At 40.5% G+C, this 72,089-nt stretch overlaps 2 protein-coding genes and 1 long non-coding RNA gene across 8 annotated transcripts; all 3 read left to right on the forward strand.

Moving 5' to 3' along the window:
* Positions 1–9,729: 9,729 nt before the first annotated feature.
* LOC122006891 lies at positions 9,730–20,978 on the forward strand. The gene is made up of 4 exons (XR_006118790.1): positions 9,730–9,919; positions 16,798–16,885; positions 17,340–19,918; positions 19,981–20,978. It is a non-coding gene; the product is annotated as an uncharacterized LOC122006891 (long non-coding RNA).
* Positions 20,979–23,900: 2,922 nt separating this feature from the next.
* Positions 23,901–25,193, forward strand: LOC122004670. The gene has a single exon (XM_042559520.1). The coding sequence runs from the start codon at positions 23,901–23,903 to the stop codon at positions 25,191–25,193; it is 1,293 nt and encodes a 430-aa protein (XP_042415454.1).
* A 109-nt stretch (positions 25,194–25,302) lies between these two features.
* LOC122006890 (serine/threonine-protein kinase-like protein CR4) lies at positions 25,303–33,968 on the forward strand. 6 transcript variants are annotated; one of them, XM_042562576.1, is made up of 6 exons: positions 25,303–25,361; positions 25,451–25,538; positions 25,620–25,766; positions 29,591–29,697; positions 30,398–30,777; positions 30,862–33,968. In XM_042562576.1, the coding sequence occupies exon 6, from the start codon at positions 31,047–31,049 to the stop codon at positions 33,729–33,731; it is 2,685 nt and encodes an 894-aa protein (XP_042418510.1). In that variant the 5' UTR covers positions 25,303–25,361; positions 25,451–25,538; positions 25,620–25,766; positions 29,591–29,697; positions 30,398–30,777; positions 30,862–31,046; the 3' UTR covers positions 33,732–33,968. The 6 variants fall into 6 exon arrangements, with proteins under 6 accessions (XP_042418510.1, XP_042418509.1, XP_042418507.1 ...); XM_042562575.1 differs by having other exon boundaries at positions 30,398–30,483; positions 30,559–33,968; XM_042562573.1 differs by having other exon boundaries at positions 30,398–33,968.
* The last annotated feature ends 38,121 nt before the right edge of the window (positions 33,969–72,089 follow it).

Raw genomic sequence — 72,089 nt, forward strand, 5'->3', positions numbered from 1 at the left:
CGGTTCAGCACAACGCTGGTTTCGAAGGATGTCGGATGGATCGATTTAGAGCTTCAAGGACTTCCGGATGACTTTCCTTCACCGCTTCGCGAGCAGCAGACGCTATTAGAAAACAAGCGTCAGTCTATTTTCCATGAAGTAGGGCCAAAGGGAGACCCTCAGAGCCTACATCCAACGCTTCAATCAGGCGGCGATGGATATTCCCTCGGTCTCGTCCGAGACCATGATGAATGCGTTCACACAAGCGTTGGTGGACGGAGACTTCTTCTGGTCGCTCGTCAAAAAGTCGTCTGGCGACTACGACCACATGTTGAAGAAGGCCAATGAGTACATAAACGTGGAGGAAGCCCAGGTAGCCAGAAGGAAGGAAGCGTCATTCGAACCATTAGTGCCAATCGAATGGAGACCGCCGATCAACCATCAACCACCAAGAGGGTCGCGAGCCGAAGGAACACGACCACACCAAGAACCAAGGTCGCACGTCGTTCGACATGTGGCCTCCGAGCAACCAAAGCCAAAGGGAAAGGTATGGACTCCTATGTTTTGTGTCTTTCACCAGTCAGCAACCCACAACACCCGCGATTGTCGCGGATTCACCCCAGTCGCTCAACTGACCCGCAGAAGTAATCGTCTCCGGTCGCCTTCTCTCGACCGGCGACATGGGCGTCATAGCATCTGGCGGCGAGAGGAGACCAGACGATCATCCGAGCGACATCACCATCATCAGTCAAAGTGTGACGATCATCCCCGAGCCTCACACAAGCGAGGCAGACCATCCGCTCGGGAGGAGGAGAATAGAAGCAATGCCGCTCGGGGGGAAATCAACATTATAGCTGGCGAACCGACGAGCGGAGACTCCAACCGGGCCCGAAAATCATACGCTCGGCGGTTGGAGATCCATGTCGTCGGCTGCAGCAGGGAGAATGCAAGCGGGCCTGAGATCAGCTTCGGCCCTAGAGACCTCGAAGGAGTCGAAGTGCCGCACGACGATGCCCTTATTATCCGAGCAATAATTACAAACTATACCATTCACCATGTATTCGTTGACACATGCAGCTCGGTCAATATCATCTTCAAAAAGGCGTTTGATCAACTCCGAATCTATCGGGGCGAGCTGCTGCCAATGACAATCCCGCTGTATGGGTTCACCGGCAATGAGGTCCACCCGATCGGATAAATCAAGATGGTCATATCACTTGGGGAGGAGTCGCTCCGATGGACGAGGGCCACGAACTTCATCGTGGTAGATACCGCCTTCGCCTATAATGTCATTTTGGGTCAACTGACCCTCAATGAATTCAAAGCGGTCATCTCGATCTTCTGCCAGAAAATCAAGTTCTCAATAGAAGATCGGGTAGGAGAGGTAAAGGGCGATCAATTGGTCGCTCGGTGATGCTACGTCGAAATGGTCAAGGCGGAGGCCAAGTCTGCCCGGAAAACTCCCCGGCTAGAGGTTAACACCATAACTGAAAAACCTTCTGCTTTAATTTACGAAGAGAAGGAGGAGGTATAGATCCACCCAAGCTGAACGGAAGCAACTACCTTCATTGCTGCCGATCTGGAGGCTTATAAGCAAAGAATGAGGCAGAACTACAATCGACGGGTGATACCGAGGTCGTTCCAGGTTGGCGACCCCGTATGGAAGAACGTGAAGCCGGTCGACGACGTCACCAAGTTGGAAGCCCTGTGGGTCGAGCCCTTCAAGGTCGTGGAGAAGCTCCGCTCGGGCGCATATTACCTGGAGGATGAGGACGAGAGGCGGCTCGAGCGTCCATGGAGCGCGAACCATCTCCAGCCGTACTGAGCTGGATGAGAGGTGCGCTGATGTAATTAATGTATTTTCCGTATCCCTGCGCCCTTTAAAATGCAGGGTTGAAATCAAAAGCAAATGCTTACTAAAGTCTTTGCCGAACGGCAACACAAATCGTCGAGCGATGACTTTAAACCTAGGTCTCCATCGATGGTCGAGCGATGAAATTAAATGCCTGACTTCATCAAATCATCGAGCGACGACGTTAAACCCAAGTCTCCATCGACGGTCGAGCGACGACCTTAAACGCCTGACTTCATCAAATCATCGAGCGGTGATGTTAAACATAGGTCTCCATCGACGGTTGAGCGGCGACCTTAAACACCTGACTTCATTAAATCGTCGAGCGGCGACGTTAAACCCAGGTCTCCATCGACGGTTGAGCGGCGACCCTAAACTCCTGCCTTTGAAGATCGTCGAGCGGCAACGTTAAACCCAGGTCTCCATTGGCGGTCGAGCGGCGACCTTAAACTCCTACCTTTGAAAACCATAGAGCGACGACGTTAAACCCAGGTCTCCACCTGCGGTTGAGCGGTGACCTTAAACTCCTGCCTTCGAAGATCGTCGAGTGGCGACGTTAAACCCAAGTCTCCCCCACGGTCAAGCGTCGACCTTAAACTCCTGTCTTTGAAGACCGTCGAGCGACAACGTTAAACTCAGGTCTCCACCGATGGTCGAGCAGCAACCTTAAACCTGAGACTTCACCAAATCGTCGGGCAGCGGCGTTAAACCCCAGAGTCGAGCGACGACTATAAACCCCAGAGATATGACCCAAATGAGTTAATGATGGAGATGTATCACCCGTCCGGGACTAAAAGGTCAAAGGCTTGGTAAGAAGGCAAGTAAATATGTGAGGAAGACCTGCCAAACAACTTCATTGATAACAAACAAAAGGCTACTGAACGACAGTCAAACATGCAATACTTGAAAAGTTACAAATTTCCTCCTCACTCAAAGGAGTTACAGAAGCCCTCGTCACTTGATAGGCTCAAAGACGTCATCCGGTATAGCATCGAGGAGCTGGGCGCGGTCAACGACAGCCTCGGTTAGAGCTTCCGGGAGGTGGCCATTTGTCTTTAGCTGGCTGAACGTCGCGTCGATGGCTAGCTCGAACGATCGGACGATCCGGTCGCACGCCTTGCCGAGGAACTGGTCCGAGCAGAGGTATCTCTGCTTTATAACCTCGAAGCGATTCGGCTCGGTGTCCTGATAAGTCTTCAGGGCCGCGCGAGAGGCCTCCAGAGAATCTTCAAGGGCCTTCACTTGCCCTTGCAGATCAGCCTCCCGAGCTGAACGACTCTCCCGCTCGGTAACCAAAAGGTTCTCTGCCTTCTTGAGCTTCTCGGCCAAATTCCGAGCCTCCTGGTTCTTCAGCTCCAGGTCAGCTATATCTCGATCTCGATTTTTTCTAGTGGTGGCCAGCTCAATCCTCTAATCATAGGTTTTTACTTGGGTTTTGAGCTGACTCATCATGATCGCCCGATCAGAGGAGGTCTTCTGCTTGGCCTCCAGGAGCTTCTTGGTCTTGGCCAGATCGGCCTACAGTTCAATGATCGAGGGCCCCTGGGAGGAGGATGCTCCATCGAAAATCTTGAGCTCATCCTCCACAAGCGCCAGACGCTGGCACATCACCACGCTCTCCACCCAGTACTGCCACAGAACTGAAGAATGTTAAGGTTGAGCGGAGGTAAAATCATGAATAGATAATTGCATACATACCCCGGTGGACATTTGCAGATGACTATCGGCGAGCAGCCCGGGAGGCATGGTTGCAGCGCGTGCTCGGGCCTCCTCCCAAACCTTGGTGAGCGGCCCGCGGATGAGTATTTGATGTTCTGGAGTTTGCGGTTGATCGCCGGTCGCCAGATACTCCTTTATCGGGAGGTGGAGGATGGCCGTTACGAAGCGTCGACCTGTTGGAGCTGACTGAGAAGAAGCCGCAGGGCTAGAAGCTTGGGAGGTCAAGTTTGGAAGGATGCTAGATCGTAAGACCCTCTGCCGAGCCGAAAGAAGAGAGGCGAGTGGTTGGACTGCCATCGGTTCGGGCCGTAGATCGACCAACGATGGGGTCCGATCGGAAGAGATGACCTCTACAGTTTCGGGAGCCACCGAAGAGGAAGTGCCTCCCTGCTCGGAAGCCCGCATGGTCGAAGTGGCGGAGCGAGATGGAGTGTCCGTTCGGCGTCTCTTACGCCGAGTGAGGGGCACCTCATCGCCTGAAGACCCCGAGCCTTCAGTAGGGACGGGTTGTACTTCAAAGATCGGGTGCGAGTCAATCGCCCCTTCTACGTTGGGCGTCCGTTCGGCGGTCCCCTCGCCCACAGTTAGAGTTCCACCGCTCTCCCCAGGGGTACCCTCCAGGGAGATGACCGGTTTCAAGCCGAGCCTCTCCATCTCCTTTACCGTAGTCGCTTGGATCTCAGCCTACTTGACCTTCATAATACCGGCCGCCCGGGAGCGCATCATGATATCGGCTGCAAAAGAAGGAAAGAATTAGTTAAACTCGAGGGAAGAAGGTCAAGAAATTTCTTACCTAGGCTGCTCGGGAGCTTCGTTCGGATCGGACTTAGCCCGAACATGTACATAACGCCCTCCGGAAGTAGTTGGTGGATGTTAAACTTCAGGTCGCCAAGCATGTTAGCCGCGTGAAGGTATTCCAGTCGGGTCTTGTACTTCTTCAAGTCTGGCTGACTTGCCATTTGGTTCAGAAGCTCGGTCGCTCGGGGAGCCTCAAGAAAAAGAAGTACTCCTTCTAGTGTTTATTGGAAGTAGACATTTTGTCAAAAAAAAACCAGGCCGATCCAAGACTGAAAAAGATAGGTGCCCAGTTCAAACTGTTTGGGATAATAAAAGTAATGGAAGACTTGAGGGGTCAGTGGAATGTTGTGCACTCGGAACAACACTTCCACGCAACACAGCAGGCGAAAGGAGTTGGGGGCGAGCTGGGCAAGAGGGACACGGAAATAATTGCAGACTTCTGTTATGAATAGGTGGATCAGAAATCGGATCGGCCACAAATTGATCTTTGAACAAGCAAATCGTGTCGATTGGCGGGTCATTCAGCCGATCGGACGAAGAAACCAAGACAATTTCATGGTCAGAAGGAATGTCGAAGATATTTACGAGGCTAGCCGCGTCGCCCGCATCAAACCGGGTTTCCATGGTGGTGTACCACAGGCCGGGAATGGGGTCGGACGACTGAGAAGAGCTCGCCATGGCCGGAAAACAAGGCGTATGGTTTGACGGAGAAGATGACCGGAAAACACAAAGGAAGCGAAAGATGCAGAAGCAAAAAGGACTGCAGAAGATTAGGAAAGGAGAAGCTTACGGGAGGAGTGAATACGGTCGTCGACGAAGGAAATCGGTGATCGCCGGAGCACTGAGTGCTACAAAGACCGCTGACAGCAATCGGGGAAGAAGACAACGAAGTGGGCGCAGAGGAGGAAGCGACAACTTTACAAAGCTTAGCTCGTCTGACCGGAGCTGTCGGATCTAGGGCACAGGAACCAACGCACAGATCCAGTCGTCGAATTCAAATCGTTAGACGTCACATCAGCTCTGTCGCCTCGAGCGTGCGATGACGGGGGCACTGCCACGTGGCGTCTGCTCACAGGGGGGCATTTAATGAGCGCCATTATTAGGGATGGGCGCGTGCTCAGCCTTAATGGGGTGATTTACATGAATTTCAAGGAGATACAGGCGATGTCAACATTGACCGCGTAGTTCGCGCCAACCCAAGAAGGCGTAGAATAAGAGAATCTATCGAAGTACAAACCCTTAGCGTGCCGAGCGACCCAAAGGAGATGTCCTACACAACCCGACCGGGGCCCAATCAACACACTAGCCGATTGACAAATCGGTCACTTGTCTCGACGGTCGGACTTGCCCCGTAAGAGGTAATTCTCAGAGCGCCGATCGGCCCTCAAAGATCAGTCCTACGTTGACTGATCGGGATCAAGCCAGTATACTAGCCGATCGGCCAATTGGTTGTCAGACCACTTGTCTAGTTAGTCGGACCTGCAGCCTCCTTCGACTAGACTTAAGGGGAAGACATGTGATCTGATGGTAAGGTGGGGCCTGCCCTGGAGGGTGTCCTCGCCACGCTAGAGGTCAAAGCCAAAGCGGTCAACGCTGCGAGTGGTTGGCCGAACGACCGACTAACCATCACGATTGGACGAGCAGTATCCAATGCTACCTCATTATAGCTCGGCCAGGTACCGAACTTCCGATGCTCAAAAGGCTCAAGCATGGAGAAATGAAGGTCGATAAGTCGTCCCGCTACGCCGACCAGCGGACACAGCCCCGACCAAGTAGGCATGGCTCCCTCGCTCGATAGGTCAGAGTCGGGATAGCGGACCATTGACCGAGCGGACATCCCGCTCGACCCAACCATGATATCATCTAGACGTCAGGTCGAGCGGCTCTCCCGCTCGGCCTAGTAATGGATAAAAGGAGCAGCTGGCGATATCCTCCTGGGAACCCGTGCCACCGACAGACGGCATGGTTTACGACATGGTTAGACAGAAGATTGTACGGTGGAAGCTTCCTCTGTCTTGTCAGAGATATGCTCGCACTGTTACGGTATAGTATTAGAGACACTTTTCTGACATGTCTTTTCCAGATATGTTTTGAGGAGCGTGCGTGCCTCGGGAAGCATGCATGCACTCCCCGGGAGTCCTATATAAGGATCCAAAGGCTTCGACGGAGGTATGTTCACTTCTACTGTAGCTACAGTTACGCTGCTGCTCTCTTTTCTCCACCTTATTCGCTTGCTGCCAGTGACTGACTTGAGCGTCGGAGGAGCATCGCCGGGGAACCCCTCCTCGGCTCGACACTAACGACTTGTGGTTGCAGGCTTAGCTCGTCGGAGGTCCACGTCATATTCAGTCTACATCCAGTCAACATTAGCACCATCTCCCCAGTGTCCGTCGACTCAACTCTCGGACAGGATCACTTGACAACTTCAATTTCTTCACGAATTACATTTTTCATTTTCACTAAAAGCACCTGAAGTGTTTGTTTTTAAATATTATGACATGTATACTTAATATTGTTTAGAGCTTTCATAATTGCTTTTGAAAGTTCGTCATTGTACATGGTCAGCACATCCAAATATCCACAAAAATTACCATGATTAGATGAAGTGGATTCTCATCAAGTGCAAGCAACACCTCTACATGCATGTGAGCCTTTACTTGAAGATAATTAATTAGTTGCAACTTGTTCAATATGAAAATCATTCAATCTCCTCGATATATGTTATGGTTGGTCCATCAAATCTTCACATACCTTTTCAGCATTACGATAGGTGAAAATACATTATTTTTCCTTATATGGTCTAGAGAAGCACAAGTTTTTCATTTTGATTTTTCTTCCGATCATCAAATCCATCAACATTAATTGCAGTTTGATTTAGTATTAAGATGACTTCTTGAAAATAAAATATAGAAATCAATATGATTTCATTTTAGTTGGTGAAGACTCCAACCATTGAAGAATAAGCTAATATGTCTTCAAATTCAAATAAGCTAGCTGAATCTATTCTAATTGGTTAGGATGATATTTCTAAATTTGTTAACATAATCTTAGATCACGCTCTAAAGAATCAAGATTAACCTCTTCAATTTTTATATTTTTGAATATTTAATTTAGGAGAAATTTTAGATGGAAAATTATTATTATTTGATCTTGTCGATGGGTTATATAGCCGGATCTAGTTTATTTGCTTTTTTCATTGAAAACACTTATCAATAATAATAGATTTTTGTATTTGAAGTATATGAAGCCAATGACAATGAAAAACTCATCGATACTATTAAACCAAACTTTAGGCTAGTGATAAAAAGTGAATAATAACATTACCAAATTATTTTGTTATCATTTCATTAAATATTAACTCAATAATTATAAATTCAACTATTGAATTTCTAAAATCGTAGGATTAGATTTAAATGTCTAAAATTAATTATTTTTAGTTTAAATCGTCATAGTTTCGATTTTAGCTTCAAATAATGCTAAATTAAGATTCAAATGACTATTTTTTCTTATTCCATGAAACTAGTTTCAAAGCTTAGCGAATGCACTGAAAAAATTCAAAAATCTGAGTTAAACGAGTTGAAATATTTGAAAAGTGCCTAAACAAATCTAAAAATTTGTTCGATACCACAAATCGATGGATGCAAAATTCATACCTACGACCAAAAATATAAGAAATATCAATTATTGATATCAAAATCGAAATAAAATCGCATAAATCAACTAAATTTTTTTTTCACCCTCAAACCATCTGAATTCTCAATTTAGGGCTATAATCAAGCTCAAAACTTCTTAAAGAAAAATCATAATCTCAAGTTGAATGGTAGTCGATGATGGTGAACAAGTTCACACAGCTCTGACGTGAAACCAGAGCCGACGACTCATCTCAAAGTTGCATAATACTTCAAAAATTTGATACCAAACTGGCAATAGAAAGCTTAGGTTGTGACTTTTCCGAATATGTAATCAATTCCGAATTCTGATGATCGATGGTGACATAGTCGATGGTGAAAATAGCGGCAAGATTTTTTAGATGAATCAGAGAAGATTTGGCTGAGAGAAAAAAATGGTAAACTCAGTCAGCCTCATTGACTAATCCTGAGAGTGATCGGCTCGGTTCAACGAAATTTTCTCACTGACCATCAGGATAAATCGGGAAACACTCACGACAGCCAGTCCAGAAGCGTAGCATCCTTTTGGTTGCGCGTCCTATTTGGAGGAAAAATTATTACAAATAAATTATAGTTGGGATTGAATCGTGAGTATCTTAGTGATAATTTAGATGTCCTAAAAAATTTAGTTGGAATATATATATATATATATATATATATATATATATATATATATATATATATTTATTTATTTTGAGTTGAGAGGTAAGAAATACAGGTCAAGGAGTAAAAAAAATGGGATCCAGTCATCTCAAATAGATATTATTATTATTATTATTATTATTAGATAAAATATATATATTTATTTATAGACAACCCAAATTAGACTAAGAAAATAAAAAACAAACTTATTAAAATGACTATTTGAACCTAAACAGTCCAAATTTTGTTTTTAAAAAATAAAGATATGCATTAACTAAACAAGTTTTAAGGAGGATAAAGAAGAGCTTGTTTGATGAGTATTGATTTATGTAATAATTTACCAAAGTTCCTATATCGACCTAAAAACAAAAAACAATAAATCCAAAGTGACGGATAAGAAACTTGAAAACTATTATTCAGTTTGAGAGTTCCATTTTAAACTGTAAAGTGGGGTTCTCACAATATGACTATACAAATTTTAAAGAATATAAACTCTAAAAATCAAATAAAACATCCTCAATAAATCTTGAAATGTCTTGTGACCAAGTAAAATACCAAAATAACAAACCATAAAACCTTTTAAATTTTTATATTAATATTTGATGGATCGCTTATGCCCTATGTACTTAGGACCATCGATGATATAAAGAATGGATTACGTTAGAATCTATATATTTTCTTTATTTAATTATAAAAAAATATAGACAAACGGATTTTAAATTCAACCACATCAAATTTAGTTCATTTTCTTATCCACTCAAATGGACAATAAGAAGTTAAATGTGTGAACTTGACAAAATGGGTATTAATTAATCAAAACTATATTTTTCATATAAATTTACGCCAAGTTTTAATCAATCATATTAAATGACGTATTGTGAATAAAGACAATACGTCAGCAGAGAATATTTCAGAAACACTCCTAGATATTTTTTGATATTTCATAAAAAAGACGCCTCAGGGAGCATTTTTCATGATAAAATATTAACGGTCCTTTTCATAAAATCACATGAGAAGCCCTAAAAATTATAAATTCTGCCGCGCTGTTCCATTATTCCGGAGTTAGGGCACGGCGCATCTACCCTTGTTCCGGTCATCATCGACGCTCGTGGCTATTTCTCCTCCTCCTCCTCCTCCTCCTGCGCTTTTCCATTCTTCTCCATCCAGTAATCTTCTTATTTTCCTTCTCTAGCTTTTTTCTAGCTTCATCTCTCCTGTATCAGCTTTTCGTCGCACGACTTCCTGGAAGCCTCGAGAAGAAGTAAGCACACCTAATTCATCACTAGAATCAAGTAATTTAATTTAGTGATAACAATGATCAGTGTGTGAGTAAACATGTTAAATTGATAAGGTATGATGAATTCCCTAGGGAGCTATCTGGAAGCTAAACTAAAACAATTCTGTGTGAACAGAAGCAATAGTTCATTTTATAGTTTGTTTAACTGGTCTTGTATCATATCTAGGCTCGTTTCTTGAAATTTCAACAGTAGCTTGCTTTGTTATGCGTTGCATTTTGATTTTGAAGAAAATTCAATTTCCTATTCTCGTTTGTTTTGTTTAAATTTAGTATATTTTAGGTTTGTTCTTCTCATTAGGTTTATAGCTGCTACAGATTGTACATGGTTTTCCATTTAGAATAGTTTGATTATGTTATTCTTGCTATTTGTATGGAATGCGAGAAGCTATGAGTTGTAATTTGCTCGTGTTAAGCGATTGCTATGTCGGCCTCATCTGGCTTATATTGCATCATAATTTTATAGGAAAATTGTATATTTGTTTCTTAATTTTCTTTTACATTATTAAATGTATATTGTATATACAAATTCAAGAAAGTATGGTGTTCAATCAACTGAGGCTGCTTTAATTAATGGACTCAATCATTTCAATGTCTAGTTGACATGTGGTTTGACCAATTGCCTAGTTGACATGTGGTTTGACCATTGCCCATTGGTTTGACACATGAACCAATGACCCAAGCTCAACAGGGTTGATGTCCTATTTGGTTTTGATAACTATGCTAATTTCCTTATTAAAACAATATTTCTAATATATTGTGCTATTATAATCACATGCGTTCAATGTTATCAGACTATGTATCACTAATTATCTTAGTAAATTTTGAATTGTAAGTCATGTGGAATATGACTTGGCCATTCACTCTTGGTGCTGGGGCAGGGCCATCAGCAGTATTTTCTCGAGTAGTTTTGAATCGCTACTGCCATTCACGACTGGTGCTGGAGAGAGAGAGTCTTGTATATGTTTCTGTATCTTGTATCTCTTTTTTTTATCTCTTTGTTGTATCTTGTATCTTTTGTGTTGTTTTGGGCCGTCTGACTTCCATAATCCGCGATAGCGACGTGGAAAGATCGGTTTAATGTACGGGACTCTAGCCCTCACTCGACAACTAGATAATCAAGTGCAATCTCACCTAAGGACAGACTCGTTCTCTAACCATTCAATCCTATAGTGAAGTGAACCGAGGGCCGAGGGTCTCGTACCTCGTCCCTCTCCCTCTAAGCTGGTCGAGTGTATTTGATTATATCTGATCCCGTGGGTTGCCCAAGAAGAGTGTTTTTCCGCCGCTGTTCTAAACAATAAATGACCAAAGACAGATAAAGGACCAACGACGATCTATTTTGAGTTGGAGGCGCAGAGTAGGAGGTCATTGAAGTAGAGGCAGAATCGAATGATAACGAGAGAGAGAATGAGACAAAGCGGGAGAGCACTTAGACATTGCACTTTGAGTACGGGGAAGTCTGCAGGGAGGAATTCCTCCGGGCGTATTACTGCTTTTCACCGAGGGGGTGGATCGAAGCGATTGCTGCGAAAAATTGACCTGAAACGAAGCACATCGTCTATTGGCATTGTAGAAAGGATTGAATATGACCCTAATCGTTCTTCTCGGATCGCTCTAGTACGATGGATCGAGGGGGTGCAGCTACTGAGCCAGAGGAAATGCTACACGGGAATGTTAGGTTCAGTTGAATATTTGGAAGGTTTCTTTACTTTTGAAAATTAAAAAGAGCATGGATATACAAGGGAAGCTTCTTATTGGTGCCACCTACAATGCGGATCATTGAGCTCCACTCTGGAATGTAGAAGTCATCTTAGAATCCATCGCCTAGTTTCATGTTACACAAGCATCATGTGCCTAGCCCCTAATAGAGGTGGTAAAGGGTTGACTAGATTTTACATGGCCTAGACCCAATCAGTCTGCTTAGGTGACATGTGAGGCCAGGGCTAGCACTAACCAACATAGGCCATGTAGGGCACGATTTGTGATGTTAGGATTCAACATCCTGCCTGAGCTTGAGTGTCCAAGCCAAACCATTTTTATGTTAAAAATAAAAAAAATACAAATTTAAAAATTTTAAAAAATTAGGCTATTTTTTAAAATCAGAAAATACTGTATTTATTAAGAAAATTGGAAAAAAATTATAAAAGGTAGTTTTTTTTTTAAAATAAGGAAAATAGATAAACATATTAAAAACTCAAATTTTATTAATTAAATGGTTATAATGTTACAATTTACATCCTTGTTTTAACTTTATCACCATAAAAATAATGGAATATAATTTATGCATTTACATGTATATTTCATCTTAAGATTAACATTCTCAAGAACATAAATATTTATGTTTGTGGTCTAAAATCCATTTTTCGACCTTCCATTCGGGTTGATTATGCACCTTCCTTCGGAGGATTTAAATTAACATAGTTCTATCTTATACTTACCATACCCAAGCAGTGATGATGAGGCAAAGGTTGGGTCATGCTTGGTTTGGCCATACTGTATCACCTGTATTATTTTTGTCGGGTCTAAATTTGAACTTGTAGACACTCCTTTACATTTAATCAACCCTTCAAGAATAAACATAATATATCTTCCTTCAAGCATTGTCTTTTCTTGTCTAAGTGCTTGTAACCTGCACTTAAACAAGATTCAAACACTACTATAGACATGAAAATTGTCAGTGTATCACAAGCAATAACAATTAAAATATGGTACATAGATGCACAGTTTCCTTACCATTCTAATACGTTTAAGTCAACAAAGTTTTTAAAATTATTCAAAGAACCTAGGTAGAAATTGAGTTCATGTATCTCAGTGTGAAGTACAATGTCTAAGTTTGCACTTGGTTGTTTCTGACAACAACGACAACCACAACCAAGCCTTTTCTCACTAGGTGGGGTCGGCTGTATGAATCCTTTTACGTCATTGAGCTCTATCTCCTATTATATTATCATCTATATTTAAATAAATTTTATCTTGTTTTATTGTTACTAACCTAGTCTTTTTTGGTCTTCCTCTTCCTCGCTTGATAGGTATGTTTATCATAGTTTCACATTGCCTAACTGGAGCATTTATTGGTCGTCTAAGTACATGTCTGTACCATCTTAAACGTGTCTCTTGGAGTTTTTCCTCAATAGATGCAACTCCGACTTTCTCTTTAATGCTCTTATTTCTTATTTTGTCCATCCTCGTATGTCCACACATCCACCTTAACATCTTCATCTCTGCAACTCTCATCTTCTGCTCATGTGCTCGAGTCATAACCCAACATTCAGCTCCATATAACATAGCAGGTCTAACTGCGGTTTTATAGAACTTACCTTTAAGTTACTTTACGGTCTCATAAAACACTCGACGCTCCCCTCCATGTCACCCATCCTGCTTGTATTCTATGTAAGACATCTCTCTCAATCCCTCCGTTATTTTGCAAAAATGATCCTAAATATTTAAATCTCTCTGTTCCGGGCAACTCTTTCTCTCCTATCTTAACAATTGCTTCATTACTTCTAATATTGCTAAACTTAAATTCCATATATTCTGTCTTTAATCTACTAAGATTAAAACCTTTCCCTTCTAGTATTTCCCTCCAAGATTCTAGTTTAGCATTTACTCCTTCACGTGTCTCATCTACCAAAATAATATCATCTGCAAACAACATGCACCACGATATTGTGTCTTGAATGTGCGCAGTTAGTTCGTCCATAATTAGTGTAAAAAGATAGAGACTTAGAGCTGATTCTTGATGTAACCTTATCTTTATTGGAAATGCTTTAATTACTCCGCTTTACTCTAGTCGTCACATTCTCATACATATCCTTAATTAGTTCAATATATGTTACACTAACACCTCTCTTTTCTAAAATTCTCCATATAATTTCTCTTGGGACTCTATCATAAGCTTTTTCTAAGTTAATGAATACCATGTGCAGATCTTGTTTTTGCTTCCGATATTTTTTCAATTAATTGTCTAAGAAGATGTATAGCTTCTATTGTCGACCTTCCAGGCATGAACCCAAATTGATTTTCTGTCACTGTGGTCTCCTTAATCTTTTTCCTATTACTTTTTCCCAAAGTTTCATAGTATGACTCATTAGTTTAATACCTCTATAGTTTGCACAATTTTATACATCTCCCTTGTTCTTATATAAGGAAACTAGAGTACTTATCCTCCATTGATCAGACATTTTTTTCGTTTTCAATATCATGTTAAATAATTTTGTAAGCCATTCAATACCTTGTTTCCCTAAGCACTTCCATACCTCTATCGGAATATCATCTGATCTAACAACTTTTCCATTATGCATCTCATTTAAAGTTTGTTTTACTTCTGAAGTTTGAATTCTACGATAAAAATTAAAATTTCTATACTTATTTGACCTACTTAAATTACCTAAGTTAAGTTGGTCACCTAAACCTTTATTAAAAAATTGATGAAAATACCTCTTCCACCGCTCTTTTATTTCTCCATCGTTTACTAATACCCTATTACATTCATCTTTAATACATTTTATTTGGCTAAAATCTCTTGTTTTCCTTTCTCTCACTTTAGCTATTCTATAAATGTCTCTTTCCCCTTCTTTTGTATCCAATTTTTGATATAACCGTTCAAAAGTTTCATTTTTTGCTTCACTCACTACTTTCTTACCTTCTTTCTTGGCTATTGTATATTTTTTTAGGTTTTTCTCGTTCTTACAAATATATAATTCTTTATAAGTTATTCGTTTTTCCTTTACTTTCTCTTGTACTTTCTCATTCCACTACCAAGATTCTTTACTTAGTGGTGCATGTCCCTTTGACTCACCAAGTACACTTTTAGCTACTATTTCCAACTTTGATACCATCTTATCCCATGCTGTATTAGAGTCATCGTATATTTCACCTAATACTTGTACTTCTTCCTTCTCCTTAAATATATTTTGCTTCTCATCCTTTAACTTCCACTACTTAATTTTAGGAATTGTATATATTTTCTTTCTATTGATACTATGTTTGAGGCGTATATCCAACACTACTACCCTATGTTGGGTAGTTAAGTTTTTTCCAGGGATGACTTTGCAATCTTTACAAACCTTTCTATCCTTCTTCCTAACCATAAGAAAATCAATTTGCGATTTATTATTTCCACTTTTGAATGTGACTAAGTGTTCTTCTCTTTTCTTAAAAAACGTATTAGCTAATATAAGGTCATATGCTATCGCAAAATCTAATATAGTTTTCCCTTCCTCATTCGTCTTTCCAAACCCATAACTCCCATGTACTCTTTCATATTCCTTATTTTTCACTCCGACATGCTCATTTAGATCTCCTCCTATTAAAATCATTTCATTTGGTGGAATATTTTGTAATATTTCATCTAAGTCTTCCCAAAACTTTGATTTGGTAGCTTCATCTAATCCTACTTGTGGTACATATACGCTAATTATGTTCATAGTTTCTTTCGTCACTATTATCTTAAGGGCTATAATTCTATCCCCTTTTCTAATTACTCCTACAACTTCATCCTTGTGGTTGTTTCCGACATGTATGTATATATTTTAAATAAAATACTCATTGGGGATTATGCATAAAGCATCAGGTATGAAGTTAGATTATATACAACGGATCTAAAAGGTTACTTGCATTTTCAACCTATAACTAATCACTTATTGATCAAATACCCCTAAGCTAGCCCTTTTTTATTCAAAATAGGGTATTTTGGCCTTTTGGGGATTCCAACCATTCAAAATACCTCTGGCTTTAGAATTGGACCAGTCTAACATGAGAACCATGCCTAACCTGGTTTTGTGCTAGGTTAGGCACAACCTATTTTTGACCCGTGCTTTGCCTAACCCACGGACTAGGTTGGGCTCCACAAGGCACATCACAACCCTTATTGGGTCGTGCTGGGCGTGGGCTAGATTGAGCTAGGCCACAAGTGACGTGCTAGATGACCGCCTCTAGGTTCTGCATTGATTGCAAGGCCTTCTATTTGGTCATTTTTTGGGACAAAACTAGTATGAAGGCAGCCTTCACACAAAACAATCCGAAGGCCCCTTTTACAACCGTTAGTTTTGAGCAATTTAAGTAGAATTAATCTTGGTCATTGATCAACTAACAGTTGAAATTGATTTCCCTTAAATTTGCTCAGGGACATTGTTTGTGAAATGGGATTTATACTAGCTTTTCTTATTTTGGTAGCATGAGGCCTTTCCTTGATATCAACATTCAAGTTTGTGATAGTTTGCATGCTTACACTTTGCTTAAATTCACTGCCCTTTCCTTTGATCTCTTTCTTTACACATTCTCCACTCCTTTAGAAACTGCCACGAGATCATTTAATTTGAGAAAGATTGGCTGGTTTGTGTTATAACTTGGTCAGTTTCTGCTAATTCTAGCTCTTAAAATGTGAGATGGACTTGGCCTTTTGACCTAGCAAATTTTGGGTGGTAACTCAATTACTGGAGCAAATTTGGTTGGTTTTTTTGCTAATTCTCATGGGACTTGTCCGATCTGTATATGTATATCCATACTAGCACTCAAGAGTGTTTTGAAGGGTTTTCCTGTTGTAGCACAAAACAAAGTGTATTATTTATTGGATTCCTTTGGCCTAATCAGTGTTATAAAGATTTATTTGTTTGCCTTAGTTTTTTTTTCGGTCTCACAACAGATAAGGCTTTGCTGTTATGGTTCCTCATATGGAACAAAGAAGATTTGTTCACTAAGAAAAGAAGGTTTCCTTGCGCTGCAAGAGTTTTCCTCTTGTAGCACAAAAATAAGAAAATTATTCTGTTGGACTCTTTTTGTGTTACTAGTTTTATAAAGATATGTTTATTCAATTTCTTATTTGTCTGCTTTAATCTCTTTAGGTTCCACAATGGATATTTCCTTGGAAGATGGGATAAGGTTATGTTCTCTTATGTGGAAGAAAGAAGTTCTACTCACTAAGAAAAGGAGGTTTGTTGTCCACTTATTTTCTTCCATTCGTTATCTAATTGTGTCTATGTCTTGATGAGTAGCATAGCTACCTGGTTTTTAACATTTGCTGAGAATGTGAAGGAATTTGATCGGGAAGCTCTAAAACTTTTGGTTTCTTAATATGGGTTGAGCTATACAGTATCAGTTGAATAAAGACTAAAGAATTCTCTGTATTGTTACATATTGATTTCTGTTTGTTGTTAAATTTAGGCAAGACATTGTGTAGGTAGGGTTGGGAATATCTAGGAGAAGTTTTGGGTTTTTGATTCTACAATATGTTTGTGATTGCATGTTAGCTTAATCAAAGAAATTCAAAAGCAATCTTCACTTGCAGAAAATTCTTTAATCTTTTCTGGATGACATTCCATAGTATTTTTAAGGTTATAAAATTCTCCTTATAAGAAATGAGTCAATGACGGAACACTTTGTGCAGGTTACTTATGGGATCAGAAACAACAACTTCAACAGAGGGGAGTAGAAAGAAGTTGAAAAACCTGATTTCTACAGGCTTGTAAGTGCACAGTACGATGCCTCTTTCCTTCTTTCCTCTCCTCTATTTTCTCTTCCTACGTACCTTTCTATCCTTCCATGTTAACAGTTGAGTGGCTAACTATTTAACCAGGTTTTTGCATTTTTTATGAATTCAGACATCCACTTTTAGACTCTTCTAGAGGCATATTTGGGGGCAACACTAGGGATCTTAAGGTATCTCATGGATAGTGGCATAGTATAATTTTGGTCATATGTATGTTGTAGATATTCAGGTGTAGCTTATACATGATCACTTGCTGATAAATGATGATCCATATGACTATTGTGTGTTTTCTGTGGTGTTACCCAGTCAAGTGGAGAGGTAGAGTTACATAGATACATGGGAATTAATTTTGAATCAGTATTATACTCATCACCTCCGTTGATCAACTATTTGACGCTCTCACTAAAATCATGTAAGTTACTGGAATTTTGTCCATTTGTAATGATGTTACAGAACATAATATCATCTATCTTGAAGGTGTGAAATTATGCATATATCAGTAGGTGTATAAGCAGGGACCTAGATGAAAATAAATTGAGTAATGCCCTTGTCTTTCTATTTTAATTCACATTTTAAACGAAAATAAACCTATGAAGTTTTGGATTCTATCTTCAAAAATCCTTGAAGGTACAGCTGTAAGCAGGCAATGAGAAGTTATGGTTTTACTACTTTTAATGTCCTTAATTCATGTTTATTGTGCTATTTAGCTAGCTAAGGCTTCTCCAATTCAGATGCAATTTGATGAAAGATAATAAAGTTCATGTCATTGAGCTTTGCCGTGCATGAGAAATCGCATAGCTGATGGGTCCTGATAAGTGATAACTTTCCTTTTTACAAACTTTTGTCTTTTTTTGCAAATTGCACAAAATCATTATGTTTACACGAATGGATATACATTACAAAAACTAAAGGAATACCCTAGTCTAGAAACCTAGCGCCCATTAAATTGAAACCAAGTGAGCAGGGCAAAGAATCACTTATTTCACATGTGCCACTCAATGCTAACTGTGTATCTCCTATAGTGGGGCATACATATTGTTGGTGTGTCAGCCTCCGTGGTTTTGATGCTTGACAATATACATGTGTTTGGTCCAGTTTGACCAAAGCAAATCAAGGTGATTGGATGGTTGGCAAGGGAAAGTTTAGACAGGTCAAGGATGGTCGAATGTCTAGCAAGTGGCAAGTTTGAGTAGGTAGAAGTCTTGGAGGAGTGAACTCCGAGCAAGAGGTAAAACAGAGAGTAGACAAATGCAACCGGACAAAGCTGAACCACTTCGAACTGGATTTGACTTGGGTCGAACCGAACCCAAAGTGGTCGAGTCGTGGTCTCGGGCTCGAAATCATCGGGCCGGGTACCTGTTGATCCAACTCCGAGTTAGAAACCGTAATCGGTCCGACCCCCGGTTCTAGATCATAAAAATCATTGGTTTGGCCTGTCGATTCAATTTTTTTTATACGAATGAAAATTTATTTAAAACTTTGATATTGCCAAGACTTAAACCTTGGTCTCTTGAGAGAGAGTCTAGTATCCTAACCAAGCAATAACATATTGACATTTTTATATGTTAGTTAATTATTTAATAACTAATTAATAATTTCCTTTTACTATATCATTAGTCTTAATAATTGAAAAAAAGGAAGAAAGCAAAAAAATAATTTCTTTTTTAATGTTTGTTTATATTAGTGTGATTTAAAAGCGGGAATGAATGAGTAAAAGTAATTCCGATCGTTAGACGGTTCTTATCGATGGTTGTGATCGTTGGGGGAGAGGAGAATTTTTATTTTTTTTAAACGGTTCTTACTAATAGCGATTCAAGATACTCTTATAAAATCATAAGGGATACATAGGCAACTTAAATAAGTGCGTTTTTTTTATGAATTTACAATTTAAATTTTTTTAATATAATAATCTTGAACTGTGGCAAACCATGACAAATCATGAATTGACAGTTCTGAGCCGTAACCGTCTTGGACAGTTAAAATTAAGGGTCAACCTAGGAATCGTTGAATCGTCGGTTTTGAATTGTCAAACCGTTGGTTCTGAACCATCGAACTGTTAGTTCTGAACCATGGTGGAGTCTAGTCTGGTTTGGTCGATTGGAAAACCGATTCAGTCGATCGGAAAACCAATCTGGTCAATTGGATGGGTTTGGCTGACTGGGTGTGGGTTTGAATCCGGTTCGGCGATGTGACTTGGTTTAGTGGATCGAAAAGGTTCTGGTTGAGTAATAAACCTGTTAACGATGAGATCCCGTGGCTTGGTCCAGATCGCAATGAACTCAATCGTGAGGATCAAGTTTGATCAGGTCTGGTCAACCAAATGAGGTTTATAGGCCCTTCGATCAAGGCCTATAAAAGAGCCTCGAGATCAATTCTTCGACTCTGTGCTCAAAGAAAAGACAAGGCTATGCTCGTCGATCGAGGAAGCGCCAGGAGGAGTACGAGGCGCTCAGGGCTTCAGGATCGGCCGTCGACAAGTATGTGTGTATTTCTTATACGTGCTTTATTATTTATTTCTTATTTGCGCTTTATACAAAAGTGTAGGAGGTTTCTCCGCCTTCGGAAAAGTTACGGAAAGGAGATACGCTAGTGGACAAACGCCTCCTCCTCCTCTTGTATATAGGCATTGGAGTACCAACCCTGGGGTTGGGAACCAAGTAAAACCTCGATGTTGTCTTTGTGCATATACTTTTGTTTTGATCTATATAGAGTGTAAACTTTGATAATAAGTAAAAGGGTGACTCAACTACCAAGAATTCATCCTCATTTTATTCTTCATCTCTCTCTATCCTTTTTTCTTTGGTCCACTTAATTCATCATGGTTAGGGCTGAATATTCAGTTAAAACCGAATTAGCCGAAAGTGAACAAACCGATTTTTTTTGAATTAACCGAACCGATAAAATGTTAGTCAATTCGGTTTTCATTAATTGAACTTCCGAATAATGAGAAGATCTTAAACCCAGATGTTTGTGATTAACTTACATACGATGAGAAGAGGATGAAATTGAGCATACAAGAAAATGCTAACCAAGTAAAATTCTCATTCCAAAATATCAAAATTTCAGTTTTGATCAAAACAAGGAGGCGGGCACAAAACATTTTTTTCTCTAAGAAAATATATGAATAAGAACAAAGACATTGATCAAGCAAGCACAAATAATTTCTTCTGACCAAATAATAACGTGAGGGGAGGGGAGAATGAGATTAGGGTTTGGGAAGATGGAAGGAAGAGAAGTGGACATGACAACACCTAATCTGGCGCTGCCCTACCAGGAGGATTCTTGGGTCGAGGGGGAGACGTCAGTGTTGGTCAACTGCCTGGGGCAGAAGTATTGAGGGCGGCTAGAGAAATGGAGAGGAGGGGAGTCGGGAGAGGAGAAGCATTGGTGTCGTTGACGCCGTCAACTCCATGCTGTAGGAGGGGAGGGTGGCTTCGACTTCGAAAGGCGAGAGCGACAGAGGTTGTCGGCAAGAGCGATGGAGAGGAGGGGAGGGCGGTGAGAGCGACGGAGAGGAGGGGAGTCGGGAGAGGAGATGAGGGGAGTCATGAGAAATGAGTCATGGGAAGTAGGAAATTAGGGATTTTAAAGTGTTTGGTTTGGTTCTCTTTGTTCGAATAAGAAAATTTAAATTCGAACCCGAACTGAATAATCCAAATTAATCAATTTTTTTATAAAAAAACTAAAATTCTGAAATAACCAAACTGAATTGTAAAGTTCGGTCGGTTTGTTCGGTTTTTGAACTTTTGCTCACCCCTAAGCATGACTCCTTGTCAAATCCTCAGTGCTGCTAGTCACACTGCGAAGCCATTTTTGATTTTTTGCTTGATCAATCTGATCACCGTACCTGCCACTGGATGGGATGTTTCGTGCTCATTTGCTCTACCTTTCACTTCACGCAAAATGTGGAAAAAATAGTAGGCAAGGGAGGAGTGTACCAATGGTGCTGATGACTACCAGAACATTAATTTTTAAAAGTTTTAGATATTTCTAAAAATTTATTTTGTAGATCTATTTATGTGAATAAGTTATTTAAAACATTTTAAAGTAATTGTGTTATTTCAGATTGTAGGGATGTTTTGAAGCTTGTTTTAGTTAATTTGTTTTTTTTCTTAATTTGTAATTTGATTCATTTTCTAGTTTGAGTGAGTCCTGATTATTGCTTTCCTGAAATGTTTAGTTTATTTTCAATTTTGTTTGGATTGATTTTTTTTTTAAAGTACTCCAATTTTCATTTACCCTTTGCCTAGTAATATTTCTCTTTGTGAGATTTCATTCTCAATGAGAGTTAGTTTATTTAAAATATGAGATATTTACTCCTTGTGCAACGTCAACATTGTTCCATTTTTTTGTGTGAATTTTGGTGCTACATCAAGTCTACTCCCCTGTCCCATCCATTTTACTTTCATGAAATTTGATTTATTTTAAATTTGACTTAATTAAAAAAGGATAGTCGACCTAAAAGGGAAGCCTAAATTGAGTCCAAAATTAATCCTATTTTATAAGATCCTTATTCATAGTTATCAAGCCTGACGTTGACCTGTAGGCTGTAGCTTTGGGTCATTGCTCATTGGTTTGCCACTTAGACTACTGGTGGGCGAGTCAATTAATCAGATTGCATATCCACTTGAACTTTGAGTAGGTTGAGGCTATTGGTCCAACCAGTTTAATGCATGAGAAAATTGTCATGTGTTTTGTATACAACTGTGAGTTTTATCATTCTTTGCTTATATATATGGTTAAAGCTTCAGTTTCCTCTTCAGAAAGAAAGTAATCAACTTGACACCAATACACCCAATTCTCACAGAATGACAATAGACTCTACTACACACTGAAAGTTCACCTACAAGAAGCAGAGGTGCAAATCCTAATAGAGAGTTTCACACACAAATGGATGACAAATAACACAATCAAAGAAACAAAAAAAACCTAAAAAGAGAAGGACAAGAATTGATCAAAGAAAAGATTCACATGGCAGTAAAGACAATTGAATAAATTATAAAATTGCAACAGAGAAAAGGAATGGAAGGAAAGGAACTTTTCTCTTCTAGGTGACACTGAGTAGGTCATCTGTCAGCTCAATCCTTGTGCTTATATCTGTTCACCAACTCCAATTCGTCTGGGCCAATCGCCAACACCAAGCAGCTGTCAGTAAGGTTGACAGAGCTGCCAACTAAGGCTTTTTGATTCTGCTTTTGGCATCCTATGGAAGTTTCATGTTGGTTTACTTCTTAGAATTTAATTTATTTATTATTCTAAATTAACATAGTTTGTGATCATTTGAATATGGTATTGTGAGTTTTGATGAAAGTTGGTTAACAAAGCTATGCTATTTTTTTTTTTAAATTTTTGTTTGTATTTTTTTATATACTCAGTAAAATTCAAGAGAGTTTTTACAAACCAATGATCATTTCGTGTTGTTGCTGCAGGTATTTGCCAGAATCATATATTAGGAATGCTGAAGTAAGTTTTATTTTCTCTTCATTCACTAGTAAATCTCAGCTGTTTAATGTAGCATCGTTAATTATGTTTGTACATGCCATTAATAATTATGTAGCATTTCATTGCTATATAAAGCTTTAGTTAATGAAATTATTAAAAGTAATAGGAATATTGGTCTAAATATCTAGTCTAATGTTTATATTTGGTATAATTAGTTAGACCTAGAGACACTAGTACCTTATATACACTAGGTAAGGTATTAAATGGGTAGAAGGGGAGCCTTGGCGCAAGGGTAAAGTTGTTGCCATATGACCAAAAGGTCACGGGTTCGAATCCTGGAAACAACCTCTTGCAAAAAGCAGAGTAAGGCTACGTACAATGAATTCTTCCCGGGACCCCGTATGGCGGGAGCTTCGTGCACCGGGGTGTCCTTTTTTTTTAAGGTATTAAATGGGTTCACATGGTGAGTGATGTCTAGTGGTGGTGGTGGGTTGCTATCTAACAATTCCACCTGCGTGCTTTTCTAGATATCACAATCTCTATATGTGTGAACAGGTGTGAGATAAGCTACTGCGATCATACAAAATTAAAAGATTTGATTTTAAAAAAATGAAAAGGAAAACTAAACTATGCAGAAAAATATAATTTAGACACGTCTTTCTAGTAATAACTGTATTATACATGCTTCAATTGCTAATGGGAAAAGTTGCAGAAAAAGGAGAGACATTCGAATTTCTCTATTTTACTATATACTAATACATGCTCTCATCCTCCAAAAATTTATGGCTCAGTATAACCTTAATATTTTCCTGTAGCAGATAGATCTTAACAACCACACTATAGTTTTCATTAATATTTCTTTTAGATAAGCAAACTTTCTATTGGTATGCTTCATTTATCATTTAATTTTTCTTAAAATAATTTTAAGGTTATTCTTAACCATAGCAGGTATCCTCTGAGACTGTGAGGACCATTGTTGAAAGAAGTTTCATGAATAATGATAGTGGAAGCCCCCAAATGGTTCAAGATTACTTGCGACTTTTCCAAATGCATGACAAGGGAGATAATTGCAATAGTGGCTTTCGAGTGAACCAATTGCGAAATGTTGATGGAAACAAAGAACAGTTTGTTCATGAACTTCCTACCTCTCAGTGTTGTCTCAAGTCTATTTATAATATGCTGGAAGCGTTGGATGAAATGCCCTTTCAGGATCTCACTGCAACAAACAGAAAACTTAGAGGTGAATCACTTGAACCTCAATTTACACCTGTCCATTGCAAGGGAAACAGAGATTTGCTTGTTAGGCGGTTAAAGAAAAAGTTCTTTAAGTTTCTATCAAAACTTAGCGATGGGGATACATTGCCAGATAATTTATTCAGAGCATTGTCTGTGATTTATTTATCTTTTAAGCATAGATCCAGACATATTGATATGCTCAGATCAGAGTTTTACCCTTTCTCACCAGAAACTGCAGCTTTGCATAACAATATTGTGAATGCCCTAAGGTTGATTCCAAAATTTAAAACTGATGAACTGAGACATATAAAACGCTTACTGCTTCCAGAGTCTAAATTTTCTCTAAAATGGTTTAAGGCTTCACTAAAGAATTACCTGACAGAATGCTTGTTTGAATGCGATGATCCAAGTATCACGCAAGAAATGTTAAGGGTTCTTCATCCGATAAACCAAATGTTGCAAAGTCGGACGTTTCTGTTTTCTACAAAGACAATTGAAGAGGAGGTTGAAGATGTAATGACTTTAAGTTGTCACCTTAAAAGAATTATATCTTGTCCATTTTCAGACCTAAGTGATGATGGAAATCTTTTGGAGGTGTTTGGAAATAATGAAAATGCTGATGCTTTTAGTTTGGCTGGAAGTGGATATTTCCTCACTGTTGCTGAAAGCGAATATGGGCAGGAATATGGATCCTCTAATTATGAAGCAGGAGTTAGCAGGCAAATCACCAGAAGTTCAAGCTTTTCCTTGCTTTCTGAGGAGGCAAATGAAATAAATGGGAGTAACTCAGAGAAACCTGTATTTGAACCTGATGGTGATGTAGGCTCGGAGAAACCTAGAGTTGAGGAGGAAGCAAACTTTAGTCCTGATAGGACCAGTCAAGCCACGGGGAGCATGGGAGTAAAATCTGCTGAAAAAGTCTCTGATGAGACAGCATTGGTTGCTTATAAACTGATTGGCTGTGTGCTAGATAGATTACTAAAATCAGAAGGTGTTGATGCAGATTTGTTAACAAGATCTTACTTGAATGGTGGATTATCAGCTAGTGGAGATTCTCTAGGTATGAATTTGTGATACAGAACTAATATTTTCCTTCAATGGCACTTTTCCAAATAAGTTATTTCAGTAAAAGTTAAATTATCTTGCCAGATGCTGAGAACATCTTGAACACTTCAAGCAGAGACTTCTAAGTATATTTTCTTCATAATTCTTCAGGATAGATAGTACCTTCTTTAACAAGAGGTTTGATTTTGTGATACAAAACTGATATTTTCTATCAACGACACTTTTCCAAATGAACTATTTCAGTAATAGTTAAATTACCATGCTAGATGTCGAGAACATCAAGAACACTTCAAGCAGAGACTTCTGAGTATATTTTCTTTAAACTCAAGTAGATATTACCTTCTTTAAAAACAGGTTTGACTTGTTTCCTTTGTTAGTTAATTGGTTTTAAGATGAACTTGATCTCAAATAACTTCTTTGTTATTTGATTTTTAGTTGTATTAGAAGAGTGAAGACTTTCATGGGTAGCTGATGCTGTTTTCTATCCCAATCATAATTTGAGTATCTAAAAACTTCAGTGATGCTAAAGCAAAGACCAGTAAGAAAACTCTCATCTTGTTGAAGCAGAATACTCGTTGCCAGGTAATTACAGTGTTCCTGTAACCTTCTTTTAGTCTTCTAATGTTTCATCTTGCAAAGCTATTTTCAAGATATCTAGAGGCATGCCTAGAAGTAGTATGACTTAAGCTAATATACTATTCATACAATGGATAATCATGATCATAGTTGCAAATGCAAGTGTAATGATTTTGCCAATTGTTTGACCTGTACAGTCAAAATGCTAATACAATGTAATACGGTACTACTGCATTCCACTTAGCATGACTGATACATAGATTGAAACTACAGGAATGATGATCACAAGATTTGTTTACTAACTTCTTTGTTTATATGGTGTAGTGGTACTCCTTTCGTTTACTAACTTCACTTGGTACTCGGTACATACAGGGAAGTTTTCCTTCTGTGAAACACTATTTCTGTGGTCTTAACACTTTTGAGAGACTACCCCCACACAAACTCCTCTCTTCTGAGAGACCCCACCCCCACGATGAACTCTTCCAACGTCATCGATTTGGAATAATCTAAAGTCATCGACGTGAAGGGATTAGGATAAATGCAAGATCAAGTAGACGAATCTAAGAGGGGATTGTAGAGGGGTTAGAGTGTGAATTAGCGTTTCCTTGTAAACCATTCATGCTTTTCTTTTTTTTTTTTAGATTTTTTGGGTTGATTTAAAGACCAAAATGCCCTTGGCAATTTAAATAGTTTGATCGTTCTAAGACCAAGTTAGCTATTCTGAAAGTAATTTGAAAGAATAATGCTGAAAAATGCTTGAGAGTTGAGCACTCATTGCTCAATCCCTTGCATGTTAGGCTTGGCATGGAACTATGCCCATTTAGAATTTGGTTGTGTTTCACTCTGCCCTTCGCAACAGGCTGATCGCCGCCCGACTCAATTACCATTAACACTAGTTCGGTTTATTTTTTTTAAGAAAATATTGCATTCATTACCATTCTTTCCTTCTTCACGAGTTGCTTGTGAGGGACCATACACATATGTGGTAGGGTTGGGTTGGCATTCACGAGACATCAATGTTACTTGTTCAAATGAAGCAATGCCCATGCATGTGAAGTCATAATGTTGGCGTGCGACATTTATGTTTTATATATATGTGAGAAACTAGAAGGAGAATATGGACAAGTATTAGCAACTAAGCAAGTTGGATTTGCTTTGGGTGAAAAAAGTATGAAAAATATTTTTATGATAAATTAAGTGGTTGGGCCTTATTTTGTGAAAGTAAGAACGATGAAAAAAGGAAAATCAAATGGTTTTCTTTTTTACAAATTAATTTGTTATATGGATTTAAATATATTTTCAATAATCCTATTGGATTGACATGGTCTGCCATGAGTACGCAGGGCATGACCCGTGACTCCGAGCCGAACATGACTTGTGTGTTCATTTGGGTCTGCAATGGAAAAAAGCCGGAAAGAGAGAAAGAGAGAATTTACCACTTAAAAAAAGATAAAGAGATTAAATCACCCTTTCTTTTAAATAAAATTTGGTTCCTTGTACTAAACTTTAGGTGGATCACATTTTTTTTTTGTAAATTCCAAAAATATTCCATTTTATTTTTTGAAATTTCTATTTATTTTTGTTTTTTTATTTTCCTTTTAAATTTATTGTTTTATATTATTTATTTATTTTATTAATTTTCCCATGGCCGGTGTTGAAAGATGATGTCTGGGCGATGCCATATATGGCATGTGATGAATGGGAGCATGGAAACTAAGGTGACTTTTTGTTTTTTCCTGAGAATCGATATGGAAATGATAATTATAGTATTATGGAATGGAATGAGTATGAGCTTGAGTATCATTTTTAAAAATAATATTTTGTTAGTTGAATATTTTTTATTGAAATGAATCAATTTTTTTTTACCTTAGAAAAAATAAGAGAAAAAATTAGATGTGAAAGAAAATTGAGTGTGAGAGAAAATATGATAAGAGAATGATAAAATAGAAAGTATGATGAGAGAGAAAATATAATTGGAAAGAATACAGAGAGAGAAAGTGTGATGAGAGAAAATGAGGAAAGAGAGTATGATGGGAGAGAGTATGGTGGCAAAAGGTGACTATGCTCGTCCTTAGCGCCCCCGTCAACCTGTCCCAGGCAAGTACAGAGAAGGTAAATTATGTGTGACTATTAGTCTTTGGAATAGTGACTAATGCATGAGGGAGTGATGTGAGAGAGCATGATGAGGAGAGAAAGTATGATGGGAGAGAATGAAGAGATAGAAAGTGTGATGAGAGAAAATGAGGAGAGAGAGTGTATGATGGGAGAAACTAAGGTGAGAGAAAATATGATGTGAGAAAAAATGTGATAAGAAAAAAGATGAAAAAGAGTGTGATGGGAGAGAAAGCATAATGAGAGATGATGAGGAGAGAGAAAGTATGATGAGAGAGAATGAAGAGAGAGAAAATACGATGAGAGAGGATGAAGAAATAGAATGTGATGGAATAGATTGAGGAGAGAACGTATATGAGAGAGAAATTATGATGAGAAAAATTAATGGAAGAGAGTATGATGGAAAAGAAAGAGCATGACGAGAGAGGACGAGGAGAGAGAATGGATGATGAGAAAGAAAGTAGGATGATAGAGAATGAAGAGAGAAAGGGAAAATGTGTGAGAGAAAATGAGGAGAGAGAGAGAGTAATGGGAGATAGTATAATGGGAGAAATTGAGGAGCGAGAAAGTATGATGAAAGAGAAAGTGTAATGATAGAATGAGGAGAGAAAATATGATGAGAGAGAACAAATAGAGAAAAAACGATATGAAAAAAAATTGAACAAATATATTAAGGGTATTTTTGTCCAAAACTTAATTTTCAATCCTATTTCCATCAACATCTATGGGAAGAGGTTTGTTTCATCAAAATCTAAATTTTTGGATTTCATTCTAAAATTTTAATTCCATTTCCATCAACCAAATACAAGATTTAGAAATGAATCCATTCCCTCGTTTTAAAACTCCTAAATCAAATGCCACATAAAAGGACACATTAATATTATTATAGTGGTCCTTTAGTTCCACTAGGGTTTAACCATTCCAAATTACATTGTTGTTGTGGCGATCCTCCTCAACGATTTTAATTTTTATTTTTCATGTAGTACTTGTTCATTCATAAACATTTTTCTACCTTGTAAATCTTGAAGACGATTTTTTATTTAGAATTACGGAACAAAATTACGTCGACACCCTTAGGAGTGTTTATTTGTCTATTCAAATCATTCAAATTCATATAATAATTTTCTCGTAAATTACTAAATTGATATACTTAAATTAGCCCAAATTACAAAAAGGAATATATATAATGATAAAATGTAGATAAATGTTTATAGATCTAGAACATTTTTTTCCTTTCACTTTATCTTCTATTACTTAAATTTTACTCTACGACTGAAATTATTATATTAGTTTATATACTGGTTCATACAAGAACATAAATTTGAAAGAAAATTCTGGAGGGAAGGAGAGATGGAGTAACCGATAAGGGATAGATGATTTTTCAGTGCTTCTTCTTCACTCATTGCTTTGCTTTTTTGATACTTCAATTGTATAGACAATCTATACAAATTAAGAGATTTTTTTTTTTAAAAAATTAATTAATGTTGAGTTTTTATCTCCAAAATATGCCCTTGATTTGAATTCTCCAATAATTATTTATGTAAATTGTAAATCAATTTCTCATTAAATGAGTTTAATTGTAGTATAGGATATTATGAAGTGCCCTTCACGGGTCGGGTTGGTATAGTTAATATTTGCAATATATTATGTAGTTGATTCTCAATGTGTGAAATGTATCGCGGTCACTAGCTTGTAAAGAAAATAAATTTTGGAAACAGTGAACTGATCTCCCTCTTTTGAGTGGGGACGATGACGACGCCACTGGTGGAGAAGGATGAGGGAAGAGGAGGTCAATAGCTTCTCAAGTAAAGGATTATTGTGTTGGGTAAAAATAAAATCTTTTGTGATCTATCTCTTTTTAAATTGCATGGGACAGTTCTGAAAGGCCTTGAGATGATGATTATGATCTTTTTAGTACTATAGAATATTATGAATTAAATGTATAAAAAATATAATGTGGGCAAAAATAAGAAGTATTTCTAATTATTAAAATTCTTAAAAGATTGTTTTTGCTAAAAATAATTTAAATGTTTTTTATTCTTGTGTCAAAATTATTTAAATTTGATTAAAATTATTATAATAATATTAAATAGTTGGTAGATAATTACTTAGCAACAACAGTTGTTTTAAAATATTATTTACTAAATTAAAATAAATATAATTAAATTTAAGCAATTTAAATTATGTCTATAAAAAATATTTTAATGTAAAAATATTTTTATGCATATTATTGTTAAATTAAATATTTTTTTAACATATTATAGTAAATATTCAGTGATCGTTAAAAAATTATTTTATAGTGAGCTATTTTATAAGTGCTGTAAAAGCATTATGATAAGAATATTTTCTCTTATTTTTTTTTGCCAAATTAATTCTTAAATATTTATTTAAAAAAAAGGGAAAAAGGTTTGCACGCTTCACTAGGCAGTAGGCAAAAAGTCTCTACATGACTACAACACGCGCTATAAAAGGTCGAAAGCATCCCCTTTTTTTTTTAAATTTTATTTTTAAATTCAAACTTCCAGAGCGGAGCCAGTGGAGAAGATGAAAGGAAAAGGTGCGGTCATGGCGCACAGGGATCAAATTGATGGACAAGTGTTCAGAGATCCAGGTATGCAGACATATGGCATTTACTTCGCATTCAATACTCCACCTACTAGCCTACACTACACATGCCTCCAACCAGGAGCTACCATTGATGGCATTAAATGCTCCCATCCCTCTCCCCACCTTCTAGTTCCGCGCTTCCTCGATCCTCCATTCCAGTTTGTGCTCCTCCCCAGACGCATCTACTTCTCCGAACCTTGCTTGCCTGCTAGGGTCAGGAAGACCGCCTACTGACCATGGTCTGGGGCGGGCGCCGTCGCATTCGAGTTGGAGCTCGCAAAGTTGAGATGTTTCGCAGGTTTCGTGTTCTTGGTCTCGATTTCAATCCTAAAAATCTCATCTTGCAAGCTGCTGCATTCTGATGAGGAATCCCCGGCTCCAGGCTTGGATTTGTTTTTCCCTTCAAGTTGGCTCTTTTGCGGTTGCTCAAAGAGAGAGGGACTCCGTGAGTGGCCGCCTATCATCTGCTCGATCTAATGCAGCTCTTACATAAAGCAACGATATGTTTCGGTGAACTTTATTAGCTTTTGTTATGCTGGCACGAAATCCTGGGATTTGACCAAAAAAATGAGCAATTTTGGTGTTGGATTTCTCACTCGAGCTGCAATTTTGGTGGTCATTTGTGGATCAGCTAGTTTGGGGGTTTCAGGTCTTGGGTCGATGTCCTCCATTGCTGTCTCTTATGGAGAAAATGGCCCAGTGTTTTGTGGTCTTAGCTCAGATGGGTCTCACCTGGTCTCTTGCTTTGGTGCTGATGCTTCGATACTCTATGGAGCACCTTTTAGACTGCCTCTCCTGGGACTTACAGCTGGTGATGGATTTGTTTGTGGACTCCTTTTGGATGCTCACCAACCCTATTGCTGGGGCAACAACATCTATGTCAGTATGGGTGTTCCTCAGCCCATGGTGGAAGGCGCAGCCTACTCAGAGATAAGTGCCGGTGACGACCACCTCTGCGCCCTTCGTATGCCGAGCAAGGGATCTCGGAGAGGTGTATCCATAATAGATTGTTGGGGCTACAACATGACTACCTCTCACGAGTTCAATGATACTATAATGTCAATCACCGCTGGGTCAGTGTTCAATTGCGGTATGTTTGCTCGCAATCGAACGACATTGTGTTGGGGCGATGAGACAGGTAGTGGTGTTATAAGCCTTAGACCGAGAAACTTGAGGTTCCAGTCTATTTCATCTGGTGGGTTTCATGTCTGTGGGATCTTGGAGAACTCCCAAGTCTTTTGCTGGGGAAGGAGTTTGGCGACGCAGCAGTCTTCTTCTGACATTTTAGGCCAAGGGGATGTTAACATGGTTCCCATGGATCCTATGGTTTCGGTTGCTGGTGGGAGGTTCCATGCTTGCGGAATTAAGAGGATGGATCACAAAATTGTATGCTGGGGTTTCAAACTTCAGAATAGTGTTCCCCCACCTAGAGATTCAAGGGTGTATGAGATTGTCGCTGGAGATTACTTCACTTGCGGTGTTCTCGCGGAGCCTTCACTTAGGCCACTATGCTGGGGCACTGGAGGTCCTTGGTCGATACCGATGGCAGTTTCTCCTGGAATTTGTGCTTCGAATCCGTGTGGCCCTGGGTATTATGAATTCATCCACATGAGCTCCGGGAATAAAGTTTGCAAGCCAGCTGATTCAAGAGTGTGCTTACCATGCAGCATCGGTTGCCCCGATGGGACTTACCAATCTGCACCCTGCAATTTGACCTCGGATCGTGGCTGTACTTTCAACTGTTCAAGTTGCACGTCAAGCGAATGCCGCACCTTCTGCACATCAGGGAACAAATCAAAGGGCCACAGATTTCTATCCTTTCAAATTCCAATCTTTGTTGCCGAGGTTGCATTTGCTGTTGTCTTCGTGAGCTCAGTTTCTGTAGTTGCATGTCTTTACATTCGTCACAAACTGCAAAATTGTAGATGTTCTGACTCTGATGTGATTGTACCTAAAGCCCCAACGTACTCATTCCGCAAGGAGCCAATAAAGGTCCGGCCGGATTTGGAGGACTTGAAAATCAGGCGAGCCCAGATGTTTACGTATGAAGAGCTGGAGAGGGCAACAGGTGGATTCAGTGAGGAATCACTGGTTGGAAAGGGCAGCTTTTCATGTGTTTTCAAAGGGGTTCTGAATGATGGAACTCTGGTTGCAGTTAAGAAAGCCACGAGAGCATCTGATGTTAAGAATTCAAAGGAATTCCATACAGAACTTGACCTTCTTTCGAGACTAAATCATGCCCATCTTCTTAACTTGCTTGGGTACTGCGAGGAAGGTGGAGAAAGGTTGCTGGTCTATGAGTTCATGGCCCACGGCTCCTTGTATCAACATCTCCACGGCAAGGATCCGGGCCTAAAAAAGCGGTTGGATTGGGTTCGCAGGGTCACCATTGCTGTCCAAGCTGCTAGGGGAATCGAATACCTGCACGGATATGCTTGCCCTCCTGTGATTCACAGGGACATCAAGTCTTCAAACATTCTTATCGATGAGGAACACAATGCTCGAGTTGCAGATTTTGGTCTTTCGTTGTTGGGTCCAGTGGATAGCAGCTCACCGTTGTCGGAACCTCCTGCTGGTACTCTGGGTTACCTCGATCCTGAATATTACAAGCTTCACTACTTGACCACAAAATCAGATGTTTATAGCTTTGGAGTTCTTCTCCTTGAAATTTTAAGTGGTCGTAAAGCCATTGATATGCAGTTTGAAGAAGGGAACATCGTTGAATGGGCTGTTCCACTGATCAAAGCTGGGAATATTTCAGCAATTTTAGACTCGTCGCTGAAGCCTCCCATTGAGTGGGAGGCTCTTAAGAAGATAGCTGCGACGGCGGGCAAGTGTGTGAGGATGAGAGGAAAGGACAGGCCATCCATGGATAAGGTTACAACTGCATTGGAGAGAGGTCTCGCGCTCTTGATGGGTAGCCCTTGTAACGAGCAGCCAATATTGCCGACCGAGGTAATCTTGGGGAGCAGCAGGCTCCACAAAAAGGGTTCACATAGATCTTCAAATCAGTCATGTTCCGAGAATGACACTACAGATGCAGATGACCAGTTCGAGTACAGAGCTCCTTCATGGATCACATTTCCCAGCGTGACCTCATCACAGAGGAGATCCGAAGCTGAGACAGAAGGGAAGAATTCAGACGGCAGGGGTCTAGGCAATGGCGGGGCTGGGGACGGCTTGATGTGCTTGGAGGAAGAGATTGGGCCAGCATCTCCACAGCAAGAACTGTTCTTGCAAAACAATTTCTGAATTCAGTGCTTGAACACTGAACATGTAATTACTTTCGTCGCCTGGCCATTTGATTCTTCAGTCATTGTCGTTTATTTTTCATCCTTCTTCCGATCCATAGAGTGGGATCCTGTAAACGGATGTCGAGTGAGCATCCTTGCATTCTAGTGTTTCGGTTCTGAATGCATTTAGTAAGCCTCTTGTAAGCATGTTCTCCATGATTTCGAGTTAGTTCAACTGGCTTCATGTTTAAACAAACTAAACTTGTATCGTCTTCCTAAAGAGAGACAGCAAACGAACCGTAGGGGTAAACTAGCAATGAAATTTGGAGATTATTGATGAACAAATTTTGTTTATACTTTTGCAGTTTGATGTGTGCAAAAATCAATTTTGATGCGATGGAGACGATAGGGGTCATGTGGTAGGCCCATGACTTGATCATTGATCAATACGGAATTTAGTTGGCGGACTCAAGATTGAGCTTAGGAGTCAGCTTGACTCTTGGCCAAACTCAAGTCTAAACCAACCCACCTCATTGTTAATCCCCTATGTCAACCGGATGAATTTTCAATATATAATAATTTCTGTCAAGATTTCTAACTTTTATTTGAAGAATAATATATTAAGATTAAATATAAAAGGCCCTCACGCAGGATTCTAGGTTCTTTCCACTAAAATCGACCGGTGGGTACAAAAACAGCCAGTTGAAAGTGGTTTTTTAGCTAGTTCACTTGCAACTCCAATACGATTAATCAATTAGATCGAACTTGAGTTGAGATTGAGTTTTTTCGAGTCCAAGTTTAAAATTTATGATGGAACAAATGAGAGAAAGAAGATAACATGAAAATAATTTGTTAGAGCTTGGAAGGAAACATATTAGCAACTTCAAAAGAAATCATGTTGCATGTTGTTTAGGGAGAGGGAAGACTACGCTGAAAGGATTTTTTTTTTTTTTTTTTTTTTCATTTCCCTTTTCCTTCGCTTCAAGAGGGACATGGCGTCGAGCTGGAAAGTGAGGTCCAAATGGTGAGTTCATCGGCGGTAAGGAGTCCGGGTCATAACCTTCCATTTTTGATATATGATCAATCCAAATTTTAAAAGTATAAATTTTAACTTTGGATTTGAAATCAAACTATGTCGAATCTCATGTCTGCAAAACTTAAAAATCTATATTTATTATCGGGTATCCGTAACCACCAACTTTCATACCCACATTCTACCATCTAGGTTTTCAACCAAGCTTTTGAAAATTTTATTATTATTTTTAGTAATTTCTGTTTATGTTGTTTAGAGTAATTTTGATATTTCTGATATTTATGGATCTTAATTTGTCAATATTAGCAACTATTATGTTAATTTATATTTTTTCCATGAGATTTTCTTTTATGAAAAAATCTTTTTTTTTACTATAAGATTTAAATTTAAGTCTATATATTAGAATTTCTTTCCTTTTTTTTGGATATAGGGCTTATAGATTATATAAAGATATGTATCATTTTTTGATAAATCTAATGATTTTTTTTTGGTATTCCCTCTTCTTGAATTCTCTTACAATCTCTTGACTCGTTAGTCTACAGGATAGTCGCTATTTTATCCGGCGTCAATTTCAAATTTAGCAAGCAATAATGATGACATGCTATCTCTAAATGTTTGTGTTTGATGACCTGCCCTTTGGATCATTAAACATCAATTACTTGGTGAGTCTGAGTTGGCTAATTGACTTAGAAATACTGATCATAGCACAATTTAAATAATTTTAGAACATCATCCTCACGCATGGAATTTGAAGAGCTCGTTGGGATGATGGTTGACTTGATACAATCAGTGGCTCGATGGTTAGAAGGCCTATAATGAGGTGGATTTGAAAGTGATGGAACAAATGATAGTATGGGGCATTCGAGAGATCCAAAATTCCTAGCAAGGTGAATTTTAAGACAAAAAGCAAGGGTTGGAGCTTTTGGCAAGAGGTTGAAGGCCTAAAGGGGAGTAGTTTTTGGGCACGAAAAGTGACGATTTGTAGGTAAAAGTCTTCGGACAACATCAACAAGCTCGATGTAGAACTTTAAGACTTGTATAAATTGTGTGACTTATGAGAGATTACACATGACTTATAATATGGGATTACTCTTCTAGACAGCATCATTGGGCGATGATGTGTGCAAATTATATAGGAATTTTCTAGTTAGCTTGTAAGCAGTCTTTGATTAAGGAGTAATAGGTGTTGGATATGATTATCCTTATTAGGTGAGTTTATTTGTAAGTTACATATGTGAATACGATCTGAACCCTTTAAAGTGATCTAACTTAGGCTTATTGAGTTTGGTTGTTCGATGTAGACCTTATATATGTAGAACCTTTAGTCCCGCATCTATTATTATCTATATGCTGATAATAGATATTCAGTATATATATGGACTTGTAGTCCGTATCTATTATTATCTATGGGCTGATAATATATGTCCACTATATATAGGGTTGATCCTTAAGGGCTTAGAAAATCATCTTGACATAGTTTTTTGTTCTTCATTGACAAGAAGCTTTACGGCGTCGTCATCCCTTAAGCCCCCTTCCTTTTTGCTGTATCTTTTTCTACAGAAATCAAGCCGACGACGCTAAAGATAAGGATATGACTTTTCAATCAAATTCATTGTCTATTATGTTTATGTATTTATTTTTCTTATGTCATTGCTCGCGTGCACGTGACTTATCCACTATTCCGCTAGGACAATTTCAGACATCTCTTCTCTTTTGAGGCAAGCGCTCGGTCTCATCCTTGGCTTGGGATAGGGGACCACTATCTTCATCTGAGGATCGGAACCAGACGGGCTCTCATTCTCCGTCTTCTGCTGCAGCAGTCTCTTTGCCAGACCCTTTTTCTAGTGAGCCGGGCTCTAGGAGTTGAAGCACTTGCACTTTCACTTCCGAACCTTGAGCAGATCCATACTCATATGTTCTTATATTTTTTATATGTAAATTCTTATACAGTTCTTAGAATCCATGAGACTTAAGTTTTACAAGAACTATCAATAGGTTCTGGACATAGTCGACAATTTATCACATTCTCAAGCAGATTAAATCAACTAGAGGTGAGCCTCCAATCTAAAGTGTTGAGTTTTCTCAAGAGTAAACTATAAATTCTCTGTTCCATAATAGAGTCGATTAGAATTGGATTCAGTTGACTAGATGTTTGAGCAATCAATTGAATGTGTTTTCAATCAATTGACAAATGAGTTGTTGGTAGATAAGGTTGCTACCTGTTGCACAGTTTTTGTTCACAATCGAATTGGATTCAATTGACCAGATGTTTGACAAAGAAAATCCTAGTAAGTTGAGATCGACAAGATATTAGTTAAGGTGAGAAGTCATTGGTAAGGATGAAATAGAAGTATCGATAATTGATAAAGTGTATCAATTGATTGATGGACCTTACACTTCGTAATTGGGGTTTGAGGGAGTTTTCAACACCGTGAAAAGTGCATTAGTCGACTGTAAACAATGTAAATCGATTGTGAACAAAAATTGTGCAACAATAACTGTGAACCGTAATAATGGTACAGTACATTTGATTGATGAGTTTGATTAGTTAATGGTCAATGTCATTATAGCAGTGAATAGAAAGTTAAAATGTGATCAACTTGACTTATCTCGATCAATCGAGTGGATCAATCGACTGATGTCACTATTCGAGTGTGTTGGTGAAATCGACCCCTGATCAAAGTTGACCAAGCTTGAGTTGACTCAAATTGAGGTTTCGCTATTGGATCAATATGTTAGTTGGTCAAGACGTCAAGTAGATCAAGGTTGACCAAATACTTGATAGTCAATCAATATATTAGTTGGTTGAGGAAGAGCCAAATAGGTTAAGTTTGATCGGATACTTGATGAGACGGAAAGTCCAAGTGGATTATGGTTGACTGAACACTTAGTTATCGGAAGTTCAACATGGAGTTATCACAAGAAGGAAGTTCAAGTAAATCACAGTTGACCGACCACTTAGTGTTGAAAGTCTAACAGGGAGTTGGCATGAGGCATGAAGTCCTGACAGGTCAACGTTAACATGATGCTAAACAACGAGGAATTCTCGATAAGTCAAGATTAACCATATGTTAGGCAATGAGAAAGTTCTAGTAGGTGAAGATTGACTAGATGCTAGACAACAGGAAGTCTTGGCAGGTCAAGGTTGATCCGATGTCGGACAAAAAAAGTCCTGGTAGGTCGAGGTCAATATCAAATAAGATGAAAATTTGACTTTGATAAGGTTGAAATAGGAGTATCAGTCAATTGATAGGGTATATCAATCGATCAATGGATATAAAATCCTCAAAACCTAAAAAAATTACGGTTGCTACAGTATTGCTACAATAACTATGAACAGTGTTTTGCTATAATAATTTGCTTCAATAAAATGCTACGGTACTACTATAATGAGTCGATCAGTCGACTAAGGTATTTGATCAGTCAACTGACGGCTTCAGAAATCAACTAGAAGCTTTAGAATTCAACTATTCGAATCAACTTATGACACAAATCGACTGATGATTAATATTAGTCGGTTGATGATTAATAGTAGTCGACTGATGTCGATCAGAACCAAATATAAGCAATTTAATTTGATTGTTTGACTGGACTGATGACATCAAATGACTGATAGTTGATATTAGTCGACTGACATCGATCAGGAGTTGTATAGAAGTAGGTTGATTCGATTGCAAGATTAGACTAATTGCTATCAATCGATTGCTCAAATGAATCCATTGACTGATGTTCGAATTATTGACAAAATTAGATAGATTTTAGAAAGTTTGGTGGTTGTTCAACAACAAGAACAGTGTCAGAGACCATATTAATCAACTGATAGGTACGATCAGTCAATTGATAGGCGAAAATCAACGCCGACTGAAAAGCTTTAAAAGAGGAGTTTTGAGAAGATTTTGAGTGTCAATTCTTTGATGTTTGAGGACGAAGTGCTATTGCATTTCTAGACCAACAAGAAGCATTCCAAAGCAATCAACAATGATTAAAAGCATTAAAAGTGAGATTTTTATGAAGCTGTTACTTTCATTGTATTTGCTTTTGTATATTTATTTTTTTATTGTATTGATTGTGAAAGAGTTGTAAGAGGCTTTTCCGTCTCTGGAAGGTATTAGAGAAGGATAAGATTTAGTAGTGGTAGATTACTAGGACTAGGTTTTGGATTAGTCATCTTAAGAGGCAAATACCAACTAAAAACTAATGTGTTGTACATGTAGTGTCTAATTTGATTTAAGTATTCCGCTGCACATTCAAATGACGAGCACGCAATTGAGACTAAGTAATCGGAGTTATTCACCCTCTCTAGCCGACACAAGTCCTAATAGAGTGAACAGAAAGTTCAAAACTCAACTGGTTTCCTATCAATCGATTGATAGGTTTGATCAGTCGATTAATGACACTATAACAACAAATAAAAACTTTCTGAATCAATTGCAGGACTCGACTGTTTGGGCATCAAATGACTGATGAATAATAACAGTCGACTGATAGTGGTCAAATTGAGTTGGATGAAGTCGTTGAACTGACATGTTAGAGTAATATTCAAATCTACAATGAATTAGTCGATTGATGGGAGAACATAGTTGATTAATTGGAGAAAATCATCGCGACAACAATCCTATAAAAGAGGGTTTTGAGGAAGATTAAAGTGGTTAGATCTTGAGGCTTTGAAAGAGAAGTGCTATTCATTCCAGGCCTTCAAGAGGTAAATTCGAAGCTATCTAGCATTGAGCAAAGCAAATATCATTGTGTAAATTGTAGCTTACATTGTGTTTTAATTTTTCTTTATATCTTGTAGTGCTTGCATTTGTTGAAAAGAAACCGATTGCAAGATCTTTCTTCCCCTTTGGAAGGTATTCAAGAAGAAGATTTAATGGTGGCAGAGCGTTAAGATTAGAATTTGGATACAGTTAGGAGGTTATGAACTAAGTAAATCTGTTACATCATATTACGGTGTGTTATTCTTTTCTTGTGTCAAGGTTTCCGCTACATTCTCTTTGTACTTTTTGTCTTGTTGTGTTAAGATAAATAATTATTTATATGGAATTTTAATTCTCCATCTCTACAAAGGAGAAAGTTTGTCTGAATTTCACAGCGTGATTCACCTAATAAATTAATAAGGTGAAGGAGGACTAAGGGTTCGAACAACGTTATATTTTATTATTAGTATTGTTATATTTATTTACCTTGTTTATTTCTATTTTTGTTGTTTATTTTTGACATGAACAAACGTGAGAACTCGCACAAATACATAATTAACATTAAGGCCTTCATCTTGCAAAAGAAAAAAAAACATTCTAATTTGCAGGTATAGGCTTTACATCCCCTTATCCTGTTCAATGCCTAGGAAATTGAAAAAGTACTCTGCCGCACATTGCTCCTTGAGCAACCTGATAACATTCAACCCTACATTAGGTAGATGAATAAGATGCTCACGAGTAAACTCGTTACTCAACTTGATAACAACTCATTCTTATTTGTTTATAATTTAAAAATAAATTAGTTAAATTAAACAAATTTTAGCACTAGGGACCGGAACATTAATCAACGCCTCTACTGTCGTCATCCTATCCTTCAATTCTTGATTTTGTTTCTATAAAACTTTCACTTGAGTAGATGATGAAGAATCGGGACGACAACTCCTAATTATCCTCATATGCTCATAGCAATTTTGCTTCGGAGCTAAGGTCATAAATGGAGTTTTTTTTTCATTCCGCTGATAACATTATAATAAATCTCATTTACAATATTAGTAGATAGAGTTTGAGTCTCCTCTCCCTCTATAGCAGATTGAGACACCTATGCAACTCGATTAGTCATATCATCCAATGTAAAATAAAAAACTTATTAGTATATGATATATATACCATTAATAAAGCTTGTCATTATTAATTGTGAACCGTAATAACGTTTATATTCTTACATCTATAGCCTTTAATCGAGGATCGATAAATGTTCCTTCCTTTTTTTAGCGTATCTGGATAAATACCTCCCAACAAGTGGGAGGTCTCTGTAATGTATTTTCTTGCATACATAAATTTTATTATAAATTTAACTTTATTACAAGCTCTTTATTTCTATTGTTTCGAGCAGTTGTTGAATTTTACTTCCATTTTTTGCAACCTAACTATTCCTCTAAGCATCCCAAATCTCAACTAATACATAGAATGGTCGTGTTCCCTTCTTTCTCCACTTGTGTAACAAGTCATTATTGTTGGGGTCGAAATGTAGCTAGGGGGGGTGAATAGCTCATCGCGATCGTCGTGCTCGTCGTTGCTCGCTTCTTGGGATGATGTGCAGCGGAAATACAAGAAACACAAACAACAACGCTAACTCTAGGGATTTACTTGGTATCCACCTCAAGAAGAGGTGACTAGTCCAAGGATCCACACACTCACGCACCCTCCACTATAAAAACACTCCTTCTCGGTAACTACCGAAGGCGGAGAAGCCTTACAACCTCACAATACAACAATGAGAAAGAAAGAAGCAAAATACAAATGAATCTTACAAGATTACAATGAAAACCCTAGCTTCTTCTTCTTCTTGTTGCAACTCGCCTCTTGACTTGGATGAGCCTCCAAGAACCTTCAAGAACTGGCGGTGTGGAAGAAAAGATCGTTGTGGAGAGCTGCTGTGATCGCCCGTGGAGAAGAGATGAAAAACTATTTCGAAGAAAACGCTCGCCAACGTCTATATTTGCGCAAACGATCAAATCCCAATCGATTGGGGAGGCTTTGGATCAATCGACCGATCGATTCAGAGCGCCTCTGTGCTCTCTGGAGTCGCCCTGAATCGATTACCCGATCGATTCAAGGCTTCTCGTGCGATTTCCAGCGCTCCAATCGATTGCCCGATCGATTAGAGACTTCAATCTATTAATTGATCGATTCAGAAGCTTACTGTTCGCTCAGAAACTCTCCCAATCGATTGGGGAAGTTTCGATTGATTCACCGATCGATCCATAGCTTTTCTGCACAAAATCGTCACCCAATCGATTGAACCCCCCAATCGATTGGGAAGCAGAAATCTGTGTAGAGCTTGAAATTAGCTTCATTTCACATCTGAGATCACCTCATTCCGATATCCGAGTCAAAAGTTATGGCCTTCGGAAGTTTAATACGTCCAAACTTCCTAGTTCCATGCCAACTCCCTATTGGGCTTACGATCGCTAAGAATTCGGTCAACTTTTGACCCATCTGGACTTTCTCTTTGCCAACTTCTCGTTGGACTTCTGATCACCAAGTATGGTCCTTCTTGACCCACTTAGATTTACCGTCTCATGCCAAGTGCCCGGTCCTCCATGACCCACTTGGACTTTCACCAGATGTCCGGTCACCCTTGACCTATCTGGATTTCTTCGTGCCAAGTATCCGGTCAATCCCTTTGACCTACCCGGACTTCCCAACACCAGATGTTCGATCAACCTTGATCCATCTGGATTTCCTGTGCCTGGTTTCACTCACCAAGACTTCTCATCTGCCTGGCTTCACTCATCAGGACTTTCCTTCTGCCTAGCTTCACTCACTAGGACTTTTCATCTGCTTGACTTCACTCACCATGACTTTCACTTCTGCCTAGCTTCACTCACTAGGTCTTTCACCTGGCTTCACTCATCAGGATTTTCCAGTCAAGTATCCAGTCAACCTTGACCTACTCGACTCTCCTTCACATCTGAACTGGTCAACGTTAACCAAAAAGGGAATTGTACCAACAATCTCCCCACATGAACAATTGCACCTGCAATCTCCATGTATTGTCTTCATGTATTGTCAAACATCGAAACCCAACATCAAGACTCGAGTTTGACCCAATTCAAGCTCAGTCAACCAGGTCAACCTTGACCTAGGGAATATTGCACCAACAATCTCCCCCTTTTTGATGTTTGACAATTCCTTTAAGTTAGGCTACTCTCATAGCCTCAACTCTCTTTCATGCCAATGTAAGAATGATGGTTTCCTTCATTCTCCTCCTTTTCTAGAGGACAAACTCCCTCTTAGGTAATGAAGGTCTAACTTAACCACACATTCTCCCCCTATTGACATACATAAAAAAAACTCTTCCCTTGAAGAGTTACCCAACGTTGTTTACAACTTCACTCGTTGTTCACAACACAATAACGAAGGTCTCATACCCTTCATTATTCTTAACGCTCATCCTTGAGCATCTACCACATGAATAGTGAAGATATCCACTCTCCATCATATTCAAATGCCTAACCCTGAGCATTTTCGCTAAGGAAAGTTAACCACCTCCCAAGGTGTATGAAAAATAGATTTTCATGTCCTTAAAGAGTAACTCCCCCTAAAGACATGCACGTAACTTCTGTCATTGCACCAACAATGACTTGGAATCCCTAAACATATAGGAAACCCAAATTTAGAATGTTTTGAGGTTCAAAAATTCAATATTGAAATCAAACCTCAACCTAAACCTCTACTTAGTCTTCCTTAACCAATCTATCCTTATATTCATCATGAAAACTCCTCCTAAATGTATACAAATGCGTTTTGAGGGGTAAGGAATGGTTACAAAGACTAAAAATGCTGAAATCTAGCTTACCCAGCCAAAATCAATATTTCAATCGATTGGAGTTGGGTCCCAATCAATTGAACCCATCTGAATCGATCTACTGATCGATTCAGGCTGCGTGGATCGATCGGTGGATTGATCCAGCAAGCTTCTGCTCGCGAGAAATGCATTCTCAATCGATCGCCCAATCGATTGAGGCACTCCAATCGATCGAGTGATCGATTGAAGCTCTAAAAATGCTGAAATTCACTTTCAGTCAATTTCAGAAGCTCTCCAAAAATTCTACAAAATTTGAAAAATCATGAAAATTCATTTAGACATTTCTTAGGGCATATACTATCAAGGAAAAATAGTTTTCTATGAAAATACTTTCTGTTTTCAAAGATTGACACAAACTTGAAAACTTGTAAAAACTTTAGAGTTTTCTTCCAAATTTGTGCCTAACTATTCAATGATGATTACTATCAAAAGATAACCTTCATCAAGGTTTTCCAAAGTATATTTAAAACTATTTTCAAAACCTATATCCAACCATATTCATTGGGCTCAATGCACATGACTTGTACATTAGCTTTCCAAATGATTGGAAAACACATAACTATGTGTTTTGATGAACTTAAAACTCAAAAGAATGCACTAAATCAACATCTTGAGTTTTGTTCATCATTCTAACATCTCACTTGTATTTAATGTGTACGAAACCACATACAAGCCACCTTATAGTTCTTAGTGAGATATACACTTTGGTTTTGCCCTAATCTAGGGATCATGCATATCTATCTAAGCATTTTGAGGTTATGAACATCCACCAAGGATGTTGCTTGTTGAAGAATGTCATTTGTCCTTAGTTTTCAAGGAATTAAAATAATGCATGATGCGTTATGACATACATCAAAGATAAATAATTTTCAAAAGAAAATTTCCTATGACTACATGATGTATGTATGACATAACATGATATTTTTGTGTTTTTCATAATAAAGCATGAGTGCAAGAATAAATATGATGTCATGACATATGATGAGCAAACAAAGCATGGTAAATTTGTAGGTCAACTCGATGACTTGATCTCACAAGTTATGGATATAGAGATATCAAATTGACACATGAGTATGTATTAGAGAATGTATACTGAATGACCCGCCATGAGAAAGTATCATGGATCGTTATATGAGTGTCATATACTTTCTCATGTGGCTATTAGTATGACTATTAGTCCTTGGACCTGAAGTCACCATGGTTCCCTACATAAGGAGTTACATACTTTGGCTTTGTCAAACGTCACCCGTAACTGGGTAGACTATAAAGGCAATTACTGGATATGTAACAAATTATGCGGAGGGATGTAGATGGGATCTATCCCTCCTATATGACGGGAGAGACATCGATATTCTTGATAGAGTGAGACCACTAAGTGCATGACCATGCCCAAATGAGTCAATATGAGATGTTGAACTCATTTGATTAAGTGAGTCTAATTGGGATTCAAGATTTAGATTGATTAGAGGATGCCACGGTCTATGCCTCACATTGATCAATTTAGATGTCAAGGATAGAAGGACACTTGTCACATATTGTGAAGAGTCACAATTAGTAGTCACAAGGTGATGTTGGATCTCAACATTCTTGTAACTTTGGTAGTAATGATGTGTTGCTAGATACCGCTCATTACTTATGTTTCTAAATGGGTTTAGGAGCATTGCCAACGTTACAAGTGTTGATATCAGAGATGGCTAGAGGGGGGGGGGGGGGGGGGAATAGCCTCTTTGAAAACTTAAACATAATCTTTCTTAAAGAAAAACTTGTTAGCACAGCGGAAGTAGAAAACTAAAACGGAGGAAGAAAGACACACACAGCAGACACACGGATATACAAGGTTCGGGGATAACTTGCCCCTACTCCTTGGCGTGTCCGTAAGGAGGACGACTCCTTGATCTTTCGATAGATCACACCCCGGACAAAATCCGGCTAAAGATGTCTCCTTCTCGGTGGAGCAACCTCTCAACAGAGTCTCAGTTGATTATAAAATTAAGCACAAGACTTACAGTGGCTGAGAAGAATAATCAGATGAGCTTACAGCCACGCGGAGAAAAACAGAGCAGAGAGCGCACAACAACCTTCTTAGCAAGGAGCTCACAGCTTCACCAACTTGCTTTCTCAAAGGATTGATCGCAAAGAAACAGAGAATCGGTTAACTTTTCTGAACCTCTCTTCTTCCTTCTTATGTCTCTCTGCTTCACTGGCTCGAATCACCGTTGCCTGCAGAATCGCTGCTGCCAACTATGCGTAGCCAATCACCTCTCCTCCTCATCTGGTTCTCTGAACCCATGCCAATGGAAATCACTGGCATCTCTGGATACGAACCAATGAGTAGAGGTCAAACTGAGCGCAGCCCAATCGCAATCAGAAACCCAGTGAACGTTGATGCCTCAAATGCATCTGTTGCAGCAAATCACAGTGTAAAGAGCACTTGTCTTCTTCAATTAATGAAGCTTAATTTGAATTCAACCATGAGAGTGTGACCTGCAACCTGCAAGCTAAAAAGACTCACAGCAGATGGTTAAAAACAGATGGGTGAAAACAAATACGACAATCGAAAAGTGCATGCAAACAAACAATGGTCGGTGCAGACCGATCCATGCTTTTATCGCTGATCGGCCCGCATCGATCAGAACTAATCTGATCGGTCTCCGATCAGATGTCGCCTTCCCAAGCGCTTACCTCGATCGGTCTCCGGATCAAGAAACTCACGAGTTATCGATCGATATCGACATCGAGCCATCGATCGATTCTGATCGGCCGGCACCGATCGGTGTCCAAGGATCGGTCCGCCGACCGATCCAGCCTTCTTGACTAAGTCCGGTCGAGCCCGACCTAATCCGAGAAACGAGCTCCCTAGCCCTCTCCGACTTCATCCGGTCCTAGAGAACGAGCCACCGAGCCCTCTCTGACCTAGTGCAACTTCTTGGACTTTTCAACACCAGATGTCCGATCACCCTTGATCCATCTGGATTTTCCCTTGCCTGACTTCACTCACCAGGACTTCCAATCTGCCTGGCTTCACTCACCAGGACTTTCCAACTGCCTAACATCCCAGTTAGGACTTTCTCAATCAGGCCAACCTAGATTAGTAATCAATCTGAGTTAAATATCTGATACAAACTTAAATCAGTGTCAACAGCAAAACAACATCCAGGTCAGACTGTATCAACAATCTCCCCCTTTTTGTTGTTTGACAACACGGTTTAAGTTTAGATCAGAAATGCTCATATACCCATAATTTTAGGGAAATCAGGATCCTCCCCCTAAGACGGATATACCTTAGTTATCTTCTCCCCCTTTTTCATATTGACTCGATGAAGTTAATTCATCGCTTAACTTAACTTAGTCAAATAGGTGCGAATTAGGTAAGAGGATTCAAAACGACTCAAAGTCATCCTCTCCCCTAAAATCAACCTTTCATTCATTTCTAAACTTAGTTATCTTCTCCCCCTTTGTCAAACACTGAAAAGGAGCGAACAAGGTAAGATAACTTAAAGAGCTCCCCCTTAATCCATACTGTCTTCTGCTTAATCCCCCTAGAATTCCTTCTAAGTGTATTTTAGGACAGTAAATGAATAAAGAAATAAAAGACATATGAAGAGTATAGTAACAACCAAGAAAAGAACAGCAAATATATAAGGAAGAATGAGTAGCATAACAGTAAGTCGCATACAACCAGGTCAGACATAAGTATCTAGCAACCATCATCCAAAACATACAATCAATATGATCATCAAAAAGTATCAGTCATCTTCCTCAAGATGAGGAACATCTCCAGTGTCGGCTGGAGGAATATCTTCCGGAGGCGGGATGCTGCTGCTCGAAAGTGTATGGTCCGGGTGGTGCTACGGAGGTGGGTATCTGGCCATCCACCCTCGAAGCAGTTGCTGAGTCACCAACTGCTGGCTGCGCAGATCGTCGTAGCGCTGGTCAATCCGTATGCGTAGTCCATCGAACTCAGCAGTCATCTAAGCGATCTGCCAGCGCAGATCAGGATCGGCCTCTCCATCGTCAGCAGCAGGAGGAGCAGCAACAGGAGCAACCTGTCGTCGAGGTAACTCACCTAGTGCCCTCCCATCCTTCCACCTAACTGCCCCATCCTGTCCTAAGATTCCAGACTTGGAAAATGCACGTTTCCCAAGTCGACAATCCTGCCTAACCATCTTGACCATCCTCCCCCTAGAGACGTCAACATCCAGGGTCTCAAGCCAATCAGTAATTACATGCCCATAAGGCATATAGATGGTGTAACCGCTTGGCTCGCTATGGGATATGATAGAAGTATAGACACTCGACATGACATCAAAGTCAAGACGCCTACGCAACCCGTAAAGCATCAGACAATGATACGGTCGAATCTCTGCCAATGGTTTAGAAGTAATAGGTAGTAGACAGTTTGTGACAATTTTGAAAAGAATGTAATCAGGAGCAGAAAGGCCAAGGGCTGCAAATGTAGGAAAGTCGACATCTAACTCATCTAATCCATCCGGTCTCGGATGTCCAAAGAAGTACTCATAAATCGAGTCAGATGAGACATCAAGAGGATGAGGCACGGGTTCAGGCAAAGCAGGATAGAATGAGAACACCGTCCCCGAACACAAACGACAGCCTAAATAATCAAAGAAGGCAATTAAGCTGAAATCAACGGTTTGCTTAGCCACTCTTGATCTATAACTACCATCAATAGTCTGATGAAGGTTGTTATAGAATTCAGAAACTAGGTCAAGGTTGATATCCTTCTCTAAATATACCAAGGAATCAAGTTTATAGTAGGCTATGGTCTCCGTAATCGCTGGACAAAACTCATTCATGTATTTTTTATCGACTGATCTACATGGGAGCAACTTGAAGGTCCTTTCCTTAAAGGATTGTTCAAACTGTTGGTTGGAAAATCTTCCCGAACTGGATGGTTGAGGTCGGGAAGGAGCAGCAGGAGCTTTGGATTTGGATTTCTTGGTTGGTTCCTTAGAGGTTCCCTCACCACCAGTGGGTTTCTTCCTAACAATTAGGACAATGGGAACAAGGAAAGAGCACCGGTCATGGGCAAACCACCGAGCACAAACCACAGTGACAGTAAGAACATGATAACATGACCTGCCAAAGACAATAAACAGTAGAGATCGAGAGATTACCTCGGTGCCATTGTGACCTTCGGCTTTTAGAAGACGATGGGTCGAGAAGACGGGAGGAAGAGAGGGGCGTCGGCTAGGTTATGAGTCGGTCGGCTAGGGTTTTGAGAAGGAAGAAGATCGGGAAGAGAGGAGGTCGGGAGGATTTAATGAGGGGATAGTGCACAGTGTGATCTGATCGGACGGCTGTTCGATCAGGAGAAATCCTGATCGATCAGATCCACCCGAGTGAATCGGCGACACCTGATCGGTCAGTGGACCGATCAGGGATCATCCTGATCGGTGCCCGGACCGATCAGGGGGCTTTCTTCGTGCGCTGATCGGTCACTGGACCGATCAGATACCAAACAGAGAGTTTGGCTTCGTTCTGGATCTGTCGACAGACCGATCCAGACTTTCCTGATCGGTCTGTGGACTGATCAGTGTCTGATAACCCGATTTCAGTAATTTCAGTAACCGAAATACTGAGCCATGAAGTCTGAAGAATCCGGAACTCAAGAATTCATAACTTCCCTAAGACATACCCTAGAACTTAGGAATCACCAAGCACTAATATATTCGAAATATGATTTCTTATGGCCTGAACTTGTTCATAATCCAAAAGTTTCAGACTCTTATCAAACAAAACCTCACACTAACTCCAACCATATGGAGTTCTGTCTTCTTGGTCCTTAGAAGTTCAAAACATATTTTTGCTAAACTCATCTCTATGATCAGGTTCAAATTTGTCAAAATATAAACAACTTGTCCTAATTTTTCAATCAAGGTATGAAAGCTGAAATTTTTGATCCTTGTTATGTTTAGTTTCAAGTTTGTCAAAATATATCCAAGTTGCTATTATTTCCTTTAACAACCTATCGTTTTATCAATCAAAGTCATGAAATGAACCAATCAACAATACCAATCAACACATCAACCATCAACCATAATTAGATAATTTCTAGGCAAAAGTCCAACCAAGATTCCTTGGTTGGAATATATGAGTAAGATCTAAGAGCCAAATACACATGAATTATGTAATGACATTCCCCACACTCAATTTATGTCTCTTCAACCTAATTATTCAAGGGATGCATGATACATTTTGAATAATTTGGTTGATCCTAGCATCTCACCCCATATTTAGCAAACAAAAACAATTTGTTAAACCTTATAGTTTGTGTGAGATGTCCCCAAGTTGCCCAAATTAATTTCCCAATTTCTCTTGTCATTTTAACGGTCCTTATTGATCATGATGTGGTCAAAATGACTTATTGAGCCAAACACATTCCCAATTCCCTCCTTAAATGACTAAATTCATTTTCCGGAAGGGGTTTTGTGAAAATGTCGGCTAAGTTTGACTTTGACTCAACATATGTGAGTGCAATGTCTCCCCTAGCTACGTGATCTCTAATGAAGTGATGACGCACTTCAATGTGTTTGGTCCTTGAATGATGGACTGGATTTTTCGTTAGGTTTATTGTGCTAATGTTGTCACACAACACTTGCACTCCCTTATACGAAAGTCCATAATCTTCTAGAGTGTGAATCATCCACAACAATTGTGATACACTCTCTCCCATGACAATGTATTCAGCCTCGGTCGTGAAGAGAGCAACACAATGTTGCTTCCGACTTGACCAACTAACTAATGATGAACCTAAGAATTGGCAACCCCCACTAGTGCTTTTCCGATCCAATTTGCACCCAACAGAATCGGTATAGCTATCAAGTCAAAAGACTCTGTACGAGGGTACCATAGACCTACTCGAATTGTGCCCTTAAGGTATCTCAATATTCTCTTAACTGCAATTAAATGAGATTCCTTGGCACAGACTTGATATCTAGCGCACATGCCCACAGCAAAAAGTATGTCTGGTCGACTAGCTGTGAGATATAGAAGACTACCAATCATGCTTCTATATTGCGTTAGATCAATTGGTTTTCCACTCTCATCATTGTCAAGGCGAGTGTTTGTCGCCATTGGAGTGGACACTTCCTTAGAGTCACTCATATTGAATTTTCTAAGCATCTCTTGAGTGTATTTTGTCTGATGGACATAAATTCCATCTCGAGTTTGTTTGATTTCAAGTCCGAGGAAGAATGTCAACTCTCCTACTAGACTCATCTCAAACTCACTTTCCATGTGAGAAATGAATTCATTCAAATAGCCCTTGTTATTTGAGCCACAAATTATGTCATTAACATACACTTGGGCTACAAAAATGTTTTCACCATCTCTACGCAGAAATAATGTTGGGTCTATTTGGTCTCTTACAAAGCCCTTTTCTAATAGGTAAGTTGACAACCTTTCGTACCATGCTCGAGGTGCTTGTTTAAGCCCATAAAGAGTTTTCTTGAGCTTGTACACGTGGTTTGGAACTTCGGTATTCACAAACCCCGGTGGTTGTTCAACATAGACCTCTTCTTTGATGAATCCGTTTAAGAAGGCTGATTTAACGTCCATTTGATAGAGCTTGAAACCTCTATGTGCAGCAAAAGCTAGCATCAAACGAATGGACTCTAATCGGGCCACGGGAGCATAAGTCTCATCATAATCGAGACCTTCGACTTGACTATAGCCCTTGGCTACAAGTCTTGCCTTGTTTCTTACAACTTCTCCCTTTTGATTTAACTTATTTTTGAAGACCCATTTAGTTCCAATAATGGTGGTCTTCTTAGGTCTAGGAACTAAGTCCCACACTTGGCTCTTTTCAAATTGACCTAACTCATCTTGCATAGCTAAGATCCAATCAGGATCGTGCAATGCCTCATCAACTATTTTTGGTTCAATCTCTGAAATCAATGCGACTTCATTAGACTCATTTCTAAAGAATGACCTAGTCCTAACCCCTTGTTGGATGTCTCCCACAATTTGGTCTTGGGGATGACTAGTGGCTAACCTAGACTGCCTTGGTGTTGGCGGTGCCTCATGAGTGGTCTCACTCGGCACAGGCAAGGACTCAATATCAGGCAAAGGATCAGATTGAGTTCTTTGTTGCCTTTGCTCATCAACATCAGAGTCAACTTCGACTCGTTCTTCATTTTGATCATTCAAACTTAGATTTCTAAGTTCAAATTGAATTTCTCTTACATCCCTTGGTTGATCATTTAAGTTAGGGATTTCTTCAAAAGCTACATCAGAGGACTCTTCAATCAATTTAGTCCTATTGTTGTAGACTCGATAGGCTTTGCTGGTAAGAGAGTACCGGACCAGTATCCCTTGATCAACCTTAGCCGTGAACTTCCCAAGATGATCCTTGGTGTTCAAGATAAACACCTTACAACCAAACACCCTAAGATGTTTAATTGTAGGCGGTTTCCCAAACCAAAGTTCATGGGGAGTCTTTCCTAAAAACCTATGTATTAAAACTCGATTTTGCACATAGCAAGCTGTATTCACAGCTTCAGCCCATAAGTAGCTCGGTAGTGTACTCATTGAGCATGCTTCGTGCAGCCTCTTGTAGGACTCGGTTCTTTCTCTCCACAACCCCATTTCTTTGTGGGGTCCTTGGAGTAGAGAACTCATGCCTATATCCCTTTTCTTGACAAAACTCTAAAAACCTATGATTTTGAAATTCCCCACCATGATCACTTCTAATGGTTTTAATTGTTGTCGATTTTTCATTTTCAGTTCTTCTACAAAAGGAAATAAAAATATCTATAGTTTGGTCCTTATGTTTCAAAAAGAAAGTCCATGTGTATCTAGTAAAATCATCAACGATTACCAAGCAATATCTACTTCCATTCAATGATATTACACTACTGCAATCAAATAGGTCCATGTGCAATAAATCTAAAGCGATAGATGTACTTACAGTGCTTTTACCTTTATGAACAACTTTTGTTTGCTTACCCTTTTGACATGCATCACATAGTTTGGTCTTGTGGTACTTGATGCTGGGTAAGTCTCGCACTAATCCTTGGTTGGCCAACTTCCGGATGTTCTTCATGTTTACATGTGCCAACCTTCTATGTCATAGCCAAGACTCTTCTTCTTTCGACATGAAACACTTAATCAAAGCATTAGTAGCACTTTTAAACGATACTTGATAAATATTATCAACCCTTGTGCCTACTAGTACTGTGTCAAGTGTGTCAATGTGTTTAACCAAACATTGACTTGAATGAAATTCAATTGTGTAACTCGTATCACACAATTGACTGACACTTAGGAGATTAAAAGTCATCCCCTTGACTAGAAGGACATTCTTGATATGGAAACATTCGGATATATGAATGTCTCCAACTCCTACAACCTTAAGACTACCATTATTACCAAAAGACACATTACCTCTACTTTTGTTTTGAATGGTTGTAAACAGTGATTTGTCCCCGGTCATGTGCTTGGAGCATCCACTATCAACAAACCAAGTTGATAGATGCTCCCCCTCGACCAATGCCTACAAGACACGGAAGATAGAGGTTTTAGGTACCCAAATCTTGGGACCTAATGCTTCTACAACGAAAGACCTAGGAACCCATGCCTTGGTCATACCTTTCCTAGTTCCATGAGCCCTAGAAACATGTGATCTACTATTTTGAGTTCTAGACATTAGAGAAATGAAACTCGACTCCTTGGGTTGATACCCTAGCCCGGCCTTGTTGTAGACTGCCCTTTGGGCATTTAGAATGATGTCTAGAGTCTTAGAGCTAGTTGAGAACTTCTCAAGCATTTTCTTGAGTTTCTCAACCTCACCCTTTAAAGCCTTGTTCTCATCCTCAAGGACTTCTAGATGTAGGTCATCGACCTCATCTTCCTAAGGGTCCTTAAGGTTTTTACTTCTTCTTTTAACAATTTATTTTCTGTTTTTGACTTTTTAAGCAATGTAGATAAGTGAGTGATAGTCTTATAACACTTTTCTATATGAGAAGAGGTTACCTCTTCATCATCCGACGATGATGAAGTCGCGGTTGAAGCGTCGCTCGAATCTCCCTCACTTCCGGAGTCCGAAACCTCCCTTGCCATGAGTGCTAATTGTCGTGTGCTCTTTTCCATCTTCTCTTCTTCCTCCGATGAGCTTGATGAGGACTCATCCCAAGTGGCCTTGAGAGCCTTCTTCTTCTTGACTCTTTCCTCCTTCTTTTTGGCTCGTTCCTCCTTCCTCTTTAATTTCTGACACTCGCTCCGAATGTGTCCTTTCTTGCTACACTCATAACATATAACATTAGATTTATCAAAATTTTGATCATTAGTTTTACCTTTTCCTTTGTATCTTCGGCTTCTTCTCATAATCTTTCTTACGAAGTTCGCCATCTCACTTGATGATGATCCACTTTCATCATCGGATTTGGAGGAAGAGGTGGATGAGGAAATCTCCTTTTCCTTCTTCTTTTCCTTCTTCCTTCTTCCATCCTTGCTCTTTGGTCCTGCAAATAAAGCAATACCCTTCTCTTTTTGACCTTTGTTAGCAAGCTCATGAAGTTCCATCTCACAGAAAAATTCATCTAGTTTAACAATGGAAAGATCCTTGGATACCTTGTAGGCATCTACCATAGATGACCACAAGGCATTCCTAGGAAAAGATTTAAGAGCGTACCTTACTAGATCGCAATTCTCCACTCGTTCGTCCACAGAGTGTAGACCGTTGATGATCTCCTTGAATCTCCCATGAAGTTCACTTACCGTTTCATTGTCCTTCATGGTTAGATTTTGGAGCTGATTCAAGAATAGGTCCTTCTTGGCAATCCGAGAATCTCGAGTTCCTTCTTGGAGCTCGATGAGTTTGTTCCATAGGTCTCTTGCACTCGAGAACGGACCTACCTTGACGAGTTGGTCCTTGGCGATTCCACATTGCAAGGTGACCATAGCCTTGGCATCGGCTTGTGCTTTGCGGAGTTGTTCGGTAGACCACCTTGACGAATCGAGTTCCTTACCTTCTTCATCCTTTGGTGGTGTGAAACCTTCCTTGACTGAGAACCACATGACAATGTCGGTCTTGAGGTAATACTCCATGCGGCCCTTCCAATATTGAAAATCTGCTCCTTCGAAGTAGGGTGGTCGATTTGTGCTAAAGCCTTCCTTCATAGCCATCCTTGTTTGCTCTTTTGGGTGTTAATCCGAATCAAAGAGCCCCTTGCTCTGATACCACTTGTTGGGATCGGAGATGGCTAGAGGGGGGGGGTGAATAGCCTCTTTGAAAACTTAAACACAATCTTTCTTAAAGAAAAACTTGTTAGCACAGCGGAAGTAGAAAACTAAAACGGAGGAAGAAAGACACACACAGCAGACACACGGATATACAAGGTTCGGGGATAACTTGCCCCTACTCCTTGGCGTGTCCGTAAGGAGGACGACTCCTTGATCTTTCCGTAGATCACACCCCGGACAAAATCCGGCTAAAGATGTCTCCTTCTCGGTGGAGCAACCTCTCAACAGAGTCTCAGTTGATTATAGAATTAAGCACAAGACTTACAGTGGCTGAGAAGAATAATCAGATGAGCTTACAGCCACGCGGAGAAAAACAGAGCAGAGAGCGCACAACAACCTTCTTAGCAAGGAGCTCACAGCTTCACCAATTTGCTTTCTCAAAGGATTGATCGCAAAGAAACAGAGAATCGGTTAACTTTTCTGAACCTCTCTTCTTCCTTCTTATGTCTCTCTGCTTCACTGGCTCGAATCACCGCTGCCTGCAGAATCGCTGCTGCCAACACGGCGTAGCCAATCACCTCTCCTCCTCATCTGGTTCTCTGAACCCATGCCAATGGAAATCTCTGGCATCTCTGGATACGAACCAATAAGTAGAGGTCAAACTGAGCGCAGCGCAATCAGATTCGCCAGTGAACGTTGATGCCTCAAATGCATCTGTTGCAGCAAATCATAGTGTAAAGAGCGCTTGTCTTCTTCAATTAATGAAGCTTAATTTGAATTCAACCATGAGAGTGTGACCTGCAACCTGCAAGCTAAAAAGACTCACAGCAGATGGTTAAAAACAGATGGGTGAAAACAAATACGGCAATCAGAAAAAGTGCATGCAAAACAAACAATACCGGGTCGGTCCGCAGGCCGATCCATGCTGAATCATCGCTGATCGGCGCATCGATCAGAATTAATCTGATCGGTCTCCGCATCGATCGATGTCGCCGCTTCCGACGGCGGACCGATCAGGCACTAATCTGATCGGTCCCGAGACCCGATCAGATGTCGCTCTTCCCAAGCGCTTGCCTTCGATCGGTCTCCGCATCGATCAGTAAACCTCCGAGGCTACTCGATCGATTTGATCGGGCAGATCGACCGCAATCGCCGCAGCCATCGATCGATTCCTGATCGGTCGGCAGACCGATCAGGTGTCCAAGGTTTCACTGGATCGGTCTGCCGACCGATCCAGCTTCTTGACTAAGTCCGGGTCGAGCCCTCTCTGACCTAATCCGGAGAAACGAGCTCCCTAGCCCTCTCCGACTTCATCTGGTCCTAGAGAACGAGCTACCGAGCCCTCTCTGACTTCGCATGCCAAGCTTCCTTCTTGGACTTTTCAACACCAGATGTCCGATCACCCTTGATCCATCTGGATTTTCCCTTGCCTGACTTCACTCACCAGGACTTCCAATCTGCCTGGCTTCACTCACCAGGACTTTCCAACTGCCTAACATCCCAGTTAGGACTTTCTCAATCAGGTCAACCAAGTCAACCTAGATTAGTAATCAATCTGAGTTAAATATCTGATACAAACTTAAATCAGTGTCAACAGCAAAACAACATCCAGGTCAGACTGTATCAACAACAAGAACCTATAGGGTCACACACAAAGGGCAATTAGATGGAGATTAAGTTCATTTGATGAACCAAGAGGATTAGGTTCATGTGATGAACCAAATTAGATTAAGAGTAATCCAAAGTAAACTAATTGAGTTGGACTCAATTTGGTTCATGTGTTAAATGAGTCTAATTTGGACTTAGACTCATTGAGCTAATTTAATTCAATGAATAGAGATTCATTAAATTAAAATTGACTTGAACCAATGGTTAGATTTGATCAATCATGGGAGAGAAGTGGTCAAGTTTGACTTGACTTGAGAGGAAGATGAAAGGTCAAGTTTGACTTGACCATTGCCACCTCATTTGTGAGTTGGCATTAAGTGGTCTAATGATGATGTGCCACATCATCAAGGCCACTTATGTGTGTGTGTCACCTCATGAGGGAGACCAAGAGTTGTGACCCTTGGTATCCCATGGAGGTTTAAAACCCTTTTGATGTGGTCGACCACATTATTGGAGCCTTTGGTGCTTTGTGTAACCTCCTTCTTCTTCCTCTCTACCTTTCTTCTCTCCCTCTCCTCCACCATTGCTGATCCTCTAAGGTTGCTAGCACATCTTTAGAGGTTCTCTCCATTGATTTGTTTATGTGGATATGCATAGAGGGTTGTACACTTGACAACCTTGAGATCCGGCGAACCTTGGACGAGCGGTGATCCGGTGGTAAGGACGGGGGGCCCTCATGGGCGGAGGGTCAAAGACACGTGGAGGTCAACCCCAAGTTCGCGCCGAACGGAAGCATACCGGGCCGAACGGAAGGATGCTGGGCCGAACGGAAGGATGCCGCGTCGAACGGAAGCATGCCGGGCCCACCTGACATTCGGCCAGGACCTTCCCGGGCCGGACAGAAGGCAACCCGACCATGGGCGGGTTTCCGACGCTCATAGTGAAAAGGGTCACCGGGCCGAGCGAATAGCCCGCTCGGCAGAAGCATAAAGCATCGTTGCTGTGGAACACTCTCAGCTGAGCACCCGGTCAGACCGATACTTACGCCCGGTCGGACCTATGCCTGCCGAGCGGATGAATGCTTGACATCAGGAAAAAGGAGACAAGGGCAAGGGGACATTAGGGAACATCATTTTCTGACAGCAGGCATGTTCGATGACCAGGCCATACATAGAATCATACGACGGAAGGACCTGCTGTCCCATCAAAGAGGTGATCAGACTGTATAGTATGGTGTCAGACATGTTCCTCTGATAAGCTCATGCTAAGGTATGGTACCAGGACACGTGTACGCCTTGGTAGGTGTGCCCGAGCCTCCCCACAGCTCTATATAAGAGCCTTCATACTTCGCCGGAGGTACGCATTCTCCCGTATTCGAAGCCACTTCTGCATTTCCTCTTGCCTGACTTGAGCGTCGGAGGGTCGTCGCCGGGAACCCCTTCCCGGCCCGACTTCTTTGCAGGTTCGCCAGAGGTCCACACGACTGGTCGGAGGTCTACGTCAGCCCTTCGGAGAGCGTCTCGTACCCAGCGTCCGTTGATTCAACATTCAGACAGGATCAATTTGGCGCCGTCTGTGGGAACGCACCTGCATCCGACCGGAAGCAATGGACGAAGCTGGATGACCGCACACCGTGATGCTCTCCTAGGAGGGGCCCGACGCTCTAATCGAGGCAAGAGCAGCTAAGCTCATGGAGCAACAGAAACAGAAGGCACAAGCCAAGTGTTCAGAGCAATAAGCGACGTCAACGTCAAGAGGTCGAGCGGCATCAGAGTTCCGACCGGAGAATATCTCAACATGGGGCCGAGATAAAGATCCGGTCAGCATTCAAGGGGAAAGAGGATGGCCGTGCGAACCACCTCCAGCCGTACCGAGCTGGGTGAAAGGTGCGCCGATGTAATTCATTTTATGTATGTCTTGGTCGCCTGTGTCCTTTTTAATGTAGGAGGCAAAGTGATAAAACGCATTTTGGAATTATTGGCTGAACGACCGACTACACGAAGACCACGTGCCGCACGGACCGTGTTGAAATTAGCCTTGAAGGCCGTCGAGCTCCGACGTTAAAACTCGAGAGTCGAGCCGGCGACTATAAACCCTCCGAGCGGAAGACCGTCGAGCTCCGACGTTAAAAATCGAGAGTCGAGTCGGCGACTATAAACCCTTCGAGCGGAAGACCGTCGAGCTCCGACGTTAAATATCGAGAGACGGACCGGCGTCTATAAACCCCCTGGTCGGAAGACCCTCGAGCTCCGACGTTAAATATCGAGAGACGGATCGGCGTCTATAAACCCCCCGGTCGGAAGACCGTCGAGCTCCGACGTTAAATATCGAGAGACGGACCGGCGTCTATAAACCCCCCGGTCGGAAGACCGTCGAGCTTCGACGTTTAAAATCGGGAGATGAGCCGGCGTCTATAAACCCTCCGAGCGGAAGACCGTCGAGCTCCGACGTTAAAAATCGAGAGACGAGCCGGCGTCTATAAACCCTTCCGAGCGGAAGACCGTCGAGCTCCGACGTTAAATATCGAGAGACGGACCGACGTCTATAAATCCCCCGGTCGGAAGACCATCGAGCTCCGACGTTAAAAATCGAGAGACGAGCCGGCGTCTATAAACCCCCGGTCAGAAGACCGTCGAGCTCCGACGTTAAATATCGAGAGACGGACCGACGTCTATAAACCCCCAGGTCGGAAGACCGTCGAGCTCCGATGTTAAATATCGAGAGACGGACCGGCGTTTATAAACCCCCGGTCGGAAGACCGTCGAGCTCCAACGTTAAATATCGAGAGACGGACCGGCATCTATAAACCCCTCGGTCGGAAGACCGTCGAGCTCCGACGTTAAATATCGAGAGACGAACCGACGTGTATAAACCCCCCGGTCGGAAGACCGTCGAGCTCCGACGTTAAATATCGAGAGACGGACCGGCGTCTATAAACCCCCCGGTCGGAAGACCGTCGAGCTCCGACGTTAAAAATCGATAGTCGCGCCGGCGACTATAAACCCTCAGAGCGGAAGACCGTCGAGCTCCGACGTTAAAAATCTAGAGTCGCGGCGGCGACTATAAACCCTCCGGCCGGAAGACCGTCGAGCTCCGACGTTAAAAATCGAGAGTCGCGCCGGCGACTATAAACCCTCCGAGCGGAAGACCGTCGAGCTCCGACGTTAAAAATCGAGAGTCGAGTCGGCGACTATAAACCCTCCGAGCGGAAGACCGTCGAGCTCCGACGTTAAAAATCGAGAGTCGAGCCGGCGTCTATAAACCCTCCGAGCGGAAGACCGTCGAGCTCTGACGTTAAATATCGAGAGACGGACCGGCGTCTATAAACCCCCCGGTCGGAAGACCGTCGAGCTCCGACGTTAAAAATCGAGAGACGAGCCGGCGTCTATAAACCCCCGGTCGGAAGACCGTTGAGCTCCGACGTTAAATATCGAGAGACGGACCGGCGTCTAGAAACCCCCCGGTCGGAAGACCGTCGAGCTCCGACGTTAAATATCGAGAGACGGACCGGCGTCTATAAACCCCCCGGTCGGAAGACCGTCGAGCTCCGACGTTAAATATCGAGAGACGGACTGGCGTCTATAAACCCCCGGTCGGAAGACCGTCGAGCTCCAACGTTAAATATCGAGAGACGGACCGGCGTCCATAAACCCCCCGGTCGGAAGACCGTCGAGCTCCGACGTTAAATATCGAGAGACGGACCGACGTCTATAAACCCCCGGTCGGAAGACCGTCGAGCTCCGACGTTAAATATCTAGAGACGGACCGGCGTCTATAAACCCTCAGTCGGAAGACCGTCGAGCTCCGACGTTAAATATCGAGAGACGGACGACGTCTATAAACCCCCTGGTCGGAAGACCGTCGAGCTCCGACGTTAAATATCGATAGACGGACCGGCGTCTATAAACCCCCCGGTCGGAAGACCATCGAGCTCTGACGTTAAAAATCGAGAGTCGCGCCGGTGACTATAAACCCTCCGAGCGGAAGACTGTCGAGCTCCGACGTTAAAAATCGAGAGTCGCGCCGGCGACTATAAACCCTCCGGCCGGAAGACCGTCGAGCTCCGACATTAAAAATCGAGAGTCGCGTCGGCGACTCTAAGCCCTCCGAGCGGAAGACCGTCGAGCTCCGACGTTAAAAATCGAGAGACGAGCTGGCGTCTATAAACCCTCCGAGCGGAAGACCGTCGAGCTCCGACGTTAAAAATCGAGAGACGAGCCGGCGTCTATAAACCCTCCGAGCGGAAGACCGTCGAGCTCCGACGTTAAAAATCGAGAGTCATGCCGGCGACTATAAACCCTCCGAGCGGAAGACCGTCGAGCTCCGACGTTAAATATCGAGAGACGGACCGACGTCTATAAACTCCCCGGTCGGAAGACCGTCGAGCTCCGACGTTAAATATCGAGAGACGGACCGACGTCTATAAACCCCCCGGTCGGAAGATTGTCGAGATCCGACGTTAAATATCGAGAGACGGACCAGCGTCTATAAGCCCCCGGTCGGAAGACCGTCGAGCTCCGACGTTAAATATCAAGAGACGGACCAACGTTTATAAACCCCCCGGTCGGAAGACCGTCGAGCTCCGACGTTAAATATCGAGAGACGGACCGGCGTCTATAAACCCCCCGGTCGGAAGATCGTTGAGCTCCGACGTTAAATATCGAGAGATGGACCGGCGTCTATAAACCCCCCGGTCGGAAGACCGTCGAGCTCCGACGTTAAAAATCGAGAGTCGAGCCGGCGACTATAAACCCTCCGAGCGGAAGACCGTCGAGCTCCGACGTTAAAAATCAAGAGTCGCGGCGGTGACTATAAACCCTCCGGCCGGAAGACCGTCGAGTTCCGACGTTAAAAATCGAGAGTCGCGCCGACGACTATAAACCCTCCAGCCGGAAGACCGTCGAGCTCCAACGTTAAATATCGAGAGTCGTGCCGGCGAGTATAAACCCTCCGGCCGGAAGTAATGCTATTTAGCGGTAATTGCAGTTAAAGCCATGCATGTATTCAACTAAGCCAGTTCGGCGGACCAAGTGTGCAAGCGGGCGGGTTACCAAGAGTACACCGTAAACATCTGGCGAAAATCCCATTTGCGAAACAAGATATATTCAGCCAAGCGGACTAGCTATACAAAATACTTCGTAAGAAATCCCTTGCAAAACGCAAGAGAGGTGGGATGAGAGGCGATTAACGAGGAGAAGCGGAGGATGGTTTCTTGGATGCGCCACTCGACACTACGGGCGTCCAGTCAGTCGGAGTATGCGCCTCCTTCGACTAGACTTGAAGGGGAGGCATGTGATCCGGTGGTAAGGACGGGGGACCCTCATGGGCGGAGGGTCAAAGACACGTGGAGGTCAACCCCAAGTTCGCGCCGAACGGAAGCATGCCGGGCCGAACGGAAGCATGCCGGGCCGAATGGAAGGATGCTGGGCCGAACGGAAGGATGCCGGGCCGAACAGAAGCATGCCGGGCCCACCTGACATTCGGCCAGGAGCTTCCCGGGCCGGACAGAAGGCAACCCGACCATAAGCGGGTTTCCGACGCTCATAGTGAAAAGGGTCACCGGGCCGAGCGAATAGCCCACTCGGCCGAAGCATAAAGCATCGTTGCTGTGGAACACTCTCAGCTGAGCACCCGGTCGGACCGATACTTAAGCCCGGTCGGACCTATGCCTGCCGAGCGGATGAATGCTTGGCGTCAGGAAAAAGGAGACAAGGGCAAGGGGACATTAAGGAACATCATTTTTTGACAGCAGGCATGTTCGACGACCAGGCCATACATAGAATCGTACGACGGAAGGACCTGCTGTCCCATCAAAGAGGTGATCAGACTGTATAGTATGGTGTCAGGCATGTTCCTCTGACAAGCCCATGCTAAGGTATGGTACCAGGACACGTGTACGCCTCGGTAGGTGTGCCCGAGCCTCCCCACAGCTCTATATAAGAGCCTTCATACTTCGCCGGAGGTACGCATTCTCCCGTATTCGAAGCCACTTCTGCATTTCCTCTTGCCTGACTTGAGCGTCGGAGGGTCATCGCCGGGAACCCCTTCCCGGCCCGACTTCTTTGCAGGTTCGTACGAGGTCTACGTCAGCCCTTCGGAGAACGCCTCGTACCCAGCGTCCGTTGATTCAACGTTCGGACAGGATCAAGTGGGATACGCGAAGGGCTTCGCTACAAAGGTATAAGTCTCTTCCTTGTAGATCTAGTGTAGATTTAGGCTAGAAAACATGTACACGAAGTTTTTACGAAATTTTATAACTTTGCACGGATCCGGTGGCATGGGATTCTTGGTTTCCGCAACGCAAAAAGCGGTTTTTGCGGCCCAAAAAACCCAACATTAATGTCTTATAGGGTAAAACTAGTAAAATTTAAGAACATGAATCATTAACATTAACAATTTATAAGTCTTCATGGCTAGACTCTAATTTATCAAGCTCTTCAATGTTGAATAACTCTCAATTATCTATTTTCTTATAAGTGCCTTTGACATATACAAGTAATTGAGATGTGGATTGAATTTGTGTATCAATTGAATATATCTCCACTTTCTCATTTTGAAATGCATCATAGTTTTGGGCCGTGATGGAGTTCAACATTTCTATGGTTGAGGGAGACTTCATTCGACAAAATGCTAACCATTAACTAACTCTTCTTATTTTTGTCAGGTATTCAAGATAGAAAACTTGACCAGCTTGTATCGTGAAAATGAAAGATTCAAACTTGTTGAATCTTTTGGTTGTTGTAACCTCAACTAAATTATAGTTTGAATATATTTTGGTACTTGTTCTTTGAGTCGAATCATACCATGAACATTTGAATAACGCATACCTTTTTATGAGTAAAGCAGGATATTCAACCTCATTTATTTCATCAAGTATACCATAGTAATCAAATTTAGCATTAGTGTTGTTGATAGATCTTTTTAAGTAAACACCTAAATTGTAGGTAAGTGTGTGTGACTTGTGTTGTGCCACATGAAATTTGAAGGCATTAACATAGTAACCATAATAGACTCTTATGTTATAGAGAGATCCTAATACAATATTCACTATCCTTTCATCTTGCACATTTGATATTCTATGACCTTTCACCTATAAAAATAGTTATGATATAAATTAACGATTATATAATACACTAGCATAAAAAATTATTTAGTCTCTAACTTACATAGATTTGAAATCAAAATGCAAATTCCATCTCTAACTTTTTCTTTACCTTACTTGCACCTATTCATAGATTCATTAGTTGTAGTTGTTGTTCGTACAAGCTGCCAAGGAAGATAATTATAAGATATACATTATAACAAAAAATATAGGGGACAAATTTTTGAATATAGAAGTTAACTCACTTTATGTATGATTTGACCTCATCACAGTTTAGGAGTATATATGTTCTTGTAGCATGATATTTTTTCATTTAACCATCTACAAACAGATGCACCCATTGTCTTATTAGAAAAACATGAAATAGAAAGCATCCCAGGTTCTATCGCTTGAGTATCATCAGAATTTTAAAGACACTTGCGATGTTTGATTTTCACATTATCCAAGAAATAATATGAGCAGAAAGAAGATGTTTCATCAACCAAATAAGCATTTTATACCGACCCCTCAACTCTTGCTTTTTTATAAACATTATTATTTAATCTACTCAAAAACCATTCAAATGGATACATCCATCTATATTACATAGGTCAAGCTAGTCGTGCCTTATAATGTAAATAAAATGGTAGATGTTCCATTGAATCAAAAAAGCTGGATGGAATTATGCACTCAAGTTTACTGAGTATCAAAGGTATTTCTATTTCTTTCCAAAGTATTTCCGTTGTCATAATAACTCTCGATGTTAAATCTCTGAAAAATAAACTCAATTTTATGAGTAGTTGTCAAACATTATTATGAAGCAAGTTATGAAAAGCTATTTGAACACGTGACAGTCATGGCACTTCATTCCAAACATTTTTAATTTGTTCATATTCACACATCAAGCCATATTTGAAGCATACCCATCATGGATTTTGATTTCTTTTAACCAATTACATAAAGCTTGCTTACCTTTTGATGTGTGTAAACTGCAAGTGCATGGTTGTCGTCATATAATAAAATATCGATCCCACGATAACTGGTGATTAAACACTAATTGAGTTTATAAAGCTAGTTATCTAGAAAGTTAAAGTTGGTTGAGTTCACGAGATTGAGAGAGTGTGTATGAGAGTGAGAGAGAGAGAGAGAGAGAGAGAGAGAGAGAGGCTTAGAGTAATTGAATGGTTGAGAGGGAAATCTGAATTAGGGGAACAATTCCAGAACTTCGATTTCGCTATGATGTTTGTTAATGCCCTAAGTATTGTTTACTTTTCTATCTCTATTTTTACTCAAATGTTGGGTGTCCTGTCCCAAATTAAAGATATGGATTTGAGAGGATTATACCAACATGCCTACCTAAACTCGATGCCTCTTTGCAAGGTGATAATGATAGAATGTCCTCTTTAGAGGACTATCCCTATCACTAGGGATCCACGGTGTATCTAAATTATCCCCTCTACTTCCTGACATCAATTTGGGGCAAACCCATTAAGCGCTAAGATAGTGTTGGTGCAGCGGAGGCCGACAAGAGGGGGGTGAATTGCCTGAAAAATAAAAACTATACCCTCCTCGTCTTTCAACTCAAACAGATAGCAACAATAATAAAAATAAATAGCAGAAATAGAAAAGAGACAGACTTTTAACTTGGTTACAACCCAGAGGGCTGTTAATCCAAGGCGTTCGGAAATCGCACTAGTAGAGTCTCCTTCACTGTAGGCGGAGAAGTCTTTTTTACACACTTAGAGCGCTCACTAGTTGCTAGGAATGAATACAGAATTGGTTACTGAGTTGATGTTTAATTCCTAGCTCCAGGGGCCTTTATATAGCGCCTGGAAAGTCTATCCCGAGGGTCCAAGACACCTCCAACTGAGGTCCAAGGCGCCTCCATCGAGTAGGCGGATAAAACTTTATCCGCAGCGCAAACGGTCAGTTTGACCAGCTCAAGGCGCCTTCAATGAGTCATGAAGGCGCCTTCAATGAGCCCATGAAGGCGCCTCCATGCTTTGTTCAAGGCGCCTTGAGCTTGAATTCCAGCTCGCTGTTTCCTTCGCTTTGACTTCCGAAGCTCCGTTCTTTTGGGTGATTCTGGCCAACCGAAATAGGGCTCACCCGAACCTAATTTTCGGCCTTCTCCTCGAGCAACCTTCCTCCCTGACTTAACATCCCTCGAACGCCACGCACGTTCTTCTCGCCCACCGGTGTACTCTTCCGCAGCTTTCTCGTCCTTCGGACGCACCAAGCCCGTCGGCTCCCTTCCCGTGTCGTCCTTCTCGCTAGCTGCATCTTCCGCTCTACTTCCTGTGCTCCTAAGCTCCTACACACTCAGACACAGGGATCAAACATAAAGCAGGACCTAATCAACTTAGTTGATCACATCAAAACCACCATGGGGTCCAACAATCTCCCCCTTTTTGATGTGCATCAACCCAAGTTCAAGTTAGGGTAAAAATAGACAAACAGTAATTTTAAAGAAAATTACTAAACTAACATGTTAAGCATAAATTTGCAATAAATAAAATTATAACTAATTAATTAAGAGTTAAGCAGAATTTTTTAAAAATATTTTTTAAAATTTTAAAAAAATTCTCTCTCCCTAAACTTGTACTTTTCTCTCCCCCTTTGATCACAACAAAAACGGGGTAATAATAAGAGAATATGATAGTAACAATGAATAATAAGAGAATAATTTTTAGAATTTTCCAAAAATATCTAAGTAACAATGATTTTTTTTTTTTGAGTTATCCAGTAAAAAAAATTTCTAAGTAAACTGAATTTTTAGAATTCTTCAAAATAATTTCTAAGTCAAAATTAATTTTTTTAAAATTTTACAAAAAATGTTTGAAAACTTTCAAAGTATTATTTAATTCTAGTTTTAATGCTTTTTCAGAAATTTAATTAAATATTTTATTTCAATATTTCAGCTTCCGGGTCATGGCGAGGCACTAGGCCTTCTTGGTTATTGGAGCAACAACCACTTCCTTAGACAAAACTTCATAAAGAAATTTTAACGTTTAATTTTTCTTCTGAAAGCGTTAAATTTTTTTTTTAATTTAGCAAGGATTTTGGAATCCAGTATAGATTCCTTCATACTAGGTTATTCAAAAATTTAGGGGGTTACATAATTTCTGGGGACTTTCCTAAGTTGTCCCTGATGTTTTCTAATATACCAATTCAATTTTCCATAAATTCTTAATTTTGATTTTGGAAATTTATTTAAGCATGAATCATTATTCTTCAATTTCTCAATTTCAACTTTTAATTTTTCATTTTCTAATTTTAGATTATCATACATTTCTAGTGGACATGATTTTGCTAGGTTCAATTTCAATTCAGCATTTTCTTTTTCTAATTTGAATAAGTATTTAGAAAGAGACTTAATAAATTGAAATGATTGAGTAGGGGTTAGATTGCGTACCTGACTTACCTGACTCGGTGATGCTCCCCTTTCATCGTCACTTTCTTCGTCTGAAGTTCCTCCCCCTTCATCTATGCTCATTTCTGAGCTTGACTCTTCTTTCGGCTGATGGTTAGCCATTAGTGCTAACCTAGAGAAGACTTCTACGTCTCATTCGGAAGAAGACGAATCTAACCAAGTGACCTTCAGGTTCTTGTGCTTGGAGGATTCTGGTTTCTTGTACTTTGTCTTTTCCTTCTCTTTCTCCTTTTTCTTTAATTTTGGGCAGTCATCTTTGATATGCCCTTCTTCGTTGTAGTTGTAACAACGAACCGTTCTTTTTCTTTGTTGATGCCTCTTTGTCTGCGATCTAAATTTATTAGAAAAAAACTTATTGAAACGCTTTACCAGTAGTGCCGCTTCCGATTGGTCGATTGAGGTTTCGGAGTCAGAGTCATTTGATCTTCCCTTTAGGGCAATGTTCTTGTTAGGATGTATACTAAAAACCTAACTTTTGGTATAAACATTTATCTAGAAATAAGAATCACATTGGTCAAATGTCTACATTATGATAAATGTAGTTGTTCAATTAATTTATATTGTAGATAACATGGTGTGTGGAGTCACACACAGAGGATCATATTATCAGTACCTTATAAATTATAAACAGTAGCTCACGACCAAGATGGAAAGGAACAAACCATTGGAAGGTCGTAGTGTAATTATGTATTAGTTTATCTTAACTATATAATTAACTAGTACACTTAGAGTGTATTGAGTAGGACCATTAGAGGTTGTTTCCTTTTATACTAACTTTATAAAGGAACAAAGACCTCAGTTATTATGGAAGTGTGTGCTCTTAATCCTAATATAATAACAAGCACATATATTTGATATTTCTTTAATTTATCAATGGGTGAGATTTAGTTCGATAAATCAACAAGCCCGATAAGTTGGGAAATGATATTACTTATAGTGTGTGTTGTTGATTATAGAAGGAAACTGTGTCCTAGTGATCTAGGTTGATAATGTCCCCAAGAGGAGCTCATAAGGATTGTCATGTTAAACCCTGCAGGTGGACTTAGTCTAACATGACGATAAGGTTGAGTGGTACTACTCTTGGACTAAGATATTAATTAAGTGAGTTGTCAATAAATCATTTAATTAGTGGGCATTCGATATCTTAAACACAGGGAGACTAACACACTCATAATAAGAAGGAGACCAAAATGTAATTTGGGATTGGTGTGGTAGTACAATAATAGTTCTTTAGTGGAATGAATTATTATTGATGGAATTAAGTTGTGTGTTCGGAGTGAACACGAGAAGCTTAATTTTATCGAGAGACTAAAACCAATTCCTCCTCTCGGTCCCTATCGTAGCCTCTTGTATATAGAGATTTATACCCACCACATACCCATCTTCTTACCCATCCTAATGGGGCCGGCCAAGCTAGCTTGGAACCCAAGCTAGGGCGGCCAAGACCAAGTGGATGAGCCAAGTTGGTGGCCGGCCAAAGCTTGGGTCCCAAGCTTAGGTGGCCAACCACTAGAATATTAAAAAGGATTTTTATTAAAATTATTTCTTATGTGGATATCATGGTTTTAAAAGAGAGTTTAAAATTTAAATCTTTCCTTTTATAGCTTTCTACAAAAGATTTGAAATCTTTCCTTATTTGTAAATTGAAAGGAGATTTTAATTTTGAGAAAACTTTCCTTTTTAATCATGATCATAATTTAAAAAGAGAGTTTTAAAAATTAAATATTCTCTTTTATTATTTTCTACAAAAGATTAAGAAAAGATTTGATATCTTTCCTTATTTGTAGATTGAAAAGATATTTTAATTTTTAGAGATAACTTTCCTTTTTGGAAATTATCCACATGTTTAAAAGAAAGATTTTAATTTATAAAATTTTCTTTTTATAACCCACCATGAAGGGAAAAATTATTGGAAATTTTTTTTATAAATTTCCGAAAACAAATTAGAAAGTTTTAATTTTTTGTTTTAATTAAAACTCTCCTTGTTTTGGGGAAATAAGTGGTCGGCCATGTAATAATGAAAAGGAAAATTATTTTTAATTAAATAAATTTTTCCTTTTCCTGGCAAAAGAATTAAGGAAGTTTTTAATTAAATTTCCTTATTTGCCAAGACCAAGGAATATAAAAGAGGAGGTAGAGGTGCCTTCATGGGGAACGACTCTATTATTTTTCTTCCTCTCTTTTCTTCCTTGGTGGTGGCCGGCCCTATTATTTTTCCTTCTTCCTTTTTCTTTCTTCTTCATTGGCCGGACCTTGTAATCTCATGGAGCTTGAAGATGGCCGGATTTTAGCATGGAGAAGAAGGAGAGAAAGGAAGTATCCCTTGAAGCTTGGTGGTAGTGACTGAACCACATCTATTCATGGAATATTTGTGGTGGCCGAATCATGCTTGGAGAAGAAGGTGGCTTAGGTGGATTCTCATCTCGGTAGATCGTTACCCACACAACGCCCGGGATAAGAAGAGGAATACGGTAGAAGATCAAGAGGTCGTTGCATACAAAGGAAGGTATAATTAGTAATTAATTTCCACATCATACTAGTTGTATTTCTTTTGTATGAATTCCAAACACAAGAGACATTAGATTCTAGATTTTCGGATTTGTTTCGATGATGTGTTTCTTTTGTTTTGTTTTTCGAATTTGTGATTCGATTGTTCTTTTTGGTTAACCTAGAGTTATTTAAGGAAATTAAATATTAGCTTTCCTTAAAAGGCTTTGTCTAGGCGGTGGTGGTTGCTCCCATATCCAAGAAGGTCATGTGCCTCGCCATGCAGCCCTGGAAGCCAATTTTGGAAATTAATATTTAATGGAATTAATAACATAGGTGGATTTGAATCAATAGTGTTAAGTTCCACTTGCGATTCAAATCTAAACCATTAAGAACAGATAAGTTAAATTTGGAATCAATGATGTTAAGTTCCGTTTGCGATTCCTAATTTAATTTCTAAAGAACACAATAGGTTATTTAAGGAAAGGTTTGACACTTGTACAAAAATTTTTTTACAGTGGAACCGGTACGTTTTCCAAGGACTAACCAACAGTTCTGACTAGTCTTCACTACTCCACTGGGCTCTGCAACTCGAGATTCGTGAAGTTCAAAAGTTGAAAATAAAATTTCTAAAGTACTTACCTCGAAGTCCTTAGAGATGTAGTACGCATCTACTAAGGACGCCCATTCTGGAGTTCTGGGGATGGCGTTGAGCGCGTACCGGATCGAGTCCCGGTTCGATACTTCTTCTCCAAGATTGCTTAGTTGAGTTATTAGCTCCTTAATTCTTGCTTGGAGTTGCACTACCTTCTCGCCGCTGTTCATCCGAAGGTTCGTTAACTGGGTCCGGAGGATGTCGCGCCTCGCTAGCTTAGCTTCAGAGGTACCTTCGTGAAGCTCTAGGAATTTATCCCAGAGGTCTTTAGCGGAATCGTAGCTCCCGATCCAACTTACCTCCTGGGGCGGCAACACGCTGAGTAGGTGGAATTCCGCCTTTCCGTTGGCCACGAATTCTGCCTACTCCTTCTTTGTCCAGTTGAATTCTTCTTTGTCTTTTGGAACTACATAGCCATATTTCATGATTAAACAAATATCAAATTCTGTCTTGAAAAATACCTCCATCCGGCGTTTCCACGTCGCGAAGTCTCTATCGAACTTCGGGGGATGAATATTCGCTCCGGCCATCATCTTGATCGTTGTGCTTCAGTCGGCGGTTAGTCCTTCTAAGGCGGTTACACTCTGATACCAATTGTTGGTGCAGCGGAGGCCGGCAAGAGGGGGGTGAATTACCTGAAAAATAAAAACTATACCCTCCTCGTCTTTCAACTCAAACAGATAGCAACAATAATAAAAATAAATAGCAGAAATAGAAGAGAGACAGACTTTTAACTTGGTTACAACCTAGGGGGTTGTTAATCCAAGGGTTCGGAAATCTCACTAGCAGAGTCTCCTTTATTGTAGGCGGAGAAGTCTTTTTTACACACTTAGAGCGCTCACTAGTTGCTAGGAATGAATACAGAATTGGTTACTGAGTTGATGCTTAATTCCTAGTTCCAGGGGCCTTTATATAGCGCCTGGAAAGTCTATCCCGAGGGTCCAAGGCGCCTCCAACTGAGGTCCAAAGCGCCTCCATCGAGTAGGCGGATAAAACTTTATCCGTAGCACAAACGGTCAGTTTGACCAGCTCAAGGCGCCTTCAATGAGTCATGAAGGCGCCTTCAACGAGCCCATGAAGGCGCCTCCATGCTTTGTTCAAGGCGCCTTGAGCTTGAATTCCAGCTCGTTGTTTCCTTCGCTTTGACTTCTGAAGCTCAGTTCTTTTGGGTGATTCCGACCAACTGAAATAGGGCTCACCCGAACCCAATTTTTGGCCTTCTCCTCGAGCAGCCTTCCTCCCCGGCTTAACGTCCCTCGAACGCCGCGCATGTTCTTCTCGCCCACTGGTGTACTCTTCCGTAGCTCTCTCGTGCTTCGGACACACCGAGCCCGTCAGCTCCCTTCTCGTGCCGTCCTTCTTGCTAGCTGCATCTTCCGCTCGACTTTCTGTGCTCCTAAGCTCTTGCACACTCAGACACAGGGATCAAACACAAAGCAGGACCTAACCAACTTGGTTGATCACATCAAAACCACCACGGGGTCCAACAGATAGTTATCCTTTCGTGGCAAGTTAGTTTATATTCAACTTGATAATACTAGAAGTTTGCTTTGAGGGACTACCTTTGTCACTAGAGCTCCACGGTTCATCTAGATTATTACCTCTACTTTGTAACTAACTCTCCACGTCTTATGGCATTCAAAGCATACATAATAAAGCCCGAATAAGGAATATATATGTCATGCAATAGAGAAAGAAACAAAGACTTAGTTCATACATCAACAATTATATCCTAGCTACTTTTTAGTCCTAGAATACGGAGAACTACTCTATGAAAAAGGAAATACAATCAAGAGACATAGAAAATAGTATTCTGTAACTCAAAATACGAAATAGAAATAAGAGAATGCTTATCTAGGAATTTTTAGTATTGATGGAAGAGTTTTCAAGCTTTGATGGTGGATGGATCGTTGCAATGACTAATAACGGCTGCTCTAGGATTCCCCTTGGAAAGGGGAAAACCCTCCTCCCCATGTTAGGGGGCTTCTTGAGCCTTTTATAGCCCTTACAACTATTAAAAGTGGTTCGAAAATACCTAACAGTCGGGGGAAAACTCCTTGTGACATGGTCATGTTGGCCTCGACATGCATTTGAAGCCGAGGCATGGTCAGACCCTGTCTTTTAGGCATGGTCAGGCCATGTCGGCTGCAATAGGAACTCGGGGACAAGGCTCAACCATGCTCATTTGGCTGAAGGAAAATAAGTAGTTGTTGGTCTCTAAATGAGGCATGATCATGCTTGGGAGGCATGGCAGGACTGCATTGGTTGTTGGAAACTCTATTTCCATATTGTTCTTTGGTCAATTTCTCC

This window comes from Zingiber officinale, chromosome 7B (genome assembly GCF_018446385.1).
Source record: "Zingiber officinale cultivar Zhangliang chromosome 7B, Zo_v1.1, whole genome shotgun sequence".
Lineage (NCBI taxonomy): Eukaryota > Viridiplantae > Streptophyta > Magnoliopsida > Zingiberales > Zingiberaceae > Zingiber > Zingiber officinale.

What these genes read in the sequence shown, in the direction of transcription:
- LOC122006890 (XM_042562573.1), top strand. Translation starts at nt 31,047, where the DNA reads ATGAGCAATTTTGGTGTTGGATTTCTCACTCGAGCTGCAATTTTGGTG.
- LOC122004670 (XM_042559520.1), top strand. Translation starts at nt 23,901, where the DNA reads ATGGTTCAAGATTACTTGCGACTTTTCCAAATGCATGACAAGGGAGAT.